The sequence below is a fragment of the Notothenia rossii genome (genome assembly GCF_949606895.1).
Source record: "Notothenia rossii genome assembly, chromosome: 1".
Classification (NCBI taxonomy): Eukaryota; Metazoa; Chordata; class Actinopteri; order Perciformes; family Nototheniidae; genus Notothenia; species Notothenia rossii.
This window is the reverse complement of record NC_136912.1, coordinates 40,829,072-40,901,160: the sequence shown is the minus strand read 5'-3', so window position 1 is coordinate 40,901,160 and position 72,089 is coordinate 40,829,072. Positions and strand designations below refer to the sequence as shown.

At 40.1% G+C, this 72,089-nt stretch overlaps 2 protein-coding genes and 1 long non-coding RNA gene across 4 annotated transcripts in view; 2 read left to right on the top strand and 1 right to left on the bottom strand.

Moving 5' to 3' along the window:
- The window catches only part of LOC307016508, a 2,495-nt gene extending 1,753 nt beyond the window's left edge, over positions 1–742 (top strand). The window contains exons 2-3 of the long non-coding RNA XR_013801831.1: positions 45–548; positions 632–742. This is a non-coding gene — a long non-coding RNA (uncharacterized lncRNA). The remainder of the gene's footprint in view (positions 1–44; positions 549–631) is intronic.
- A 42,081-nt stretch (positions 743–42,823) lies between these two features.
- Positions 42,824–63,797, top strand: LOC307016422 (high affinity choline transporter 1-like). Of its 2 annotated transcripts, XM_079645533.1 has the most exons (9): positions 42,824–43,089; positions 50,559–50,767; positions 51,387–51,500; positions 53,284–53,439; positions 57,481–57,629; positions 58,280–58,423; positions 58,710–58,863; positions 59,038–59,255; positions 60,925–63,797. In XM_079645533.1, exons 2-9 carry the CDS (start codon positions 50,584–50,586, stop codon positions 61,468–61,470), a joined length of 1,665 nt encoding a protein of 554 aa, XP_079501659.1. In that variant the 5' UTR covers positions 42,824–43,089; positions 50,559–50,583; the 3' UTR covers positions 61,471–63,797. The 2 variants fall into 2 exon arrangements, with proteins under 2 accessions (XP_079501659.1, XP_079501660.1); XM_079645534.1 differs by lacking the exons at positions 42,824–43,089; positions 50,559–50,767; positions 51,387–51,500; positions 53,284–53,439 and adding an exon at positions 55,161–56,428.
- Positions 63,798–67,361: 3,564 nt separating this feature from the next.
- On the bottom strand, positions 67,362–70,469 carry LOC307032099 (general transcription factor II-I repeat domain-containing protein 2-like). The gene is made up of 2 exons (XM_079669834.1): positions 68,882–70,469; positions 67,362–68,680 (listed from the first exon to the last, which is right to left on the bottom strand). Exon 1 carries the CDS (start codon positions 70,320–70,322, stop codon positions 68,886–68,888), a length of 1,437 nt encoding a protein of 478 aa, XP_079525960.1. The 5' UTR covers positions 70,323–70,469; the 3' UTR covers positions 67,362–68,680; positions 68,882–68,885.
- Positions 70,470–72,089: the final 1,620 nt, after the last annotated feature.

Below are 72,089 nucleotides of genomic sequence, written 5' to 3'. Positions count from 1 at the left end.
ACAGTTTTCGTCATTTACATAAACAAATCTTCTCTTCTCTGCAGTGCAATGCAGCGGTCAAAAAACCGTGTGGCTTCACAACCAAAATAGAACCCAGAGTATAATCAGCAGGACTCTTTTAACCAGCTGAGGCAATCGCAGCACCAATCAGCCGCTCCGCCCCACCGTGGCTGAGGATCCAGATCAAATTACACCAATCAATTATACTCCATTACATACATTAAATGATTGAATAATCAAAATAATAAATCAACATTTTGGCTCCTACAAGGTGATTGATGAGAGAAGCTTGTGGACAGGAGCAGGCAGCTGCAGGGCGCACTGAGGAAAGAGAGAGAGACTGTGGTGGCTGTCCATTTCCAGCCGCCTCCTTGGGGATGTTTTCCCTTTGCCTGTTGTGTGGGCGTGGTGGCTGTCACTCTGGCTCCCGGCTCACCTGCTGCAATCAGCTGTTCACCCTCACACCTGATTCTCATCAGCCATCTACAACGGCATATCAGCAGAGGCTCCACAACCTGTCGGCGCCAGATCGTTGTTAAACCACAGTGGTAAACCTCCAGGCTACTCAGCATTATCAGCTACCTTATTTCTGGATGTTCTGACGCTAACGTGTTTTCTTCCTGTGCTCCAGGATCATTCTCTGACCGCCGTGTTGTCGTCACCAGCCTCCACTTCCTCGCCACTCCTGCCGGATTATCCTTCCCGCACCTTTTGTTCACTAATAAACCCTTTTTGAACACTCTGCCGTGTCCTGCGTTTGGGTCCTCTCAGATATCGTAACAGAGACAGGAGAAATAAGATGTTTTGAAGAGTATAGAGAGAGTAAAAGTTATATAAAGTTAACTACTAACCCGGAAAATGTCATATTGTTTTATGAGTAACATAAAATAAAAATACATTACTAGATATAAGAACAACTAAGTTAACAGAAAATTGCTATTAACCAGTTTCAGCTGTTACTATCTTATCTTTGTTCTAAAGAGAACATACGTTGCATTTACAATTAATATTAAGAAAGTTCACAATTGATACCATTAAAGACCGTTTTGGATTAATAGGGCGAGTCTGTCATAAACATTCGTGCTCAGATGGAATAAAGTGTTGAGATGTTCTCAAGAGTGGGAGTTTTCACAATGCTTTTTTGTTTTTATTGAAACAATTAAGTGGTAAGGACAGAAAACTGTTCCGTGATGATTTATTTAGGTTTCAGCTTTAGTAGTAATGGAGATTACATTTTGTAATATTTCCTTTAAGTGTTCCAAAAACATATTCATTAACTGTAATCAGATTACTTGTTTTTAAAATATAGCGCTAAATACAGTTAGTTTTGTATTCTGTTACAAATCTAACCATGCTTGTAACACAACTTAGATAAACAATTTGAAAAAGAATGGAATAAGCAAGAAGATTAAAGATGAATCTATAGTGGTTAAAGAGGGTGTCTTTGTTTTGCCTATTAACTTAGAACTGAAGTAATGAAGAATCTGGATACTTCTACCACCGTTAGTTTGTTTTAACACTCACATTTTTTCAGCATTCCTGAACATATAGACATCAGCCATTTTATTTTGTAACCCGTTGGGGGAGAGATTTAAATGGAATTTTTCTCCAGCAGCTGATTTGCTGTGATTACAGCAGCATTGGATAGTTGTGCGCCACCTTTGGGTTGTACTCTGAATCAGGGTGTTGGTGAAAAGTTGCTCACTACAGAAACAGAGGAACTGTTCAAAGAACGCATCTCTGGACATTTTGCTTGTGCTTCGTTGTCAAGGCAACAGTGTTGTGAAGAGGAACTGCAGTTTTTGGGGATTCCTACTGTGCAGAGGACAATGTGTATCTACTGATTGTACCACATTGATCCAGAGGTTCCTTCCCCCTCAGGACATCCCAGTGTCAAAACAAGAGTTTCCTTGATCCCACTGACTACCGCTGCAGAGGACAACGCATCACTGACTGTTCTCATTATGACAAGATCTTGAGATAGGCTTGTCTCAGACTGTTCAGACTCTGAGGAAATCATGCAATGATTTTACAACATAACCGTGCAAGAGTTTTCCAGAGGGTGGTGTAGAACGATATGCTTAGTGTTTAAAAGGGGAGGCTGATTGTTTAAACGATGATTTGGAATGCTGAAAAGATTAAAGTTTAATATCCTTGTTTAGCAAACAAGACATCTGATTATTATGTCACACATATTCATCTTGACATAGAAACTAGCTATGGGTAACACGTGTGGTTGTTATACCATTATTATCATGAACTAAAACATAAATAGGGAAATAGTATCTGGTTAAAGATGAATGGATTTCATATCCTAGAGAGGGTTAGTTATATTGTGAATACTTCACAAAGTATTTACTAATGTATTTTGAAGAACAAATGGCAAAAACACGAGTCGACATTTTTTTTGTTTTTAGATTAAATTTTCCATTATTAAACTTTGATAGTAAAGGAGTATTTAGGCTTATTTTTGTATATCTGATATTTTTTAAATATGTTGGCTATTCACTAGATAGATTGAAGACTGAATATTTTTTCCATTCCTATTTAAAAGTAATTTTAGAGTAAGGAAGGCTGATGCTTAAATTGGACAAATATGTTAGTGATTTCCATGTCGTAAACAAATAGATAAAATTGATTATTGTTATTATTATTGATTCATTTGAAATATTAATTAAAAAGGCCGTTATCCGCAGGTTCACTTAAGAATGCCTTGCATGAACATTTGTCAGGCTTTGTGTTTCCAAGGGGCAGTATATTAAGGAAGTTTATTGATAATTTGTTTGTTTAAACATCTGAAGAAAATTGTGCTGCGAACACAGGGGAAAACTTTGTTGCATTTTTTGACATCAACACAATGATGTCACTAGTAAAAACTCCAGCTGGTAGAATATCAAAGTGCACTACTATAGGACATGAGATCTCAGATTGACTTAGACTTTGCAAAGACTGAATGAATGTGAATTGATTTGTCAATTCCTGACTGTCACAGTAACACTGACCCAACGACAAAAGGTGATTTTATTTTGGCAGTGAATTTCTGACTATGCCATATTAGTTGAGCCATTGTGAGACATGATGCATGAACTTTGTATGACTCTGCATGATCCCTGCATGGCTTGATGACTATATAACTTGATTTTTAACATTGCTGATTCTTTTTGACAGGTGAAAGTTTTCCTGATGATGAGTCATAGGACTTTGAAATAACTTTGTATGTGAAGATGAGTACTCTGAAGTATCTTATTTTGGGAACATGGTCTCTATAGTTTGGAGGACAATGTTTCCAGGAGGGGTATAATGGGTTTATTGTTCAATTTAGTAATTTCATTTTAAGAACCATGACCTACGCACAGTAGAACAGTCCTTAGGACTAAGACACAGTTTCGAAGCCGTCTATCACCCCCAATCTCAGGGAAAGGTAGAAAGGATGAATCAGAACATCAAACAGAAACTCAGCAAAGCATGTGAGGAGACAGGCATGAAATGGTTAGACGCCTTGCCTCTGGCCCTTATGTCAATCAGGAGCTCTATTAACCAAGGGACAGGTTTCTCCCCATTTGAACTGACCCATGGCCATCATTTCCCGGGCCCAGGAGCCCTGAGCGTAGGAAAGGAAGTAGAGGTCATGAGTTGGAAACCTTATTTCCAGCAACTTAAGGGGTTGGTATCAGACTTCTCCACACAGGTTGCTGACTCCAAAGGGGGACCTGAGGAGCACGAGGACGACACAGCGGAGTTCGTCTGGCTGAAAGTCGTCAGGCCTTAGTGGCTCAACCCCAGGTTCTCCGGCCCCCACTGAGTGACCCAAAGGAACTCTCATGCCGCCCGCCTAGGAGGAAAGGGGGACAACTGGTACCACTGGAGCCAGTGTGCGGGCGGGGAAACCTCCGGCTAGGACCTTGGACAACATCAGGACGGACCTGGCTCTCGTCTAGGACTCGACCCGGAAGCCGCCATCAGTGGACTGGAGGAGCAGGATCCTGAGGACATCCATAAAGTAGATGGCCCAGAAGTCGCCGTCAGCAGGCTGGGGGACATCACGAGGAAGCAGAGGAGTCTACTTCTCTCTAATCAGTTCCAGCATTGAAGGGAAGGCCGCATCTCCCCCTCCCTATCAGATGCCCTTGTTGGCGTATTCCTCTGAGGGGGAGGAAGACCCTGATGATTCACCACACAAGAATACTGCTTTCTAGCACTCAGGTTACCCCTCTAATAGTTCCTTCACTGCCATTGAAAGTTGTGTTCTGTCCCCATGAAGGTTTTAAGAACGAGGTACACGGTCTGGATCTCTTAAGGAGAGATCCAAAGGGGGATTTGAAGTATTAAAGTAACGTGTTATCGCAGAAAGTTTAATACAGCGTATTTCTGGTATATTCATTTTAATGTCACCTGATATATAGGATGTGTATTAAACGTGAATTAACGAGTCTATTTTTTCCTCTTAATTATAGAGAGGTTTTTAATATATATTCCTAAAATATTGTCCCATTTTAAGTAGAAGTAGATTAGCGCAATTGGTCTTTTCTTCCACTTTTGTGTTATAATCAAAGGGTGGTTTTTTGGCTATTTGTGAGTAGGTAAGGTAACCTGTGATTTCTGCCTTGAGTGAAAAGATTACCCGTTGATAAGTATTTTTCAGAAAGTCAGCTTCTCAATATAGCTATAATTGAATTACAGTTTCCAGATATTAGAAGAGGCCCATGAGTCTCTTTGCTAATTATCAATGGTCTTTGCAATTAACAGAGGAACTCCAAGATAGATCTTCCTCAGATATAATACAGTTAAAATCTTGTTGGTTGGTGGTTCATATCCAGCATGCATTAGCTAAGAAACGATAAGGAGGTTAAGTGTTGGTTAATGAGAGAAATGTATGTGCGTTCATTGCCTGCAGGACTCATAAAGAGGCCTTGAGACGATTGGGTCACACACAGTTAAAGAGACAATGGTCGGTCTGAATTGAAAATAGATGTATTCATTCCAATTGAGCTGACTTCGAGGTGGGAGGAAGTTCAGAGAAGGCCTTAGGGTATAAGAACAGTTAACCTTTGTTAGTTAACTAATCCTATGGATGTCATGAGACGATGATGTTTAAAACATATACAAGTATGGCTTTCAGACAGGAAAACATGTGACCTTTGTGTGATAGGCTGCATGATAAGATATGTGTGCGTTAAAGATGTTCAAAGGGGAATGGGTGTGCGTTCTGTCAAAGAGTCCTCTGTCTGTAAGATTCTACTACTCCAAAGCATTGTTGGGGGACTGCTTGAGGGCAGAGGGACACACACACACACACACACACACACACACACACACACACACACACACACACACACACACACACACACACACACACACACACACACACACACACACACACACGCACAGGAGATGGAGCAACAGATGGAATCAACAACTGCTGAGTCATTGCCTAGGGCCCCGCCCAGAAGTGAAACCGGCCAATGGACAACTGCCAACTCACTGGCTAGCTCGCCCAGAAGTGAAATCGCCAATAACAAATAGCTAGGGAGGAGCAACTGACACAACTCCTCCCCACCTGTGTATAAATATTATGATATTTTGATGCTCGGCACCTTTTCTGACTGGCTGTCGTGATACCATTATCACAAAGTGGTGGAATTGAGCCTGGAGTACTCTGTATCTTGTAGCTGCTGTTGCAGAGAGCGCTCTGTATTATGTATTGTTGTTTTTTACCATTAAAACAGATTATTGTTTAACCCTTATCCTGGTGCCTTGGGTTCCTTCTTTTGTGAACCAGCTCATCGGTCATCAAGGGACGCGCGGAGCCGAGGTGAACCTTCCAACCACTCAATTGGGTGGTGCTCCAACACTGTCTTCCAGTTCCATGTGTGTTTGCCTGATTTAACCTCTCTGTCTGCTGACAGCTGCTAACAGAGCTTGTCCTCTCAAACAGCCTTTATACTCGCTCTGCTGTGTACTGGTGTCTACTTCCTGGTTTCTAGGATACATCTTTTGTAGTAATCTCTATCCCACTCAGGGGCGCCGTAAGGGGGTGAAAAGTTAGGACGATTCTAAGGGCCCGTGACTGACGGGGGCCCCGAAATGTTTAGAACATTAAGAAAAAAAAATGTAAGTAACCTTTCATCAATCCTCAATAATTAACATTAATAGAACGTTATATTGATAAAGTACTCACTAAACGTACGATTAATTTAACTTATTTTCTTCCAAAAGTTAATTATCAAAAGCCTCTATACACCCCCCTCTATTTACATGTAATGGTTTGGTCCTGCCTCCAAACGCGGTGCGTGCGGCACCGGCACTTGCAGAGTGAAAGCATGTGAGGAGAGAAGGGAGGAAAATGTCATTTCTCGGATGAGAATAGGTCACACAGGTCTCAATCATACATTAAGGGTCATAGGAAAGCATCCAACCGGAAAGTGTACACACTGTAGCCAGCCAGAAACGGTTGAACATGTTTTGCTGCATTGCAGGAAATATAGTATTCAGAGAAATGTGCTTTTCCAAACACTGTGAAGAAAGCAAAATACATTGACTTTTCGCTATAAGGGCTGTTAGGGAAAACATCAAGCAATATGTATTGTGAGCTTATTACGTTTCTTAGAGAAATTTAAAATAATCTAGAGTTTTGGTTTTATTTATTTTGTTGTTTTTTGTTTGTTTTATTTTGTTTATTGTTTTCTGCATAGTCTCTTGTCCATACTCCAGTCCAGTTGGTGGCGGTAATGCACCTAAAATTTGGTTTGCCAACCGCCAATAAACACTAAAGAAGAAGAAGAAGAAGAAGAAGAAGAAGCAGCATGTGAGGAGGGACGCTAGTACTTAGCCTACGTACGTGTGTTGTACCATGTCTCAACGACTCAAAAAGTCAGGCTCTAAGAAATGAAGAGAACGGAGAGAAAGGGACTAAAGGGCGACAGTATGTCACCCAGTTTTTCAAAAGAAAAGGTGTGGTCCATGAGTGGTGGAAATTAGTCTGTTAGCTAATGTTTTTTTTTACTAAGCTGACATTAAGTAGACTACCTTTTAATATCTTTACAGAAAATACAGAGGTTGTTCATTTCACTGCTCTTTTAGATGACATTTAAAGGTAGGGTAGGTAATTCACTTCAGAAACACTTTTTGTTATATTCCATGGAATGCTCTTAACGTCCCAATAGCAATGAATATATTAAATGCTTTGACATACAAATTACATAGAAAAATGTCATCTGTGGAAGCCGTGGCGCTGTAAAAAGCACGACCAATCATCTGAGCCGGGCCAGCTAAAGTAATTGGATGGCCTACCTGCCTGTCAGCCTTCCAACTGTGCACAAACGTATCTCGTGCCCTCATTGGTCATGTGCGTGTTTATGTGTGTTGGAGGAGGGGCTCTATAATGAAGTCTGAATGAAGAGGCAGATTTGTTTTGGTTGTGTACTTTCAGATTCTAGCGCACTCGAGCTGGTTTCTCCATTCTTACCTACCTACCTTTAGTAAATGCAGGAACATTTTTAGCGCCTATTCATACTAAATCAGTTGTCCCTCCCCCTGGTGCCAGGACCAACAGATCCATCTCTAGGCTCAGCAGCCCTGTCCCCCCATAAGGCTGAACCTGAACCAGCTTTTCTCCCAACTGAAGGAGGTGAGCAGCATTGTGTTGAATGACATGCCACTTAACATATTTGAAGGGAGACTGGAATACAATATATATATATATATATATATATATATATATATATCAAAACAAAAAGCTAACATCTAATTTTAATTATACATTTCAAACACAGTATTTTCCCACTTAGCCAATGATCTATATAAAACAAAAAACTGTTTTTAGTCTATTTAGGATGATGGAAAGTTTGAACAGCGAGTGATCAGTCTGTATTAGGTAAACAAAATGTTAGTCACCGACATTTTGGTTATGATATTAATACTAATGTTATTATATTAAAGCAGAGGTGGGGAATTCGGGGTAATTTATAAACAAAGTGGCCTGTGCCTGGTGGTGGGGCCCAATGTGATATATTTTCATGGGGCCCAAAATCCCTGGCGGCGCCCCTGATCCCACTTTGGATTTGGGCCCTTCATTTAACTTAAATTATTTAAATGGTGCTACGTGTGCTTCTTACAGGTCTGGCCTAATATGGCAGACCTGTAATAATGTATATTTTCTAGAAAGAACCTTCACTAATACTATTTATTGGCTGACCGATCTGCTTCAAAGATTGAAAGTGTAATTAGCATCTTTATCAGTATTTGATTGTAGTTCTTATTTATTAATTCAAAAAGAGATGTATTTTAAAAGATTTGGGAAATGGGGAACTTGGACAATTTGATTATAAATCGTTTTAGCATGCTCAGTGCATCACCGTAGACCAGGGGTCTCCAACCTTTCTTCATCTGAGAGCTACTTTGAAAAAATGTAAGTGGCCAAGAGCTACTCGCATCACATCACTTACATTTATTCACATAGCCCTCATCAGTTGAATTAAGCTACTTTTGTACACGTGTGAAATTACAATACCCAAAGCTTATCAAAAATCTTAACTTCACATCAAGGTCCAAGAAAACGACTATTTCTCACATATTATTATGGCCCACATAGTAAGTACACCACTGAAAATTCACATAAATGTCCAAGATAAAAAATAAAATGTTTTCACTTCTTATTATGGCCCACATAGTAAATACATCACCTTAAAGGTAGGTTAGGTAATTCACTTCACAGAGTTTTGAGACAAACTTTCCGCCGGTCTCGACCGAAATCTGCTCGTGTCACTCGGTTATTTTCAGAAACCACGTGATGGCCTGCTGATGATGATATTTCCAGATTTCAAGGTTTCAAAGTAAGAGCATGATGGTTTGTTTAATGCACTGTTTTTGTATTCTAGTGAACAGCGGAACGTTAGACACATTCTTTATCACCATCATCATCATGTTATAGTGATACAGTTAGTTTGTGTTAGTTTATTTGTTCAATACAGCATATATCGAGCACATTCGTATGCATTGATGTTGAAGTACTAAGGCCAGAGTCCTGCACGGGTCTGATTTTCAAGACCCGCTCCCGCCCCGCACCCGCGACGTGCAATACCGAACCCGCCCCGCTACCCGCACATATTGCCAATTAGTTCCGCAACCCGACCCGACCCGCCGGCACAAGATCCGCAACCCGACCCGAACCCGCATATATATAAGCAGTGAAAACGTGCAATTATTAACACACGCAGTTGCATATTTGGCTCAAAAAGCCTGGGATGTTGGTTATTTTCTCCATCTAGGATGACACCAAAAGCCTCCCTGACGTTGGATTTCGCTCTTGAGGAAGAGTTATTGAAAATGCTGTATTCTCCGCTATAGAGAGCTTCACCTCAGTCATTCAGAATGTGGTGCGCTCAGCAGCAGATAGATGCACTGCAGAGGTTATGATTATGCTCGGTACCGCGGAGGAGAGGTCTGAGGATTTAAACATTAAACTAAATTATTATTATTTAAATATATTTATTATGCATCACCCGCAACCCGACCAGCATCATCTTTGTTTTACCCAGAACCAAACCCGGAAAAAAGCGTTTGAAAAAATACCACCCGCAAATCACCTTTTTTGCGGTTCACCCGTCGGGTACCCGCGGATACCCGACCCGATGCAGGACTTTGACTTAGGCTACGCCACTTTTGGGTCCCGGTGGGCAGCGAAGTAGAGACAACTCTTTCTTCATATTTTGTTGTGTATTCATTCAAGCGGGTCAAAGTTACAAAGCACTTCCCATCTTATTAATCGGCCTAGTTTTACCTTACCAGTGGTTATCTGTAGAAAAGCACCGTATTTAGGTTAGCCTTTAAAGTAAGTTTACATTAAATGTTGTAATATTCATTGTGTCCATTCTACTGTTTATTTATATTCCTCTTTATTGCTTTTATTTGTATTTAATTGTATTACGTTAATACTTGTTTTGCACATATTTCCCAATCTGCCTGCCTGCCTGCCTGCCTGCCTGCCTGCCTGCCTGCCTGCCTGCCTGCCTGCCTACCTGCCTGCACGAAGTGTGTATACACAATTAATATGACAACATGTAATGTAGCCTTACTGTGAAGGCTGACCTAAATACGGTGCTTTTCTACAGATTACCTTACCACTGCACTGGTAAGGTAAAACTAGGCCAATTAATAAGATGTGAAGTGCTTTGTAACTTTGACCCGCTTGAATGAATACACAAAAGGCTGTGAAGGCTGACCTAAATACGGTGCTTTTCTACAGATTACCTTACCACTGCACTGTTAAGGTAAAACTAGACTGATTAATAAGATCATCTTATTAATCGGCCTAGTTTTACCTTAACAGGTAAACAGGTATTTAGGTCAGCCTTCACAGCACTTCACATCTTATTAAGATGTGAAGTGTTTTGTAACTTTGACCCACTTGAATGAATACACAAAAAATATGAAGAAAGAGTTGTCTCTGGGGTTACTTCGCTGCCAGCTACAGCCCCCCGAGACTCGAAAGTGGCGTAGCCTAAGTACTTCAACATCAATGCATACAAATTTATGTGCTCGATATAGGCTGTATTGAACAAATACACTAACACAAACTAACTGTATCACTATAACATGATGGTGATAAAGAAGGCACCTAAAGTATTGCTGTTCATTATAGTAATACAAAAACGGCGCATTAACCCTCTTGAGTCTTTTTTAGATGTCTACTTAAATCACCTTTTAAATGTACTTGTTATACATGGCACCCTGTGTGTTACATCAAAGTGTTCAGGACATTCTCTGTTCTTGGTATACTGTAAAGTCACTCACCTTTAAAGCACTGTGTGATGAGAGAATTAGCTCTAAAGCTGAACATTTGACATCCCATTTTTTTGAAATCTTCAAAACTCTTGTGAAAACACAGACGTACTCATGTCAACCATTTCTCTGGTGTTTTGGATTTGGTTTACCAAAGTCTTAGGTTAAAAAAGTAATGTAATATATGACTAACACTATAGATTTGTAATTCATGTCTAAAATGAAAAATCTTTAATTCAAATTTTGAGTAAAATAATTGTTTGTCAATCTACTTTCCCCACAGCAGGGACTGAGATACATCAGGACTTACTTAATATGGCATACCAAGTTTGTGTGATGTGTACAAATACAAATTCAGCATTAGAACTCTGTGTCAACCAACATTTATTATAAATATGTTTTTTTCAACCAACTATTTATAAAAATATAAGAAACTGGAAAATATTATTATTTACAATATCAAAACTTGTTCAACCAACTACTCATTATAAATGTAAAGACAGGGGGAGCAGTGGCAGGGTCTTTGTCTGTCTTCCACGACAGTGGGACTGGCTGCTGTGGGGGTGATGGTGTAGGGCTGCTGGTGGCTTTGTTGGAGGGAGGTACTTTTGATTGTCCCGGGTTGATGCTGGTGGCTGTGTGGGAGGTACGTGTGCTCTACAAGACCTCCTTGCTCGCCGGGTTGATGGTTGTGGCTGTGTGGGGGGTACGTGTGTTCTAAGAGACCTCCTTTCTGGCTGAGTTGATGCTGGTGGCTGTGTTGGAGGCCTTTGTACCGAGGTGTATCTTGACCTGGTGGCAGGCACAGATGGAGGTGGAGGCAGCTGTAGTGATGCTGGTCTGCTGGTCCTTGGTGGTGATGGCAGTGGTGAAGGCCCTTGAGCCGCAGTGTATCTTGACCTGGTGGCAGGCACAGCTGGAGGTTCTGGCTCCTGGATATACGCCGCCTGTGGGCCGCTAGGCCCAGGCAGATGTGAAACCTCTCTTTACAACCAATTAAAATGTAAGACAATAATTACAACTAAGTTCATTGAAATAAAGTTCAAGTGGCATGTTGCTTAAGCACAAATAACAAGGCACGACTAAAAATAAAGTTTGGAAGGTGGGGCAGGAGTCTCTCTCTTTCTCTCTCTCACACACACACACACACACACACACACACACACACACACACACACACACACACACACACACACACACACACACACACACACACACACAGGCAGTGGCGGTTCTAGAACATTTTACATGGAGTGGTAAAGGGGGGGCAAGAGGTCATGCCAGAGTGGCATGGGAGGGCGGACAGTATGTGGTATTTTATACTGTATATAACCTATATTGTTGGGGAATGTTAATGCACACAATGCACACAAGACACAATTGTGTGCATTAAGAATAGTGGTGCACGATAATTATCGGCCCGATAATTATCGGTCCGATATTAGGAATTATGACGTCATCCCGATAAACCCGATAAAAGTATTAATAGCCCCGATAATATACAGTATATCTTTGGGTAAAAAAAAAGAAAAAAATACTGCGGTGTGGGTGGATTGGGATGAGGGGCGCTTGTTTTTCCAAAAAATTGGTTGTCTTAGTAGCAGTGTTGGGTGTAACGCGTTACAAAAGTAACGGAGTTACAGTAATTTATTACTTTTTGCTGTAACGAAGTAATGTAACGCATTACTAATGAAATTTGGGTCATATATTACCCGTTACAATGCTCAGTAACGCAGTTACAACATATTTTAACCCGAAATTAAATGGTGTTTTGTTGAATGTACTAACATAGCGAGACATTCCGACACCAGACAAATTGTGCGTGTAGATTAGTAAACCTGGTGTGTTTACCCTTCAGGCTTCGCGTCGGGGTCTTCGGGGCAGTTAAATGTTATGCACCCTCTATTCAAAAAAGAGAACAGAGCGAAAAATACAAACAACAAATTGTGTCAGGTGCGCATGACCTGCTCCGCTGCGCATGCATCATTTCAAAAGTGCTTCCACAGCAGTGACACACATCTGTGGATAATCAAATACGAAAATGGTTAAAGCAACCATCAGTAAACGCCAGCAACACTGCATCTACTGCAGAAAGTAGCAACAGGTCAGATGGGGACATCACGTTACCCTCCGTTGTGGACACTAGCTTACTCCCGCCTGACTCGCCGCCCTCGCCCCCGGAGCAGCAGTCTTCGTCGCCCGAAACTACGCCGCCCCTCTGCGGCCCGCAGGTGCCAGGATACCACGGCAAAACAGAGCCTGCCCAGGTATGTCTAAACAAGTACCCGCATGTACAGTGGGGTTAGGCGGTCATTTTGCAGCTCGTGGTATACAAATAGACAATGGAATATTCATGGGAAAATAGTGCCATATTCTGCCATGCCTGTATACATGTTGGGTCAAAAATAATGCATACAATAGCACAGATGCCTTCACCACGAATGGCTACAAAAATATCTCATATCCCAAGCTTATCAACGAGCTAATGTTGCAGCTGAAATGTTCTCCAGGTCACAAAGTCAACCTCACATGATGATGTGATACCAGCTTTTAAGCACAGTAAATATTCTCTTCTCAGAGATGGGACCAAGGTGATGATGTATTACATGGTTTTAATAATACTTTTGCTTTTCAATGTTTGCCATTTCAAACCATGAGCTGGTTCAAATAATATTTGCCTTGATTTACAATATGTTCTCATTTGTTTTATCAGTACAGTTTTGAAGCTTTTGTGCTTTTCTTTGCCATAGCCCACTTTGGACTATATGAAATATTTCAGGATTGCACTTTTAACTCATTTGAAATGTTCTCACTTGCTTGGTTTCAAAACATAACAAATGCCATAATCTGTTCATTGGGGACCATCAATGCTATTTTTCATTGCTGTTGCCGGCCACTATTGCTCATGTAAACTTACTACTGCTGCGCCCCCTGTAATCTCAGATGCACCCTGATTCATTTTGTTCTGGACCCGGGCCTGTACATGGCCATATACTAAACAAACTACAGAGCCCATTCCGTGTCCTGTTATGGTTTACTTCCTCTCTGCCTTCTTCTGGTGATTTATCTGACGTCCAGCGCTCCGTCTTTTAACCTCTTTTCCTTTCTCTTTCTTGATCCTCCTTAGAAATCTTCATTATAGTCCTTGACAGTGGCCTGCACTGCTATATTAACAACGTGTCACATGTTAAGAATTTACAATAAGAATTGAGTATTCAACTAAGCCGTGTAATAAAAGTTGTTAGTAGCCTTAAGGACCTACAGTTGTTATGCTATACCACATTGCCCTTCACTGGATGTACAATAACTACATTTTAGCATTTAAAATACCTAGCCATTCTTTTGCGGTTATTTTGGTGAAAGTAACTAAAAAGTAACTAAAGTAGTGTAACTCATTACATTTCAGAGACAGTAATATTGTAATGTAACTTATTACTTTCAAAAGAGAGTAATAAGTAATATGTAATATATTACATTTTGGAAGTAACTTGCCCAACACTGCTTAGTAGTAGACAACAGACATATTTGCATGTCCTCACTAAGCATTATTACATATTAATTTACTATTAAACAAATCAAAATGGCCACTTATCCCAAAATGTTGCTGCTAATATAATAATATGCTTGTCAACTTTAACTGATCAAAAAGACATTCTGAAAAAATACTTGAATTATCTATGAAATTGCAATATTGACACACGTCCCTCAGTTTGTTTCAACCCTGTCACGCTATACCATTTACCCTCCTATTAAGGATTAGTCCATGTGTCATCTGCATTGAGGGAATTACATCACAGAAGTCTTTTGAAGAAAAGATGGCAAAGAAAGGCAAGTGTCAGTGTCTTCTCTTACCTATATTTCAGTTTTTGTATTGTCAGATTAAGATTGACAAGCTCAACATTTCAACTCTTTTATCTGAATGAATAATAGTAGATAATTGTTTATTACAAAATAAACAATAGTTTTGCAAAATATTACAATTTTGTAATGTCCTTAACTTCCATGTGGTGCCATATCTTAGCTAAACAAGAGCCGCGTTCACACCGGAGTACTTTTCCCACTTTAGTTCCGATATAGTTCCGAAATGTCGCGTTCACACCAAAAACAGCCGGAACTAAAATTAGTTCATGAGAACCTTTTTACCCCCTTTTCCGTCCCTGCTAGAGAGCAGGGACTCTCATGCGGCTCTCTTGTGAGAAAAGGGCTATATTTCTGATTGGCTGGGCGGATTGCAAACCACGCCCCGTAAAACTCAAAAAAAGTGTTGTGAAGCCACCATTTTATTATCCTCGCATTAGCATTATTAGCATTTGCATTAGCCCAGCGCAGAAACGCAGAGAGACTAATTTATGGCAACACAAAATAAAACATGGGAGCGGCAGAGATGAGGAGGTGTTGGCGTTCTGGCGATGTACTCGGAAGGCTTCAGTAGAAGCTGCTGGGAGTCCCAGCAGTATACGCCGTGAAGTTGTTTGCGGCCTGCCAATAAACCCAAAGCAGAAGAAGTGACGTCAGCGGCTTCATTTGCCTAATCCACCCCCAGTGACTTATTCCGGTGTGAACGCGATCTGTACTTAGTTCATCAGAACGAAAGAGTTCTAATGAACTAAGTTCTCATGAACCTTTGTGGGAAAAGTACTCCGGTGTGAATGCGGCTAAGGTCTCATGGTTACTTTTTGTCAAAAACTTCAACCCTGTCAGATTTTTTCAAGGAAATTCCTAGTAATTATTTATATTTTGTGCCTGAGGTGGGAACATGTAAGTACCGTAATTTTCGGACTATAAGGCGCACCTGAATATAAGCCGCAGCAGCGGCATACCACTCTCGGTTCCACTTTTACTTTTGCGCGCTACCTGTCTCACTCTTTTCCGGCCTCCAGCTTTTCCTGCTGGAACCCGCCGCTTAAAGGTGGGGGTCCGCGGACCGGCCATAGAGCCCATAGAGTTAAAGGTGTTGGCCGTTAGCTGTAAAAATCCATAGATTAGCCGCACCGTTATATAAGCCGCAGCGTCGAAAAATAGGGAAAAAGGCGCGGCTTATAGTACGAAAATTACGGTAGTCCACTACCAGATGTTATGATCAAACATTTTGGTTTCATTTTTCAAAGATGTAAAGACCCAAAAGGCACCCGATTCAGAGAATACTCAGAATTCTGCTTACTGTAAGTAGGCCTACAGTAAAAGTAGGCCTACTTAGTTATAATTAAGTACACAAATGATATCACCCATCTCTTAAGAGAGCTAAAGGTGACATGTGCAGCAACACATTTCAATACATATTTGTCAATACTAAGAGCCGCTAGATTGTGCCACTGTAATAGAATATGTAAGCAAGGAGAATAAGAACATACCATGTGGTCCAGCTGGAGTCTCATCTGCCTCCTGATCCCTGCCTCTGTCCCTCTTTCTGACACTTCATCTTCATTCCTCATACATTTCTTCTTCTTCACTAATGTCTTCATCTCCTCCTCTTCCTCCTGCTCTGACCCTCCTGGTCTCTTCATCTCTCTTTTCCTTTTCCTCCTTCTGTTCGTCCTGATCACTTCTCAGATATGTATTTTTGTTGTTGTTGAATCACTCCAGCTACTCTAGCCTGCAAGAACCTACTTCTGAAAAGCACTGGTACAAATTATTGTATAACTTTACACGTTAGGTCCATGTAGCTAAGTAGCATATAATAAATATAACATAAGAAAGTATTTATCAAACGCACACAGACAGCTGTGTTTAGATCCAGTTTGACGGTAGAGGATGTATGGTGTAATTTAGCTGGACTCATTGCTGTGATGTGTAATTTACGTGGATTTAATAGTACCGCATAGTTTAGCAAATAAAGTGATCGATCTCCCAGCTAGCGCTGCCTGCGTAGTATTTTGTAACGTAACGTCCCAAACAGCGACCGTCTGTTAAACGCTATCAATTCAAACGGCAGCGTTTTATTAATATTTTGTTTCAAGCAGGGCTCGGCATTATAATTGGCCCGCTGGCCCGGAAGCACTATTTAGACACCCCGGGCCAGCATAACGTACTTTCCACTTGCCCGCTCGGGCCACTAAAAATATTGCTTTAAAAAAAAGAATTATCCTGTGGTATTGGTATTTTGACTTGCAATTTAGTTAAATTGTTTCGTTTGTTAACGCTACAACATAGCGTTTTGTGACTCGGTTGTCGTTGTTGGGTGAAAAGCAAACAGCTGTTTGCTGCGGAGCGGAGCGCGAGCAGGCTCCCGTGAGCGGGAGCGCGCTCCTTCACTCCAGACCAGGGGTCGGCAACCCCTGGCACGCGGCACCGTAACCAGTGGCACACTAGGAATAAGTGGAATAAGTGTGCAAAAATATTTAAATTGTATTTTCGGATCCTGAACGAGACCGCCGCCAGAGTGCGTCTCCCCGTTACCTGCAGAAGGAAGCCATGCACGCAACGCAGCCCCGCTCTCTTTATCTCCAGGTGACATTCTGCCGCTTTCCTCCGTGATGCAGTGCTGATCGTTTCACCACGGAGGAAAGCACCCTTTTATAATCTATCGATTAGATTTATGATTTGAAAATTATAAAAGTAGGGTAGACATGTGGAGATTATCCGGCTGAACAAAACGTGCATTTATCAAACAGGTTTGTTTTCCAAAGACCTTATTTCCGGCTATTTTCCAAAACCCTTTGGAGAAATCCCATTGCTTTTTGTCGAAGGAAACCAGCAGCTTATACTTCCTGGTTTTAGGACACGTCACTGCACCTCTCAATATGATGCCAATATAAACAAGGTCTTCTGTCGGCTCTATACATCAATGCCGACCATGCTGACAAGTAAGTGAAGAGTAGAAAATATAAAAGGTACTGGCTTTAGGGAAATGTCCCAGCAGTTTAGGATAATGAAGGTTCTAATCTAATCTATTACATAGCCATTACATTTCTAACTCCTAATGACAGGAAGGCAGAAAGCGCATTATACAAATAATAATACTCATAATAATAGTTGACATTTTTTAACAATGACCACAATATCATTATTTTAATAAACCAAATATGAACAATTGAGGAAATGAGGAAGAACTGATGATTCAAGTAGTAATGTAGTTAGTGCATAAATTACTATTACAACAAATGTGTTCATTTTCTTCATTATAAGTCGATTTTTTTTTTGGACGAATGCTCCGGGCCAGTCGTTACAATGGTGGGGCCAGTGATAATACAATTCCACCGACCCTTAATGTCTACCCCTGAGCTTTAGTAAAAACAAAACTAGTGGAAGGGGAAATGCTCCCAAGCTGATCCACCTTCAGGTGCTGGGACAGCTTGTTCCGTCTCTGCAGCTGTGTGAGCCGCGGTCTGTGTGAACGCCGCTCCGCAGTTTAATGCAGGGCCTAAAATGATATTTAAAATTATTCACTTTTAATTAATGTACTGTTTGTTTCGTTGCTTGAGAAGCTTGTTGAAATAGTGTAGGTTTGTTTCTACAAGTACAGTTTTAGGGAAACAAAAGTTAGGGGGGCAGCTGGGGAGGCAAGGCTCTACAGTGGGGGGGGGGGGTATATACAGGTATTTCCAGTTACTTTACATTCAGTATAAAATCACAGACACACATATAAATAAATCTATAACAAAGTTCCTCTGTACAAAACAGTATGATAAAATACATGTCTATAGCCACTGTAAATGTCTCCGTTGTGGGACGAATAAAGGATTATTTTTTCATGTAGGCTACACATGTAACCTCACTTTTACAAATCAAAATAACTTTTACACATAAAAAATGTTTACACAGTGTAAAAGTTTGCTATTTGAGAGTCTATTTTGTCCCAAGAAAAAGTTCAATAAACCTATTGTTCATTTTTGCGGTATTCCACACAAAATGAAAGTACACTTAGGCCTACTACTAGGGCTTTTTTGCAACGCAAAAAATATTTAACGCCACTAATTATTTTAACGCGATTAACGCATGTGTATTTTTTGCCCTCGGCCGCCCTGTAGTTTCAGAGCGCATCGAGTTTAAAATACCATCTACAAGCTAATGCTGCAGACCACACTTCCACGCTCACCAGCAGGCACCGACTGGCCATCGGGAGGACCGGGAGGGTGTGTGTATGTGTGGAGCGAGAGAGAGACCTTACGTGTATTGTTGTTGTTGTTAGCATCTGGTGCTAGCTAGCTGCGCTAACGGATATAAGGAGCTGTTTAAATGGAAACAGAGGAGTGACATTTCGCCGGCAACTGCGCCGAGCACTTGACTTTATGCAGGCAGCCAGACAGCGGGACATTGTACGAAAAGTCAGCACACATAGTGCGCGCAACATGATTGCAGCGAGCGTCCAGGCAGCTCCCGTTCGAGCATATGCCTTGAGTTGCACATAGCTCCAACAATCCCCCCCACACACACACACACACACACACACACACACACACACACACACACACACACACACACACACACACACACACACACACACACACACACACACACACACACACACACACTATTTGTATTGTATTATTTTATTGTATGAGAGAGGTTCCAGATTGAATTGAGGCAAATATTTGTAATGTTCAGAGGTTGTTGTGTTTAATATTCATGAGAATATTTGTCATTGTTAAAATGATAATAAACATTTGCATAAAGCATATTTTTCAACTCATATGTTGATAAGAGTATTAAAAACTTGAAAAAATATTCCTCTAAGGTACATTTAGAACAGATAAAAAATGTGCGATTAATTTAAGATTAATCTCGATTAACTATGGACAATCATGCGATTAATCGCGATTAAATATTTTAATCATATTTACTGTATTCTTCTTCTTCAGAAGAGTCGAAGCCTTCTGGTTCTGATGCTCCATTTTCACGAGTGCTAGCGAAAATAATCTCTAGCGCGTCCGTAACTGTTATGTTTTTTTTAGCCATTTTCTCAGTCTCTCTCTTGTTTCCTCACATACGTTAACTGATGGGAGCAGGGCCGGCCCTGACCAATTTGCTGCCCTCGGCAAGATTTTAGCTGGCGCCCCCCCCCCCCCCCAAAAAAAAATGCAGACACTCACTATGACCTGCGCATGCATGCATGGTTGTGGCATGACCACCAAAACAGAAATATATGGACACAAGATGTGTGCAAATGTATTTAGTATCCTATCCAATTGAACATGATTTAAGTGGGGGGTGGACCTAACCTCCTCTTGGGGAGTCCGGGGGCATGCACCCCCGGGAAGATTTTTTTTTTTAATATTGAAGTTAAAAGCATCAATCAGGTGCACTTTGAGATCAACATTAAGAGATCTATGGATACATCTCTCAACACCCATATGAAACAGAACTGTAAGCAGATTTTCTTTTTATTTATGGATATTTTACAAATCAATCCCCTTTTAAACTGTATTCTATTAATAACAACTTTTTTTTACTGTCATATAGTATTTTATACTATAAGAGAATAGATGAAAATCTATTCTCTTATTTTTTTATAACTATAATGATCATTTAAAGGTGTGCCTTTACCTCACTGAGCTGAGGTTATCAGAGCCTCTCAGTCTTTCAGGAAAGAGCTCTCTGAAGCTCTCCCAACGTGGCCGCTTACACAGTAAACTCCAATGTTAATAAAAGCTATATACGTTTTTTGGGAGTTTGATTTATTTTAAATTCACACAAATACAAAATTAAAACCTATAATTGCACACAAAACCATGATTTAAAAAAAAGAACTATTTCACATAAACCTCTGCTTTTTACTGAGGCTGGGGCGGTTCAACTTGATTTGGGGGGGGGGGGGTGCGCCATAGTGTATGGGCACTGTACGCAATATAGACGTAGTTCTGTTAGTATAAGATAATAAAATGTACTTTGTTGATCCAAAATCGGGAAATGTTGTTGTTTTGAAATATCTTTCTAACTAAATTTCTAACTTTTTTTTTTTTTAATTTTCGGTGCCCCCCATTGATTGATGCGCCCTTAGCATTCGCCTATACTGCCTATGCCAAGGGCCGGCCCTGGATGGGAGACACATGGTTTATGTTTTGTTCTTGGTCGGTAGGTCCTTAGTGATTTCTTGAGTGTCCATTTGTCATTTCAGAACAACATAGCTGCAGCTGCCCCGGCTGAGATTTACTTGACCGACATACGATACAACCAAATCCCACACAGTGTAACGCAAAGTCAAGCTGCTTTGAGTTGCCTTATTGGCTGCTGTGAGTCGTCGAGTAAAGTCTCACAATAGGTACCACTGGAAGGCTACAGTTCCAGCGATTCGGTGGTTATCTGCATGATATTTGTACTCCTTATAATCAAAAAGTTGTCATTAAATACGTAGAATATGTGCACTTAGACATGGCACTGCAAGCGTCGCCTCGCATGAAGCCATCATGCTCTTACTTTGAAACCTTGAAATGCGGAAATGTCGTCATCAGCAGGCCATCACATGGTTTCCGAAAATAACCGAGTGACACGAGCAGATTTCGGTCGAGACCAGCGGAAAGTTTATCTCAAAACTTTGTATGTGTAATATCCACAAGCAGAGATTTGAGATCCACAAGCAGAGATTTGAGATCCACAAGCGCATTTTTGGTTGACAAATGCAAAATGGATTCGAAAGTTGTCAATGTTAAACACATATTCACAAATTCCTTTTGTTTATTTGTAAATTAGTTATGGTATTCACAGACCTTTTTTCATTTGCAGATCCGTTTTACATTTGCACATTTATTTGTGAGTTTGCAAATCTTTTAAATGCATTTGTGGATGGTGTTTTACATTTACAAATCACATATTTACACACAAATTATTTTTCTGTTCACAAAAAATTTGTATGAGACAAATCTAAGCCCATAAAAAAAGGACATTGAATGTCCTGAATGTGGCATCACAAACATGACTTGACATTACAACAGCATGTAAAAACAAAAATACTGCATGTGGTTGCACACTTATTCTCTGTCTTACTGTTACATAAATCCAATGAATGTATGAGATTAAGTTAGCTTTATCATCTCAATCAGTGATTAAGTGAATAATAAAGTTTCTACCTAGTTTTTTAATCTCTCAAATTGTATCAGTGTCCTTTGTTGTGAAGCACTTCGAGATTTGTTTTGGCAAATGAGAAGCGCTATATAAATTAAATGTATTATTATTATCAGGTTACTATCAGCCTGTCACTCATTCTTTTTAGGGAGGGGGCGGGTTTGGAGGAACAGAGGAGACGGTGACCTCGGAAGCTTTCCTCCTGCCTTCACAAACTTTACACAAGTATTTATCAACTGAAAATAGCAAGAGGACATTTATACTCTGCAATCCAAGACTTGATTAAATCCACCAAAAACCTGACATGGTGCGAACGCGAGTATTTTTTAAAACATAAATCCATGTGTGTCTGTGCCGCAGCGACACGGACTGATTCAGGTGCATTTATTGTCGTCGGATTCTTACTACACAGTCTGTGAACCGCGAGCGGCGAGCTACAGATGTAGCAATTCATTTCAGACAGTTTGAAACGCGAGGGCCGTGATTGGTACGTGATCTGCCCTCGCTCAAGGGAAAACCTCCAGCTTGACTTGAGACCACCCCCGTGATAGATAAATGTAATTATAATGAAGCCAGCTGCAATGGATCATTGATCCACTAGGGGGTGCAGTAGGGTTCCACACTGGAGCTCATGTGAAATTAAGTCAGATACAGTACGCTGGATGTACAGCGGAACTTATATGTCACGGATATCATACGGGAGGAAATGCAGCCCGGCTCTCGATTTTTAATCCTAATTTAATCATCATCTTCACCACGATCATTTATGTTTATGTTCGCCGAATTGACATGAAATCACTGACACATATGAATATACTGTATTCAACTTCATTAAAACGTTATTAACGTGCCTAAACTCAGTAATTCACTAAAAATATTTATATTTTAATGGAGCCTCGTCGGCAGATCAGGATCCCAAAGCGCAGCGGAGGGATCTTGGTCTGCATGACGGGTGTTTTTCCCCATAAGGAACAAGTCGCTGCAAATTATCCCGCTTATTACATGGCCACATTCTCAACAAAGTAACGACATGACTCCCAATATTAATTTAAATGCTTTTATGGATTCGGAAAATGTTTTTATTGATTTAAAAAATAGTTGTATGGATTTAAATTGACATGCATCCGCTAAGAAAAATAGTCCGTTGTTACCGTTTTTTAAACAGTGTGAATGAAATGGCAGCTCTCTCCCCCCTCCCCCCCTGATCTTTCTTCTCCAGCAGCTAAATTAACTGGAGGTTACTCTGAGTGACCATAGACTGTATGTGACAAGCTTACAGTTAGTGACGTAAGAACACCATAAAAGCTGGTGGGTTGAAAGCAATAAGGGAGGTAAAAATAACTACAATAAGTGTGATTTATTTATTGTGGCTTTTATGTTTTTAGGTATAAAATGTTATGTAATTCCGGCTTATAGTTCATCCTTCTCTAAAAAACTTCAACAATGACAATATTCATAGTAATTTAATAAATCCTTCCAACACACATTGTAAAAAATAGCCTACTGTAAGTTCAGAAATCATTCCAATATGTACATCTTCTGATGTAACAACAATAACATTATAAATAGTAACATAGCTGAACATGGTATTGCACATTTAGCTTTGAGTGTTACTGACCTGAGATGCTTTTATTACATGAATTAAGGTGACTGAGGCTTTTTAACATACAGGGATGCAAACTCATCAGGTATGAAAAAGGTGACAAGGATCCGAGCCCCCGGCTCCCCCACCCCACGGAATGACAGAGGATTTTAGCAGTCAGAACAACTAAAGCAGCAGTGTTAATAATAACAGAAACGCCAAAGAGTCACATCTAATAGAAATATATAAAAGCATTTATTTTAATTGTGTCAGAAAAAAAACCAGTCAGTTTATGATTTTGGCAGCACTGTTGAGCATTTTGAAAATGTATTTTCATGCCTCTGTGCAAGGCTTAGTCTTTCTATCTTTATAGCCACATGGTGTAAAGTAACTAAGTTCATAAACTCAACAAGTACTATACTTGGGCACAATTTTGAGATACTTGTACTTTATTTAAGTATTTCAATGTTTTGCTACTTTGTTCTTCTACTCCACTACAGTTCAGAGGTACATGGTGTACTTCTACTCCACTCCATGTATTTAATACCTTTAGTTATTTTACAGATGTGGATGAATGATGTGAAATATAATGAAGTGTTAAATCAGACTTTAGTTCCACCTGGAGAAAATCCACAAGCTACCCTGCAGTATACAAAGTCATTCAAACTAGCTGCACCTTTACCAGCTTTGAGAACACTTTCATGATCAATCATTATAAAACATATCATATATATTATTCTGAAATGGACCAATCAGCACAATGACTACTTTTACTGTCGCTACTTTCACTATATTTTGATGAGAATACTTTTCTACTTTCACTTGAGGAACATTTTGAATGCAGGACTTTTACTGTAACAGAGTATTCCTACACTCTGATACTTCTACTTTTACTCAAGTACAAGATCTGAGTACTTCTACTTTTACTCAAGTACAAGACCTGAGTACTTCTACTTTTAATCAAGAACAAGATCTGAGTACTTCTACTTTTACTCTACAAGATCTGTGTGCTTCTACTTTTACTCAAGTACAAGACCTGAGTGCTTCTACTTTTACTCAAGTACAAGATCTGAGTACTTCTACTTTTATTCTAGTACAAGATCTGAGTGCTTCTACTTTTACTCAAGTACAATATTTATATATACTTATACCACCTCTGTTTATAGCCTATGAAAAAAACTATTAGAAATAGAAGGCTAAAGCTAACGTTAGCAGATAGTGACAATATATGCTAGCTAGCTAGCTCAACGATTCCTTAAATAATATTGCCACAGAAAAACTTTTCAGTTCATATCACGCTCTGCCGCTCCGACAAGGAGCTCTGCTCTGAACACCTGAACGGCCCGTTCTAACAGCTGTTCACCAGCGGTCCAGTCTGTGCCACAGTGACTCCGGACGCGCAGTTAATATTAACGAACGCACCCGTAGGTAATGTAGCTGCTGAAGCTAGACCATCATCTCGGAGCAGCAGAGCCTTATTATACATCCATGAGCAGAGCCGACAGGCAGGAAGGCTCGAGCACACAGCTCGCACTTCATTATAATATATATAAAAAAGAACACCATGCGTGTCATGATGGCACATAACAGCTCACGGCCGCAGATTACTCCGGGTCCCAGACCCCCCCATACCCCAAAAATATTTGTATTGCAGATCTACATGAAATGACATGAAATCCCTGACAAATATGAATATACTGTATTCAACTTCATTAAAACGTTATTAACTTGCCTAAACTCAGTAATCCACTAAAAATATTTATATTTTAATGGAGCCTCGTCGGCAGATCAGGATCCCAAAGCGTAGTCCGTTGTTATCGTTTTTTAAACAGTCTGAATGAAACGGCAGCTCTCAGCTATGTATTTACACAACTAATGGCCCATCAACCACAGCTCTCTCCCCCCCTCCCCCCTGATCTTTCTTCTCCAGCAGCTAAATTAACTGTAGGTTACTCTGAGTGACAAGCTTACAATAGACACAACACTGTCATTGCAAGTGACCCTCAGTTAGTTGACTTTTATGTTCAACTGCTAAATTCGTTACTGATAAAAAAGGGCTTCTACTGTACCTAATTATCTTAACACTAGAACCGCCAGAGGTTTTTGTATAGGCCTACCTAAAACCGTCAAATCCCGCTATTAGAATGCAATTTTTAACAACATAGGGTGCTACATAAAACACTTTCAGGAAAATTCACGGACTGGGAGACTTTAATATTTTATTGAAAAAAAGTTACATTGCACACACACAACACACATCACACAAATTGACCCGATTGGTGGTTCTAGTGTTAAATAAACTCACTAATTAATGAAACTAGTTCAATACGCATTATATTTATTCTTATCATTCTTTATGAGTGCAGAAATAGTCTTAAAATCAGATCTGTTTTTTAAATGAAATCTGACGGCAGGCAGTTAGCTCTGATCACCTATGATAAATACGCCGCACCTAATCTGGCCATTCAGCCACAGAGCTCGCTCTATACAAATCAAACTGTAGACGGTGTGAAAGCACCTATTGTTTTAAATAATGGTCGGAATGTGACCTGTGAGCCTTCTGAATTACCGTGGGACAGCACATTCTAAACTAAAATGTTCAATCAATAAAGACATCTTATCTTATCTTAATAATATCTTCATATTAATAATAATAATAATAATAAGTCATACAGTATGTGTCCGAAAGGGAGCAGGAGGAAGCAAACACAAAAATATACAACAATTATACTGCATATTAAAGCAAACGATTGTAAAGGTAAAAGTATGAGCATAACAAATAAAGAAGTGTAATGTAAACATTTACATTATTATTATGATTATTTAATATATAAAGACTATATGTTATTGAATTACAAGATTAGATATACTTTAGTATAGTATCTAAAATATTGATGTGTTCAAATGCTCTTCAAAACAAAACTGAAAGTCCATGAAACTTGTCTTTCTGTATTTGTGAATGAAGCGCCATCTCCTGGTTAAAACCTGAGATTGAAAATCTGGCAACGCCCTCTTGGAAAATAGTGGGAGGGCTTAACATTCCTCTATACTGGTCTTAGGCAGGTCGTAGGCAGGAAGCTGTAAGCTGGAGTCTGAAATGAAGTGCTACATCTGTAAAGCTTGACGTGTTGGAGACCCCTGCCGTAGACCAATGATGTAGCCGCCTGCAATACACTGAAGCATACCCCCACTGAGTATTAAGACCAACAAAATAAAAGCAATCACAAAACAGTGGCAGAATCTTGTAACCTGTTTAGAGTTTGACCTGCTGTCAGAGCAACATGTGTTGTAAAACCTGGTTTTGAGTCTTAACTAGCCTGGGTGCTCATAAAACAGAAATTCCTTGCTTGTTAAACAGTTCCCCAGTCAAATTACACTTTTACCTCACCTCCTGGACAACCCCCATTTGGTAACACCCCACCCTTAAGGCCCCTACACACCAAGCTGACACCAAAGAACCGTGGATGTATAATAAGAACTGGATACAGCGTGGGAGGCGGGGTCTCGTTATTTCCTATGAGAGCTGCTCGGTTATGGCTAGAAAGGATCCGTCTTGTGTATAACTCTTGCGAGAGTTTGCAAGTCACGTGGCTGAATGTTTACATTTGGCAGGCAGCCTTTCAGTTACGATTGTTAACATCAGTGGGCCACAGCAAATGATGGTGAGAAGCTAAACTATTAATTATGTCAATGACAGGGAGTGTGATTGTTGAAATAGGGTGTTAGCGGTCTTGCTGTTCAAAGAAGAATGACAACACTGTAGATCGACAACACTATGGTTTATTTTTGATTAACAGGCAAGTCAACGTTGTCGCAGTAAAAGTCCCAAGATAGCTCCTGGTGCAATAAAATGTTCCCTTTCAGTGTTTTACTATTATGTCTGATGTTTCTCTATTAATATTGCTGCTGCATTAATGTGTATGTTGCATGTTACTGCTGTAGATGTGTTTCCATAACCGGCATAACCGAGCTGCTCATTGACGCACAAGGACAAAATGGCCCAACTTTTGAGAGAGCAAAACGTCACAGATTACCCGTCATGCCTGGCTGCCAGAGCAGAAGAACCCGTATGTGCGCTCACAGAGCATGCCCCCCTTAAGCCCCGCCCCCGAGCTCCCACTCTCGGCTCACTAGAATGAATGGAGAGAGAAAATAAATCTAGATTCGGCTTTTAGTGCATTTTACAACTTTAAGGACTGAATGATTCTAATAAGGGCTACAAAATAGTTAATACCGGGTAGTTTATTTAGTTAAAAAAAAAATATCCACCGATTTACAGACGTCTCTTTCCCCATGTTAGTCAAGGGGAAAAAGTTGTTTTGGGCCGGGTGACGTCACAGACTGATACAGAAGTTGCAATACCGCCGTTTGGACATAACGAATGTTGGGCACAGAGTCCGGCACACTTCCTGGGGGCTTGCAAAGAACATGTCCCGACGGAACACGACTGTTGTGACTGCCTCACGTCTCCTGAGTCTTGGCCAACAGTCGCACTGGAGCACACCGCAAAGACTTCAGCCGACGGCCAAGTAGCTCGTACGAACTGCGCATGCGTGAGTGGCAATAACTCTCCCTACAAGCAGGCGGCGGTAGTGTGTATTCGTCATTCAAAATAGGCGACCGGAAGACAGACTGCGTGACATATATATACAAACAACAAATAGGGTCATTCTACAAAAATGGTGGAAGTACTGTCACTTACTTTTGCAGACACCAAAATACATGACGTTGACCTAATACTCACATTCATTATATATGTTGAATAAATAGAGATTGTCTTTGCAATGGTACTAAATACATACAAAACATTTTTGTTTTATTAATAAATTGCAATTTATTTAAAATGCCAAGTTCAAGGAACTGCCTTGTCACTTTGATCATACATGGAAGTGGAGCCTATAGTTTTCATTTAAAAGATTTATTTTTCAATAAATAAATCTCAGTCACTATGGGGCTAGCAAAACTCAACCACTGACCATCTTGAAAACAAAGCAGGGCCAAGCTACAACAGCACAGGGAACATATTTAGCCGTGACAAGTTTTAGTGACCAATTTGTTTTAAATAAAGTTTAACAAATCTCTATCTCTCCTCAAGCATTCACCAATTGAGGAATTTGATTTGATTAGGTATACATTATTAATCACAATTATCTCCTCTGCCTGCAGCTTCGGAAAAGTGCTAACAGAGCTAAGGGTCATGTTAAATAGGGCAACCAAACATTGTTATTGTACTGGAGGCTGTGGCGCAGTGGGCTAGTGCATTGGTATTCGGATCAGGGGAGCACAGGTTCAAACCCCACTGCAGTCAGCATGTCGTTGTGTCCCTGGGCAAGACAGTTCACCCCAATTTGCTCCTGTGGGGATTGTCCACAGTATTGAGTATGTAAGTCGCTTTGGATAAAAGCGTCTAACATGTAATGTAGCCTACTGTATATATAGGATAATACTGTATAACCAAATGTTGTACCAGTGTTTACAATAGAAATGAAGGTGACTTAAGTAAAGGGATTATATTTTTAAAATAATTATCGTAAGCATTGTCATAACTGCAAAATGTTTATTGAAGAGGTTGTTTTTATTATTATTCACTTAAAAATAATTAAACTGCAGAGCAGGTTGGACTCATGGCTCGTGTGTTTTTGTGATAAATGATCCTTCTATCTGTGTTTAAAGATTTGTGTTTTTTTTATATTATTTATCACACATTATGTCACCTCCATTAACTTTGTGTTTTGTTTGTTGGCATCACCTGTAAAATATCTTACTGCATTGTTTGTTGAAACACAAAGTTTGCCTCTGCACAGTATTTTAGTGAAGTGTTTCCTCCTCTCCACTCTTGCAAATGTTTGTGCTTTAGAGGATTTTAAAGTTAAGCTGCTTCACTCCAGTTTGGCACTTTGACACCATAGAATGGTTGACATCATTGCTGCTGTATATGTTCAGCTAACATCCCCTTGTAGTTACAGTATAACACTTGTTTTTATTTCACAGGTTTAAACTTACTCATTTGTTAGTTCATATAGAATTGAATGCTCTATTTGTTAGAACAACGCTCTCATTTTAGTGTAGCACATCAGATTGGATACACAAACACATCCATAGTATATAACCCTATGGTGGATCTGCTCATTGATTATAACCAGGTCTAAAATATTCCAGGATTTTTAAATATAAACACTCAATCTTTTATCAACAAAAAATACAGGATGTTACAGAGACGACACACTGTTCACACACTCAGTGAGCAGAGACGTCATGGAAAAACACTGCTCTCTCTGTCTCTCGTGCTCTCTCTCTCTCTCACATGGCATGGCAGGGAGAGCCAGCTGTATACACGTGTTCACTACTGGCTGCCAAATCATTTAGATAATATAAAGTTATGCTAGCCTTTGAGTCTCATGTGTTAATCTGAATATGATGCAAATATGTCTTTGTTACCAGATCAATACATACAAATCTATTTTCTGGTTTGCCTATTTTGCTTGCATCCTCTAAAGACCAATAACCTGGTGAGTATCATAGACTGAGGGGTGTGACATTCCATTCACCACTACTCAACGATTCATTCATAGACTACAGGTTAGCACGTTTTTACCAAACTCAAGCAAGGAAAATGACAATGAAAAGTAGCGCACAAAGAAAATGTGTCTTTAACCCTAAACTAGATTTTGACACCTTTTTTTTCAACCAAAAGGCAGGAATGTGTTTATGCTTTTGCTTTGTAGAATCTGGAGACAGATCCACTTGAAAATGTAAGTTTGCTGTGATATCAATGACTACTGTCATATCTGGTCCGACACAGCACACTAGCACAGTGTGTTCCCAAGCTTTAAATGTCATAGTGATCTACTAAACAAACAGCAGGGGGCTGATTACATGGTTTAATGTAAATACACATTGTATTACATAGTGCGTCGCGGATAAGAAGATGTTTCGATATTTGGCCATCAAGCTCTTTGATTACAGTCATAGGCTAACAGGTTTTTCGAATATGGTTGTCTTTGTTTTTGGGACAGAAGACATATTTTTAAGGCAGATAAACAAGTCAGGATTATTCTCCTCTACCCCATTTTACTTCCTGCGTCACCCATCTGTTCCCTCTGCCAAGGGCAAGCAGCAAGAAGAATCAAAACGGGCAAAAGAGATAACACAGTGCGAAAAAAAATTATTTGGGAGAATTATCATAGCTAATCATTCCAGGCCTTGCTTTCCTGTACCTTGCCTATATCTGTGTTGACAGGTAATAAAAAAAGAAACTGCAAAGACACAGAAAGCTCTCAACCGTTTGTGCAAATTTAGCAGCCATTCCACGTCAGCTACACTCATTGGCAGATAGTGTTGTTGACAAACTTAAACTAGCTTTATCAAATGTCTGGTCTTTGGCAAGAAAACTTTTTTTGCAGCAGCAGTTCTTATCGAATCTGCCCTAATGTGTAATCATGGACAGCCTACAATTACCTGGTTCAGAAACATACAGAGATCAGAGGGAATTGAGCATCGGTCCATGTCGGCGGCAGTTAAAGGCAATGTGAGCGTCCATTCCCATTGGATAACGGAGAATTTCATACCCGGAAGTAAGTATTCTCCTTACTGTCGATTGATTTTACAGTGATATCTGCACTACTCATCAACTCAAAAACATCAGATTATCCTTGTTGATTAAACATTGATTGGTTTAAATTGTGTGCAATGCTTTTGTATTTTTCCCCTTTGATTCGGAGAAACTACATAATCCTCAGCTATCGTTTAGGACTACACCAGCTGCTTTGCTTGACAAACCCCCGTGATTAATCCTCAAGCTCTGTGATTAGATGTTGGAGTGGCAGTGCGAGAAGTTTACGCCGACCTTCAAACAGCACTTTGAAATGGAATGAAACCCATCTACGGCACACTATCCTAAACTGGACTCGAACGTGTCCACCCCCCAGAACTACACATGCTGGCTATATGTGTGTTTCGCAACATGTTCTACGGTGCATCTTTACTGGGAATTGTAGTTTTAAAAGACGTGTTCGTATTTCCAATAATTAGAAGTTGCCAGTATTAAACTGTATACATCCCTGGAGGTTTACGGGATGGGAAACACATTGGTGTCTATATACAAGTGATTGGAATATGATATATTTGATAAATAATTTGTAAATTGCAGCCAGATTAATGTTGTGGATGTTGTTTCAAAAGTTCAGCTGTTTAATAGTCTTCTGGCCTATAGGATGAAACTGTCCCTGAGTCTGGTGGTTTTAGTCCGGATGCTACGGTACCGCCTGCCAGACGGCAGCAGACAGAACAGTTTGTGGCTGGGGTGATTGGCGGTCTTTTGTAATCCTGAGGGCTTTTCTTTAAGGTTAACCTGGTATTTTTACTCCATTACATTTATTTTACTTTACAGATTTGGATTAATGATGTGAAATATAAACAACCCTTAAATCAGACTTTAGTTACACCTGGGTAAAATTCAGGGAAGGTGATTGTAAAGTGCCAACAATCAGGAGAGATATTTGACAGTGGGTTCTTGAAAAGACGAAAAATGTATCTGCAGATCCCTATAAAGCATATTCATTACTCGTTATTCTCTAATCGTTCATTAAAAACTGTATATAATGGCTATTTTGCACATCCCTTTCAAGATTTCAAGATTTTCTAAGGTTTATTGACACATCATATACACAACTACGGTGTAGTTATGCAATGAATGAAAAACTTGGGTCACAGGTTCCTCAACAAGAGATCTATCAATATGTGTGTACCTCCACCATTAAACTGTCATATTCTGCACATTTCTTATTCTATCTACATGCATCTTATGAGAGTATAATAAATATGTATAATATCAGTTAAAATAAGTCCTTCAACCAGTGGCGAGCCGTGACTTTTATAACTAACACACTGTAACCCATGAAATGGACTCTTTGTTTGTAGTGTGGAAAACAAAAGTGTTGCTATCTCTTATGAATATACACACAAAACCCAATACTGGATTAAATCAACATTTCTCTGCTGTCAACATACTGGTTGAGGGGCCCAGAGGACAGTGCACATACCTAGCCTAGTGTTATTCCAGTAATTATATGTTTGGTTTGGGTCATGTATCCAGTGGCATTGGCTGCAAAACGTTTTTGTAATTTTCCCAGAAAATAAATACATTTCTGTCGCTGTGAATAGTTTGGCACACCTTATCTGGCCCAGGTCTAGAGCCCAAGGCAGCATGGTTTGGTATATTTCAAATGCAGCATTGACTGAATGGCTTCTTGATTGAATTATATGGTATCGGTGTTGTGTAGCTCTGTCTGAATGCGAAGATTTAGGTCAGGAGATATTACATTTGACTTGGCGTTTTGACAATTTCATAAAAATAATCGGACTCAAATATGCGGGTGCCAAAGAATCAGAAACAGGTTTATTACTAGGTAGGTTTACACTTACAAGGAATTTGACTAGGTGTCGTGGTGCATACATACAAGTAAAACAACAATTAAAAGACAGATAGAGAACTATAATTAATTAAAAAATATAAATAAATATAACAGTATTTACATTGCAATGAAATGGAACAAAAAGGAATAAAATATGGAATATATAAAAAAATAAGAAAATTAAACAGATATTGTTGTTGTTGTGCATTTAATGTAATGCATAGAGTCTATGATGTGGTAAAGTTTCAGTGGGGGGGGGGGGCAGGCCGTATTGATGAGGCCTGTAGCGGAGGGGAAGAAACTGTTCAGGTGGCGAAGTTCCCTTATTCAAATTTGTGTATGTCGACCACACATACATATTGTTTTGATATTTGTAACTCAAAAGCGATGGGAAAAACCCACAGCAACACAGCAAAGTCTTAACATGACCCGGCTGTCTCGTTAATAAAAAATTATAATATCAAACAAAATATAACTTAACTTTATTGTGAAATTAAAACAGAACGGTAAAAGAATAGTTTCCGGTCTATTCTGAGGCCCAATCTCTGTAGATAAATAAAGAACTAAGCCAGATGTGTAATATTTATTGCAGCCGAACCATTTATTCCATTGCATTTATGTGATGACTTTCAAAGAGTAAAGCAAGCACTAGCTGAATAAAGTATGTTTTTATCTTTTACGAAACGTTGTTTTTCATATGGAATGCAGTCGGAGGTCATCTAATCACAGAGCTTGAGGACTAATCACTGGGTTTGTCGAGCAAAGTGCGGTCCCACAACAAGAAAAGCTATTTTTAAAAAAATAGGGAAAACAACAAAATATTTTTATATTTATTTATTGTATGTTTTATATATATATGTATTAGCTTTAAGTCAATACCTTGTGTTCTTCTCAAATAACAGTCTACTTAAACTTCATACAATGCAGTTTGGCTTTAGGGCAAATTACTCCACCTCCAGCCAACTGCTTTTTCAATGAAAAGGTCAGAGCAATGCTTGACAAAAGAGGTGTTGTTGGTGCAGTATTTCTGGATCTACGCAAAGCCTTTGACACAACCATAAGGTCCTTTTTTCCAAACTGTCAGCTTTTCATTTCCCTCCATTAACACTCAGTTGGATTTAATCATATCTTACTGGTAGGCGTCAAACATAGACTGTATATATAAAGCGTCAACATCTTATTGTCAATAATCAACTCTCTCCAGCTCTTGATCTAAGTACTGGAGTACCACAAGGTTCAATACTTGGTCCACTTCTTTTTACATTATATATTAATGACCTGCCATCTGTCTGTCGTGATGTGGAAACACAACTACTGTATATGCAGATGACACTGTGATATATGTGCATGCCAATACAAAGCAGACTGCTGCTGCCAATCTCACCTCGGCTTTAGAGCAGATCACTAGCTGGTTAAACCGTTCCTGCCTTCAACTCAATGTAAATACAAAAGTAGGAACGTTTTTCACAAAGACAATGTAACATTGTGTCAAATATAACCATCTCAGGTAAAACATATTGCTACTGTACCGCAAGTTACTGTCAGTATCTGGGAATCTTAATGTACCCTTTAAAAGCAAGCCCTAAAAGTAACCAGCAACTCCCATCATTGTAACATCCTCAACAAGCATAACATTGAGTTGGGAAGATTTAATAATATATAGGAACGCTCTACCGACTCAAATCAAAGACATACATACAAATACCAACTTTACAGCTCACTTAAAAACATGGTTCACTGATAACTACACCTGCACACACTAGTCTGTGTGTATATGTGTAATAATCATGGATGTTGCCCCCTGTTTCTGCTAACTTCCCCTATGTGATTGTGATGTGCTATGTGACATGTCCTGTATGTTGTAACGTGTGCTGTTCTTATGCTGTTTCTGTGTTGCTTGTGGTCATGTATTTACAGTGCTGCTATGCTGTTGTTTTATGCCTTTTATTCTACATGTTATAGTTGTACTGTGAATTGTGTCCTGTGTACATTACTGCAAAGCACTTTGTACATTTGTGTTGAGAAGGGTGCTATATAAATAAAGTTGTACTTACTTATTTACTGCATGTGCTCACATGTGTTGCTTCTGTGCGGCATGTGATCACATGTATTGCTTCTGTGCTGCATGTGATCACATGTATTGCTTCCGTTTTGCACTTTATTGTCCTGCAAACTATATTGGTGCTAATGCCTTTCTGTGCTTGTTTGTCCCGTATTGTACCTGTGGTTTCACAATTGCATTTTAATGTTCTCTTTTATCTTCTTGTCTTTACTCCTTTCTTTTTAATTAATGCTTGTGATGTAGTAGTTAGTGTGCTTTTAGGGTGTCTATTATCATCTGGCCGGGGACAACAGCTGCAAATTAGCGGGCCAAAGCTGCCCCATTTACTGCTTCTATTACAGTTCATTAATTGGGTTTTTCCATTGAACCATAAACTAATAAACTATACTAAACTAAACTGAACTGAACTAAATTATCATATGTATCAGGGGAGGAAGAATGTATGGAGAGGGAAAGGGTTCTTTTAAATCAGGTAGAGAGCAAAACTGGGTAATCAAGCCAACTACTCAAGTTTAAGTTTTTAACAAAATAATTGATTCAGCAGAACATAACAACTTTACTAAGAAACAAAAATCAGAGCTATCTAAAATATAATTTCTGGTTAACTGGTACTTTTTTCTTTCCGGGCCAACAACCGGGCTGAATATGCTAAACTAGTGACGAGAGTGGCTACAACTACAACACAATGAACATATTTTACCGTGATTTAATTGTAATACACGTTTCAAATTGATGCTGAAGTAACAACATACTGATACCGGTTAGTAAAAACCATGAATTAATGCTTTGACATGTTTGCAGACAGACGGCAGGCGAAAAACCTTTTAAAATGCGTGTTTTCTGAATGGAGCTTGGCTAAGCTAACGTTGTATATGCTCCGACCGTCCACACTCACAACAACTGCCTACAGACATAAAAAAAACAGCGACTGTATTCGCCATGACACAGACAGTCTGTGGTTTGTACTTGTTTAACTTTTGTCTAGTTTCTGAACAGATATGAGAAGCTGTGAGCTCTGAGTGCTAACAGCTAATGGCTGATGTTTTCTGGTTGAACTTCAGTAACGGCAGGCTGAGAACCTCACCGCTGATTGGCTTCCGCGAGAACGCATCACGTAAATTTGACGCTCGAGTCGAAAAAATTGAACTCTCGCGTTTGACGCGGCACAGTTCAATCGTCTCAATCGCGTGATTTGCGCCGCGTCCACCGCTTCATGCTCGCCGTCGGAGCGAATTTGCGTCTGTCCCAACACACTCTCACTCCATAATCGTCCAAGAGCGACGTTTGGTCAGGATCCCATGGCGTGCAGTTGTGCCGCTCCTAGGCTCCTTCAGCTTCATAAAGGGACGCAAATAGCTTTCAACTGATTGCAATGTATTCCCATCTGCAGCGGGATTTGACGCTCATGGAAGCGCGGCATTCGTTTGTGTCGGCTGCCCTTAAAGGCAATGTGAGCGTCCATTCCCATTGGATAACGGAGAATTGTACACCCGGAAGTAAGTATTCCCCTTACTTTCGATTGATTTTACAGTGATATCTGCACTACTCATCGACTAAAAAACACCAGATTATCCTTGTTAATTACACAACATTGATTGGTTTGAATTGTGTGCAATGCTTTTGTATTTTTCCCCTTCGATTCGGAGCAAAAATCTTTTTTCGGAGTAAAGGATGGCAGAAGACACTACACTACCCAGAATCCCCAGCTATCGTTTAGGACTACACCTTGTGCTCTGTTTGACAAACCCCGTTTTTTTTCACCATTCATTCCAATGGCTGGCGTCTATGTCACGTGATCTTCAAATTTCTCCCTGCAGAAAAAAAAAACATGGCCGAACTTCGTTTTATTCTCGGTGGAAAATGCCTATTTTAAAGTTAGTTTGGCCATTAAAATGCGTTTTGATGTCATTTGATGCGAGAAAAATGAGTAGTTATTTCAGATTATGTGTTCAGTGGATGTACATGATCTTTAGTTTGCTAGTTATTACGAAGATTACTTCAGGAAATTGCGTCCATAGAACGTTTTCATTGTTACCAAGGTGGTTGCTAGGGACGCTGCTATCGATATTATTTCTGTTATGTTGTGTAACTGTTTAATGGTGTTATCTTTATTGCTACCTCCTTCCCCGTCAATGTATAGTGTTGGTCCAAAGCGCAAACGTACTAGTTTAACAAAATCCGCATCTAAAGATACGTTATTTTCCCCTGTGCAATTCCAGTCTCACATCTCACAACACATCGTCATTAACAGATAGACCGAAAACATTGAAAAAAAATTAAATAATACTTTATTCCGAGTGTAGTTGCTTTTCTCTTTGAAAGTCATCACATAACGGCATTGTAATACACGGTTTGGCTGCATTAAATATTACATATCTGCCGTAGTTCTCTATTTATAGAGCCCTGATGAGAAGACTTCTAGACAAACATGAGGAACTGCCGCCAACACTGAAAACGTGACGTGGATCATAAATATGTCAGCAATTAAACGACATCTTACATTTCTTTTCAAACAATACGTCTCTTTGCAGGATCAACACTAATTCGGCTGACTTTTATATTTGATCCAATTGGTAGATAGGCTGTATTTACACCATAAAGGTGCACAGCTGATAGAAAGGGACACCTGGTGGTTAAAGCATGTTATTGAATTTCATTATTTTTATTATTAGATATTAATAGGATCCCTATAAAGTATATTCGTTACTCGTTATTCTCTACTAATAGTTAATTAAAGACTGTATATAATGACTATTTTGCACATCCCTTTCAAGATTTCAAGATTTTCTAAGGTTTATTGACATATCATATTCACAAACGGTGTAGTTATGCAATGAATGAAAAACTTGGGTCGCAGGTTCCTCAATAGTGCATCACATCTATCAATATTTGTGCATACCTCCAGCAATGTTAACTATGTTGAAGCACTTATTTTAACTGATATTATACATATGTATTATACTCTTATAGGATGTATATAGATATTTCATCTCCGGCCTTGTCAGGTATTGAACAATCAATAAATAAAGAACACAGAATTATTCAATATAAAACACAGAATTTGTGTGATTATACTAAATGATTTACAAATAAACACCACTGCATATTTACAACTGTTACACATGCTGATGTAACGCAAATGTTTCCAACTTGGGATCAATAAAGTATATCTTATCTTAAGATGATCGATGGCTACCGCCATATTTGCAAAATTTGCCTCTGAACCTTGATTTTTGATTTTCTGAACATGTTTTAGGCTTATCAATTAATGTAATGTAATGTAATGTTATCAATTAACAACAGGAAGGGTCACAAACATAAGACCAGCTGTTAAATAAAGCTCTTCGACCTTAGCTGGCATGTGGGTATATACATTAATGCTGCCCATTATGGGCACAAGCAAATTTCACCCATGTATTAATTATATGTTTTAAATTTGAGTATTTCCTATCCCCTAAATCTCCAGGGATGTACACAGTTTAAGACTCCCAGTAGAGACGTGCCATAGATAGAGAACATGTTGCGAAACACAATATCGATAGCAGCGTCCCTAGCAACAAGTAACAAGTAGTTAACAATAATAAAATACATTAAGAAAAAGACATTTTAAACAGTCATTAAAAAGCAACACAATCTACCTGCATTGCATTACTCTAAACGTGTAATAACGTGCTTTAACCAGTAGGTGGTTTGGGTTAAAAAGCTGTCAAGTTTACAGTGTTAACAAAATAAAATATACTGCTGTTTCTGGTTTAGTTTACGACGGGTATATTTAGTTATTGTTTTGACATTTGTAACACAAAAGCGATGGGAAAAACCCACAGCAACACAGAAAAGATGGTCTTAACATGACCCAGCGGTCTAGTAGTTAATAAAAAAACAATAATATCAAAACAAAATATTACTACTAACTTTATTGTGAAATTCAAACTGAACGGTAAAAGAATAGTTTCCGGTCTATTCTGAGCCCGATCTCTGTAGATAAATACAAATAAAGAACTACGACAGATGTGTAATATATTTAATGCAGTCGAACCATTTATCACAATGCATTCATGTGATGAATTTCAAAGAGTAAAGCAAGCACTGCTGAATAAAGTATGATTTTATCTTTTACGAAAAGTTTTTTTTCATATGGAATGCAGTTGGAGGTCAACCAATCACAGAGCTTGAGAACTAATCATTATCGAACAGAGCACAAGGTGTAGTCCTAAACGATAACTGGGGATTCTGGTTAGTGTAGTGTCTTCTGCCATCCTTTACTCCGAAAAAAGATTTGTTTATCCGAATCGAAGGGGAAAAATACAAAAGCATTGCACACAATTTAAACCAATCAATGTTGTGTAATTAACAAGGATAATCTGGTGTTTTTTAGTCGATGAGTAGTGCAGATATCACTGTAAAATCAATCAACAGTAAGGGGAATACTTACTTCAGGGTGTACAATTCTCCGTTATCCAATGGGAATGGACGCTCACATTGACTTTAAGGGCAGCCGACACAAACGAATGCCGTGCTTCCATGAGCGTCAAATCCCGCCGCAGATGGGAATACATTGCAATCAGTTGAAAGCTATTTGCGTCCCTTTATGAAGCTGAAGGAGCCTAGGAGCGTCATAGTTGCACTCCACGGGACCCTGACCAAACGTCACTCCTGGACGATTATGGAGTGAGAGTGTGTTGTCTGTCCACGTCTCTGCATTGACTTTACATGTAATCGCGCCGCCCCCAAACATCGCATCGCGTCCGGTCTGAACGCAGCATTAGAGTCACTAGTGTGGCTGGTACACGCTTTGAGTTAGTTGTTGTTCAAACCCTGCTCTACATTGAAGCTAATATTGGTATTAATTGATTAAAGACAACTGTCTATGATTGAATTGTCAGTGGCGAGCCGTGACTTTTATACCTAGTAAAAGTAGGGTAGACATGTGGACATTATCCGGCTGAACAAAACGTGCATTTATCTAACAGGTTCGTTCCACAGGCCTTATTTCGAGCTATTTTCCAAAATCCTATGGAGAAATCCCATTGCTTTTGTGTCGAGGGAACCCGAGCGCAGCTTACCTCCAGGTTTTAGGACGCGTCACTGCACCTCTTTATACACATGTATAAACTTCACAGCGGGCGGAACTTGTCATGAAGTCCGCAAAAATAAAGCCCACCCATTTAAAGGGAAGATATGATTGGTCAATTGTACTTTCACTTGACATTACTCTCTCGTTGAGTTACTATTGCGGGCCCTCTGTGAATTTACAGCAGGACCACCAATCACCTCCTATCTTCACAGTGACTCGCAGAGACAAGCTTCTTTCATTTAACCCTTCACATTCAAACAGAAACTGAACAGGCAGATTCAAAGGATTTATTTCTTTGAAAATGTTATTTTAAAGACAATTAAATCAAGTTATTTTGGTAAAACTAATACAAAATATAACTAACAAAATATTTAATTTAATTTAAGTTTAAATCTTCCGGACAAAATTAGAAAAGTGCCAGTCAGAGGTCTTCTTTTTATTTATTGAGATTTAAAACAAATTGATATAATAATAAAATAATAAAAAACGGAGCCTCTCTTTTCCTCCCCCTCTTCTGAGAGCCCAGCAGCTGTTCTCTGAGCAGGAGAGGTGGGGAGAGGCGGGGCTATTGCTTCAACGTTATCAGGAAATGATCGTATAGGCGTGAACACAGAGCCGTTTGCCCCCCCAGAGCGTTTCGTTTGCAGATCTACCCACCTTGGGACCCGTTATCGTTTTCTGCGTTTCCATGTCGGCCTCGTATGGCCGAACCGTCTATCTGATAGTGAACTGTAGCAGATACGACCGTTATCGTCCTCGTGTGGCCGGGGCCTTAATGTCAGCTGGAATTCAGTTTCACTGTTGTGTAATCTTTCACACAGACAACCTATTTGCCCCCCTATTTGGAATGCAATGTATTGGCTACTCACATGATCTTTGTAAGAGATGCTATTTATGTGAGATTTGGACTGCACAACAAAATATAAACCTATTTTATCAGGGGATCAGCTTTCAAATTAGGATTGTTTCCAGAAGAAAACAGCCTTTGCTCGTTGGATAAAGAGCTAAAGTCGACACAACACCAAGGAACACAATGTCTTTGTTGTGAACACAATGTCCTTGTTGTGTGGGAGAAACTTTGCGATTTTGGCCTTTGTAGACCATTCACATGCACAAACATCTATATAACACACCACAGGAAAGGGAAACCCCCTTAAAAAGAATACTTTTACAAATGTATTGTAACGACTACAGATGAGCTACAGTGTATCCTTTGGCTTGTCACTAAAGCAAGTCTACCTGTGAGGAACAGTCTCAAGTGAAGGCATGCCGGTTTATCTCAATACAGCTGTCAGTCAGTAAAACCTCTCCAGAGATGCATGGTTGGCGCTGCTTGGAAGGAGTAATTGTCCTGCGAGAGGAAGCTTATGGTTTTGCATGCTTTCCAAAATAAAACCCATGAAAGCAACATTACAGCTATTGCTACTAAGCTTGGCAATGTAAGCACCAAGAGCATCTTGCTGCGATCATTTTTCAAATAAGTCAATAAAGCATTTTAGGTACGTTTCCAGTGACAGTGACATTTAGCCGGGAATCGCATGATGCAGATTTCTTTCAATATTATTGCAGATAATAGAGCTAGAAGTAGCTAACCAAGTCATTTCAAGTATACTGACAAAACACTTGAAATAGACTATAAGGCCAAATTTATAATCCTTGACTGTCAACAAGTGTTTATAACTGTGTGCATCACTTTTTACTGTCCCCGTTTCCGTTGTGTTTTGTATTTTGCAGCGTTTTCTTTATTTTCGTTTATGCAGCGCTTTTAATAAACGCTGCACATGTTTTCTAAATGCAGCACATTCTTCATTTCTTCATGTGGTTTGGCATATTTTAGTTTTTGTTATCATTGTTTTTGAAAGTGCAGTGCGTTTCTCCAAATGGAAATGTATTGGGCCGCGTTTGCACATGTTTAAAAAAGGACTCATAAGATTTGCATGGGCCACAGAAACACACACACACTCATAGCGGAGAGTTCCTGTGCTCTTCTTGCTACAGGAAGAGGGAGCGTGGCAGCGTTGATCTCAAAGTTGATCCAAGCGGAGGAAAGGAAAGCAAAAGGAGGAAAACTCTGAATAAAGATACTAAATGTTTGTAACTGAGGATGAGAGTGTTTGCCAGACAGGAGATGAGGGCGGTGAATGGTATTTAAATTATCATTTGATTTGATTCACTATTATCCTTATAGTTGTTCTTAAATTAAGGCAAACTGCAAACACAGAGCACAACGCTTATGTTTTGGGTCTATTTTTGTAAAACTCCACTTCACTGCAACTTCTGCTACTTTCTGTCTGTCTTCACATTTACTAAATGCTTCATATTACTAACTGCATGGGAAGAACAAGCACCTCTTTGTGGAAGTCATGAACAAGGAGGCACTTTTACACGCCCACATACCGCCATCCCCCACCCCCCCCCCCCCCCCCCCCCCCCCCCCCCCCCCGTCAAACATGGAATGCGAGAGATGTTTTTCTATGTATTGCGGGTGTGTGAGGAACCTGTTGGCTGTGCATTCACTGTGAAACCCAGCAGGTAAGTGAGAGATAACCAGATGCACTTATCCATTTCTGATAGACTTAAGAATGGGGAAATAGAAAAGGAGATTTGAAGATCTGAGTAAAAAATAAAAGATGCTTGAGTAAGGTAAAGTCAAACAAAGAAAGGAGGGGAGGGGGGGTTGTTAATGGGCTGCTGGAGGTGCCAAAGCAGCCCTGCAGTTAAAGTCATCATCATGTGGAGGAGGGGGGGCCTCCCCGGCATTCTGAACACAGCTAATTGGCTGCAGACAGGAGCACTGATGCATCAACCAATCGGGTGTAAGGAGTGGCAGCTTCCCCCTTCCTGTCATCCGTGCTTGGCCCCTCCCACCCTGTGAGGTTTAAAAGCAGGGGAAGGCTGTGTGCTTTTTCTAGAATGTTCCACTGCCTCCTCTGAATCCTCTCCCTCTTTGCTGCCTTTTTTTTTTTAAAAACAGCTTTGAAATAGACAACCTATTCCATTTTTGTGTTGCCCTTCATCTCTTGGCAAACTGTTTCACTCCCCAACACTGTGGATGAGTGTTGCATGACTCGTTCTCCTGCTGGACTGACTTTATCACCTGGTCTGCTCTCTGTCCAGTGAGAATAGCATCTGTTCCCTCTTCACATCATCACACAGAACTGACTCTCACTGTTAACACTAGGTATGTATCCAGCCATGAATTGTTCACCTGTGCCTCCTGCGCTTAGGTCTTTCTTTGACTTTGTGTTAATGTTTTTGCAGGACAGAAGTGTCCTATGTGTGTGTGCTTGTTGTTCAGCTTGGTCAAGTTAGGACACACTCAGTGAAGGTGCATGCCTGTCCTAGAAATAGCCCTTAGGGCACTGCTGTTGTGCCACATAGACTCTTGAGGTTATCTTCTGTTGTATCTGTTTTCTGCATTCATTCCATCAATGGTTTTAAAACTGTAGTCTTCCACGGCAGTAAAGAGTAGCATGGACTGAGACAAGCTGGCAAAACTATATATAATACATATATATATATATGCATCAGACTGACTTGGTATAATCAACAGTAATTTTATATAATGATTACATTTTGTTTGAAAATAAATGTGTGTTGAAAACTAGTGAAAAGTCTGTTTTTACTGAGACTTAAAGTAAAGCATATTCCAGAGTGACTAGAAAGCAGTGACTGGGCATTTATTTGGTATGTCCTTGAGGATGCAAAGCTTTTTTTTATTGTTATATACCAGTTCTCAAATTTGTATTTTTCACCCAGTATTTCCTGGCAGTCCTCACCAGTAGAACAATATCTCTTCTTCGCTTACTTCCTCACTGTCACCACGTGTTTCCTTCTGTCAGCCCTTTAGTTGATCCAATCATCTCTGTCATTCTTTATGAGGTCTGTCTTCACATAATACACATAGTATAATTTTCCCCAGTCAACTTTAATATATTTAATATTTTGTTTATTTTAAATGGAACAATTCAAGAAACGTAAATTAAGGTGCTCTAGACAAACTAATCTCTGAACTGTATGTGCCATTAAGGCCATGTTTCCACTGTGGTACGGCTCTATTCAACTCAACTTACTTTGGAACCAGGTGCTTCGCTGGAATTAGTTTTCCACTGCAGACAGTCCCCCCTCGGGTTATCAGCTGTTCGGTGTGACAGGGCCAAAGGGGACTGCCGTGACAAAGGGACACACGCTGGATTATTTCATATGCAAAAAAAGTAAAGCACCAATGTAGCGGAAATGAATCGAACAGGAATAAGGGGGGGGAAGCAGTTTTCTGTCATGATCTCTCCTTAGTCCTCTCACTTACTTCCTCTCTTGGTGAAACACAAAATACTTGTGTGTGTGTAGCCTGCAAGGTCACATTTCACTAGTGGTTGATATTACCCAGAAGTCTTATAGCATGTGTGAAAGTGCATGTGCACACACACATACACACTCTAGGCTTTTGGTGAAAGTTACCGTTAACACTCAGTTCAGTGCTACCCGCTAATAGCAGATGATGGTGTCCGTAAACACTCTCCACATTGCCAAATTGCAGGGGGTTGAGAAGGAGAAGTGGGAGGCGACAAACACACAGTTGTCAGATTAGTTGGTCAGAGCGGAAAAGTACTGAGGCAGTGATATGAAGAGGTGTGAGCGTGGGGAGGCTTTCATAGTGATATGGGTAGTAGCTGAGCCTGTCCCATGATGCATCTGTATGAAAGAGAATAACACATGTAATATTTATATTATTTAGCGTGTATAGAAAACATACAGAAGTTCAAATGAAATGTCCAACTTGTAAATGCACCATAATGGCTTAGTACAATCTTAAGGGCTAATAAACGAGTCCAGACAATTTAAAAAGTAAATGGGAATAATATTTCCCTATTTTTGGGGTACATATTATAAGGCGTCTTCCTGGTGGTGATTTGTGTGTTTGGTTTGCATCAAAATTACATTCAATTGCGAAAGAGTTATGGAAAGTTACCAGATGCTGAGTAAGCACATTGCAGACGTTACATTTTTGGGAAATGACTTTGTGCTGATGCCTTCAGTTGATAAGTTCTTGCATGACGACAGGGAGATGATAGCTTTCTCAAAAACCTTGATGAAAACCTTGTTTTTTTGATAGCCGATTATGGCCCCACAACATAATATCTAGTTTTTGGCTAAAACGTATGTTTTGCCGTTTGTTTTATATGCTTATATGTTTGACTGCAAAGACTATCTTAGGCAAGATAGAAGTTGTCCTAAAAGACACTTTAAGAGTGTAGCTTTGTATTTGTACTGAAGCAGTAAATATTGCAGATTGTTAGAATTGTGATCATACTGGAGAAGATTTTGGAAGTAGTAAAATGTGAAAGGCCGTCGAACAGGTGGGTGTGCTTGACTGAATCCTCACATGTTAGTTGACTAACCTGTTTGTATTTGCTTACAGCCTTAATCTGCCTTCCAGGGAAATACTTCAGCACTTAACATGCATTGGGAAAAGTATTTTAGTGGGAATGCTGATACAGCATTCCAACTATCTGTTATGCTACGCACAAAATTCTTTATTATTCCGCCGGGTTATTTTGCACCTCTTCTTCTCCCACATTCCACATCGCAGAAACTCCGTTCAAACATCAAAACGTTCAGCTCGGTCGCAAATCGACGGCTATTACTTTTCTTATTCATAACTTTCATAATTCCAGAGATATATCCCATAATTCATCAACTTTTTAACATGGAAGTCAATGGAGAAACTCTTCAGACTTGAACAATCTTCATGTAACTTCAACTGCTAACTGCTCCTTCATACTTTCACTCAGAAACCTCATTCCAACTTTAAAATGTTACACATCTTTCTGACATTATTCGTGTAACACAACTTTTTAAATCTGATTCTTACTTTTAGAGATATTAAACATTGTTCAGAACTTGGTAAAGAGGACTTCTTCAGATTTAGAGTGTGTGATGTCACAGCTAGAGTGGAGGACAGATTTAATTTTGATTTTTCATATTTTATTTTAAACCTGCCATTCCTGCCATTCCCAAACCCTACATTCCTGAGACATCATTTTTCATGAGAAACGTAGGAAAACATCTTGTAGCTTGAAAAAAAAAAAAAAAGTTAACTAAAAATAATTAAACAAAATGCCTCTTGAGGGCATGAAGCGACAAAAAAAAATGTCTCCATTAAACCCCATTGTAAGTTCAGCCTCATCTTTCCCCACCACAGCAGCCGCACACCTTTAGTTAATCTGCCAAAAAGGCTACATTATTAACACGAAAGTACACAAAATGTACACTTCAGATGCTCAAGTTCCTTGACATGCTTCACGCTTTGAAATTTCACCGATATCTGTTACGGTTCTTTAACAAAACGTTCACATCTAAGAGGTTTATCTCTCATTCAGAACAATGGAAATGCTCTCCTCTCACTGATTACTGCACATCACCATGGAAACCTTTGATCTCTGGACACGTTAGCTCAAATATAAACACCTGAGTCATGGAACACGATGATGTCATAACTCCAACTAACATGCTCAGAGCACCAGACTTCAGATAATGGTTAACGGTCCAGCCCTCAACAGCTCTAAGTCAAATATGGGGTGTCATCATATGCCATTTCCAGGGATACGTATCCCTCACCATAAAACATGATGTCGCTATAACTCCTATGAAAATGTCTATGAAACTTCACATGTGTGCTAACAGTCCAGCCGTGAAGACATCTACGGGATAGTTTGGAGATTTCTTCAAATGCCGTTGCCATGGCAACACAATGCTCACCATAAAACACGGTTTTCTCATAACTTTTGTGAAAATGCTCCAAATGGCCCAAAACTTCACAGGTTTGGTTACGATGCAGCCATCAACGCATCTAAGCGTATTATGGGATGTCATCAAATGCCGTTGGCATAGCGACAGATCATTCGCCATCAAGTTAGTTAAAAAGTTTGCAGTTCAAATATTCTGCTGCTTTTCCAAGCCTTTTTTCTTTATTTTCTTCTCTTATCACACATTCAAGCTCCCAGTGTTCATGTATCATTTCAATCTAAATTATTCACTTTCTTCTTACACATTACATTTCAGCATAGCAGTTTAGCGTCAGCTTTTCAGAATAAAGCATTCCCACTAGCAATTTTTTCAGGAATTGCATTCTCTTTTGTTCGAATTGTTTTCCCAATACTGTGAAATCCTAGAAAATTGCTATTGCTTCTCTTTTCCACATAAATATCACATTTGCAAACCGAATTGATGACAAAGACCTCTCAACCAAGTCTACATTGTTAATGCTCTGGTACAGATCATGATAGATAAACAATGTATTTGTGAATGTGAGAGCGAGATCCTTATGGAAACACTTTCATCACATTGAAAATAGAGGGCAAGGGAAGTGTGTGTATGTGAGTGTGGTGAGGGGGAAATATAATGGGTGTTTTTTTTAGACATCGCAATGGGTCAATAGGCATGCATTGCATATGCATTTGGAGGGACTCCAGGTCTCCCTGCGTTCTATGAAATATATTGAATACTGTTGAGTGAATAGGAGGCTCACCGAAATAGCCTGGACTTTAGAAGTGCTGCCAAGCTGAGAATAACTGAGCAAACAATTAAGCAGAAGGAGGAAGGCATTTACAAACTGTACTGTAAAGCTTCATAAATGATAAGATGTATCTTCAGCAAGAAATACAATGATTACTTATACTGTTGATGTGGAATGGTGACTCATACTAACAAACCGAGTGAACAGTCGTCCATCTCGGTAGTGCTACAGAGCCTTTTAGCTTGTCATTTTTATGATATTGAACATTAAATATATGGTTCAGTCTTGCTGTTCTCATTTATCTCTGTTCCAGCAACACCAGGAAGCTTTTTTAAAGGAGAAATGCGATTATAAGCTAGCTGCTCAGCACCAGACATCAGAAAGACAAAGTTAGCAATTAGCTAGCATACATAAGCTAGAGGTTAGCTAGAAAGCCTATCATCATTATTATTATTAGCAGACGCTTAACCTTTTTGTATCGTAGGAATGTAAATGATAAAAGGCAAACTTAATGTACAAGTTTTGGCAGAAGCAGCACTAGCAGAATTGGTGTGGACACCGCGCTCGTGCGAACCGCAGCTGTTCAGTGGGGTAGCTATCACGCGCTGGCTCGAGCGTCAGGCAGCAATATGTCAGGGGTTTGTTTTTGTTAGCATGTGTTGGAGTTCTGTCAGCAAATGGCTAAAATGATTTATTGATGCAGCTTTAAGTGTACTTTAACATTAAATAACAGTTATTGGAGACCTGTGTCCTCCATTATTCAGAACACTTCGTTACTAAAAAGGGAAATTATCACAAGTGAAAATCATGACAAAATTCAAAGGACTTTCATGGGAATTTCTATTTGAACAGTACCTTTGTTTTACAAGAGGACATACCTATTCCAGCATTCCATAGTGAATTGTGCCAACCATGTGTTGCATAAGGCCCATACAAATGTTCCTGGAATCATTAGTTGTTTTCTAGAAATGTAATTTGAGTTATGGCTAGGCCTACACAAAACAAACATTCCTGCCAGTGTCTTGAGTCTTGCTTGTTTGGATGTTCTCCCGGTCTAGCAAGCAGTCAACTAATTGGTTGAGCATCAGACTGTCCTTTTTTTGCTTTTTTGTTTTGTTTTTAAAGGGTTGCTTGTACTTGCATCACAGTGAGAATCAAATGTGTACAGCTTTTCTGCTGCTGTAAAAGCAAATGTGATGTTTCATTGCATGAAAAACATTGTCCTGCAAAGTATCTTGTATCTACAACTGTCAAATGAATGTATGAGTGGAGTAAAAAGTTCAAAAAGTAAATTAAATATTGTGTCGAAAGTGTATGATTTTTCTAAATGAAGAGTATAGTAGGCCTACTGTAACGCTCTTGAAGTATTAACTAGCCTGTAGAACCAAAACAATAGAGTATCAGTGTTGTAACCGTAAAAATAAGGATTGACCTCGAACTCTGCAGGGTATGCTATACAGAGATCTGAATGTGCACAAATCATAAAAAACTAAAAAACATGCGCCATGTGATTGAGGCTTACAAGCGTTTGTTGACTTTGGCTTCGAGCCACCCCTCACCCATTCCTTCCCAGCCCAGATCACTCACACACACACACACACACACACACACACACACACACACACACACACACACACACACACACACACACACACACACACACACACACACACACACACACACACACACACACACACACACACAAACATTAATTTGCCTCCCACCCGTATTTTCAGTGTGTTCCTTTAACAAACATTTCCTTTTTTTCCCTCTCCCATATCTCCCAAGTGTATACGAATTATTTTCTTCTCGGGTTGTGTGACTCGAGCCAAAGCATTTTGTATAACAAATGTTTTTCACCACTTTGGGCAGGGGCCCAATATCTTTTCCTAGAAAATGATATGTTTTAATTGTTTCTGTTTATAATAAAGAAAACACGTTTTTCTAAGAAACTGCCTTATTGTGATATTTTATACAGAAAACTTGTCTCAAGTCCTTTACTTTTTCTGGACAGCATCCACAGTTAACATGATCCATGTCAACGTAGAGATGTGGGTGCAAGATGGGTGTAAGATAGACGCTTCTTTTGAAACGCAAAGACTTATCTCATATTCTCTTGAAGACCATCTGTCCAATGCACACTTACAGTAAATGCACACACATAGACACACATATGTACACACTAACGCCGCTCTGAGTTGTGTTCATTTACGATGTTTGGGTGGAAACTGGGGCCGCCCAACCACTCGAGCCAAAGCATTTTGTATAACAAATGTTTTTCACCACTTTGGGCAGGGGCCCAATATCTTTTCCTAGAAAATGATATGTTTTAATTGTTTCTGTTTATAATAAAGAAAACACGTTTTTCTAAGAAACTGCCTTATTGTGATATTTTATACAGAAAACTTGTCTCAAGTCCTTTACTTTTTCTGGACAGCATCCACAGTTAACATGATCCATGTCAACGTAGAGATGTGGGTGCAAGATGGGTGTAAGATAGACGCTTCTTTTGAAACGCAAAGACTTATCTCATATTCTCTTGAAGACCATCTGTCCAATGCACACTTACAGTAAATGCACACACATAGACACACATATGTACACACTAACGCCGCTCTGAGTTGTGTTCATTTACGATGTTTGGGTGGAAACTGGGGCCGCCCAACCACTGAGGACGGGGGACAACATCTGTCCGCCATCTTTGTCAGTGCTGCCAAGTATTATGGTGAGATCCCTTTCGCCTCTCCGACTCTATCCCTCACACCTTCTATTTTTCCCCTCCTACTCCACGCCACCCCTTTTCATCACCCTGTCTCCACCCATTTGCAAAGCAAGCGGAGGTTATTTGCGATACTGCTGCCCCCCCTACCCCTCCCACTACAGCCTATTCTTTCTTCACTGTTTTTCTTTAAGAAGACGTACATGTATATAGTTCCTTTTCCACCTCACTCACCCTCCGCTGTGCATCGACCTGAATACGAGCTACTGTCTTTTATTCATTAGTGTTTATCATTTGTTTTTGCATTTTAAGCTGTATTTTTGTATTGACATAAACAAGCATAAGACAATATTGTTTTGCATATTTAATGTTCTATCTATTAGCAGCTAATCCTCATGTTGCTTCTTTCCCACAGGAAACGCTTGCAGGAGTAGTTTACGATGACTCTCAATGTGCCGGGTCTGGTGGTGATGGCAGTATTCTACCTGCTGATCTTGGGTATAGGCATCTGGGCCTCCTTTCGCTCCAAGAAGCAGGAAAAGAAGTGCACAGGAAATGGCATGGAGATAACGCTACTGGCCGGGCGCAACATCAACTTGCTTGTTGGCATCTTCACTCTGACTGGTAAAGCAGCCGGGTTTATTTCCCAGTTGACGGTTTTCAGACGCAATTATGACATAAGATAGTAGAATTAATAAAGAGGCCCTATTATGCTTTTATGGGTTTTCCCTTTCCTGTAATGTGTTCTATAGGTTTCTGTGCATGTCAATAGTTTACAAAGGCTAAAATCCCAAGGTTCCCTTTTACTTTTGTAACACTCGCACTCCTATTGCCTAGCACTCCAACATATTGTACAAGATAGGCTAAGGGGCAGGATATCTCTGAAAATGTTGACCAATCACAACAGAGCTGGCCAGCTAACCAATCAGAGCAGACTGGGCTCTGGTTTCAGACAGAGGGTGAAAAGAGGTGCTGCAGCACAGGCAGTATGAGAAGAATAAAGAGCTTTCTGAACATTAAAGCATGGAGACATGTGAGAGTAGAGGCACTAAATACAAATATGAACCTAAGAATTAGAAAAATAGGGCCCCTTTAAAGTTTTGAGGAAAGAAGTGGATAACTGACATCTAGGGTGCTTTGTTTAGAAAAAGTGTTTGCGTGGTGTATATTACAAAGTCAGTGGAAAGCACAAGCATGTGTGGCGTATATGTAATGTTTCCCTTTTTAATGTGTGTGTTCACAGCTACATGGGTGGGTGGAGGCTTCATCCTCGGTATAGCTGAGGCGGCATACAACCCCACACTAGGCGCAGTGTGGGCTCTGATGCCTGTGCCTTATGTCCTGACCTTCTTCTTAGGTGAGTTGCACCACTGACCACCAACGTTTAGAACTACCATCTTCGTCTTCCCTGCTATTTTATTTTGAGTCTGTCAACGTCAACTGATTGCAATCTGGGCCAAAGTAATTGTATACAACTGTGCTGATGAAATTGATATAAAGGTGCATCATATTGCAAATTAACTATTTAAATGGAACTTTATACAATCTAGCATTAATAGATAGTACACAAGGAGTGAATTGGCTTCCATGCAGGGTTTGAAATGAAGCACTTGTAACTTGCCACAGGCTGGTAACTATCACACACTAGGAAGCCCCACGTGAATATAGATTTACCTCTTTTACCAGTATAATCCTTTTAGGGTATATTATATGACATTTGAGTAGTCAGTAATCCAATTTGGAAGAAAAAGATTGTCCTTGTCAAGATTTAGCTTTCAATGCTTTCTTGAAATCTTATAAAAGTTATGTTGGGTAATGACACCTGGATTATAACCAAGCGACAATGTTATTTTCCCGGTTTCTATTTTAATACCAAGCACAAGCATGTAAAGGTTAATATTTCCATCATTATTAATCAATTCAGGAAATCTCTAAAATGAAGTTTCCTGAAGTTTGTACACACAGTTAGTAAAATACCATTCTAAAATCAACTTGTGTCTTAAGCTGAGGCGTTGTTGACATAACGTTGAAATATGGTAACTCCCATCTGATATGCACAAATAAAAGTCTCGCTCAAGGTAAAAATAGGAGCATGGGAAAATCGGTTCAGCATTGTAACTTGAGGCAACAGGTGCAAAGGGAGAGTTCACCCAGAGATATTCTGTAAGCCCCTTTCCCAAATAGTTCCAGGAAAATTATGGGATAATCATTCAGGCACCGCTAGTGATTTTCATTCAGGCACTACATTCAGAAACATTTCCATCTCACACAGTAGCACACATACCATGGCAACAGAAAAGGCAGCCAATCGGATAGTAATGCAACACTACTAGATGCCAACTGTTATAAAAGCCAGCACCAAAAGAAGAAGATAAGGCTACTCCAGATGTAGGTGTATGTTGGTTTGCAGATGCTCTTGGGCCATCAAGACTTTTTCCCATTGAAATACTTGGAAAACAGACATCTAATCAAATAAATAAACTCCCCAGTTCAAACATTTGCCATTATTTAAAATATTAAGTCCCAAAGTTGTAAAATGCTTTAATAGCCGAATCCAGAATTAGTTTCCCCCTTCCAATCATTTGACTGATCAGACACCAGAGTAAGGTAGCCTCTGGGAGGTGGGGTTTAAGGAAAATGCTAGTGCACAACCTTGATGAGCCACATGCGTATACAGTTGTTTGAATACATCAATGGGCGGGTGAGGTCTCTTGTTTTTGTCAGAAAACATGGCCGAAAGCTATTTTTGTCTATCGGCAATGTTCCTGTCATATATACATTTACTATTAAAGAAATGCTAAACATTAAACAAGTCGCAAAGTCTTGTGATTGGGTCACTCGTTCCAAGTGAAAGCATTCAAGTTATATTAAGGGTTAATAGTTATGCATGATTAAGGTGCAGCTGCTTTGAGTGACAGGTGGCTGCTCTAACAAGATACTAGTCAACAGTTGTCCGCTCCTAATCAATCATGGACCCATGAGATCAGCTGTAGCTCTTCATTGTGTTATCTGGAAGGAACAGTTGTTTTCTTATTATTCACAACCACTCACCCTCTTCTTTGTCATTCAATTGGGTTTTGAAACAATGTTTGGCTTCATCTTTTCATTAATCTATCGTAATTCCTTCCCTCCTTCTCCAGGTGGGTTTTTCTTTGCCAGGCCAATGAGGGAGAACAGATATGTGACAATGATGGACCCTTTCCAGCAGAAGTATGGGAACGTTATGAGCAGTTTGCTGATCCTTCCCGCTCTAGTGGCCGATGTTCTATGGGTGGCGCGCACACTCGTCAGCCTGGGTAAGTTACCTCAAACAGTAAAAATGTGTGGCACTATAATGTGTGCACACAAATACTTACACACACACTTATGCAGGCACCCACAGATCTGGGTACACCATGTCCACAAACATAGTAGAAAAACAGTCAGTTGCTTATGGCTGGTGCTGTTTGGCCCTGAGCTGTAGATAACTGCAGGTGAAAACCAAAAACTAAGCCCTTACAACCTCATAAAATCATCACCACAAACTACAGCTTTGTAAATAAATGCCATTGACAGTCCAAACTGTTTTATTACCCAGATAATATAATGGAGGACATTTTATTGCCAGGTGGCTCAGTTATTTGGCCCCCACATATTCAGCTGCTCTAGTTTAGCACATAACAAGTTACATAAGAGGTATTTATGAAGTTTAACCAACACTACATAAAAGACATATTTGTGAAGATTACTAATTGTACGGTTAAATCTTTGACACAAACATTTTATACGCAGATGCTGTTTGCTTTAATTAATTAAAGATGCAGTAGTTGACCATATCATTGATATTACTTCACTAAAAATAATAACTAACTGCGTAATTGGTGTATTTATTATTATCATTATTCATTTTATTTTAGATTATTATATTACATTGTTCCTATTACTTTTTTGAAAATGGCAATACTTTTTTTAATAAGTGATAATTGCAGTGTGTGTGTGTGTGTGTGTGTGTGTGTGTGTGTGTGTGTGTGTGTGTGTGTGTGTGTGTGTGTGTGTGTGTGTGTGTGTGTGTGTGTGTGTGTGTGTGTGTGTGTGTGTGTGTGTGTGTGTGTGTGTGTGTGTGTGTGTGTGTGTGTGTGTGTGTGTGTGCGGTTTTATAGTAGATACACATTTACAAGTGCTCTGCAGTGTGAATGTGCGCAATATCGTGTGTGTGCGCAGGTTTGCAGATAATGTTTTCTTATGTGTGTTTTTAATGCTGTGTTCTTTTCCAGCGTTATTTGAAAAAGGGGTTAAACATCGAGCAGCTTGTTGATTGTGAGAGGTGATCAACCATTCAAACCAGATTATTGTGTCATGAGACTTTTTTTTCCAATTGTGTGTGCAAGGGCTCTGTGTGATTGACAGAGGGCAAATGTTCCACGCACAATCATGTCATTTATTTGTGTTTGCTTCAAAAGACATCATTGAAATCCATTGACAGTGTTTGAGTCACCAAGGTAGCACTGCACGCTGTGCTGACGCTCCTCAAAAGGTCTGGTAGGGAGGCAGGAATGTTCCAGGCACCACTCTGTCCAAACCTATAAAACCAATATAGAGTGGGGGACCCCTCACTCCTCAGTAAAACCTCCTGTCATTGTCTCTGGGACATTAATCCCTGACATGCTCTTGGCATAACACACACACACACACACACACACACACACACACACACACACACACACACACACAAACACTTGACACTTGAGTGCGCTGAGCATTTGACCCGCAGGAGTTGTTGCTGGGAGTGTGTGTGTGTGTGTGTGTGTGTGTGTGTGTGTGTGTGTGTGTGTGTGTGTGTGTGTGTGTGTGTGTGTGTGTGTGTGTGTGTGTGTGTGTGTGTGTGTGTGTGTGTGTGTGTGTGTGTGTGTGTGTGTGTGTGTGTGTGTGTGTGTGTGTGTGTGTGTGTGTGTGTGTGTGTGTGTGTGTGTGTGTGTGTGTGTGTGTGTGTGTGTGTGTGTGTGTGTGTGTGTGTGTGTGTGTGTGTGTGTGTGTGTGTGTGTGTGTGTGTGTGTGTGTGTGTGTGTGTGTGTGTGTGTGTGTGTGTGTGTGTGTGTGTGTGAGACTGAGCTTCATGGGCTGCATGAGCAAGCGTGTGTGTGTGTGGTGGACCAGTTCCAGAGAGGATTTATCTTTTAAAACACACTTCCCATGTGCTGTCAGTTAGCTGTGCATTATTAACAAAACAAAGGCAGAGTATAGTTAATGCCGGGAAGCAATCGGGGAAAGGACAGAAAGTAAGGTGTGTGTTTGTGCTGGTTGAGCACACACATGCATGAGTTTTAAAAATGGGACATGGGTCTAAAACACGAGGGGGTATTAAAGCAACTCTTTCCCCCCTGTCTAACTCTGGTGCGGCTCATTAAGTCCCTAAGGCCCCTAAATCTCATTCCACCTTTCTTCTTCCTAAATGTGGCACTGGGTGGGGGGGGACAGGTCTGCACAGAACCGATGACAGATGTTGAATATTGGTGTTTATCCAGGGATAACCAGATCGGGGTTACATTTTGTTGAGATGGATTTCAGTTCACACGTGGCATCAGAATGCACTTGGACTGACTGCTTGTGGTTAAGAGTATAAAAACAAATCAGTTCCACAGAAAAGCTATACAGAAAATGTCTAATGAGAAGATCAAAATTAAAGCCGTTAATAAACTTAAAAGCAAAGAAAAAAATACTGTAACTTCTATTTGATGTTCTTAAGTCGGAAACTTTTTAAAAATTCAATTTCTGTTTCCAAAAGAGAGTAAAGACTGAAAATACTCACGTTAAAAACAAAAATGTACTCAAACTAGTAGTTGATGATTAAAGTACTAATAAAGACATAGATTTATCTTTGTGTCTTTAGTTGTCATGTATACATTTGCGTCACCACCTATATTTAGGTCTTACTCAACAAAATGTATTTTTGTGCCAAGTGTGAACAGCTGGTTAATAACTTAAGTAGTCTATCTTGTTTTAATGCCAGTTAAGTGAAAAGTTAGTCTTTGTGTACAGTAAATACACAGTCATTATTTAAGATAATATGATAAAGTTTCCAGGATAAGAGATCAGATTTGAAAAACTTCAAGCACATGTGGTTAAAGGATAAAAGGGTGACAGTAAAGCTGGTGCAAAGACGGGGTGGTTTAGAGGGTTGGGGGCTCAGCAGGGTGGTGAGTAGCCATCGATGGTGCCGGTCTGACACTTCTCTGTTTAAGGGCATTGTTGTGGTGTGGCTGCAGGCTGCGGCTGGGGGGACCCTGGCAATGAGGAGAGACGGTGAAGGTAGTCACGTTTTGCTTGCCTTGTTTGAGTAACAAGATGTCTTTTTATTTATTTTGTACTTTCTGTTTACAATCACATATATTTTTTTACACATTTGTTTCAATACTTGAAGACAATTCTCTTCACCTTCTGCTTGATTAATTAATAATTATCAGTATTAGGGTGATCATTCATCCAAGAGGGTGAAAAAGGCATATTTTGGAGTCACAATCAATAGGCTGATTCTGTTATGTGTTTCTGTACAGTTTGTTATAATTTTATCACTATCACTTTTATGTTGACTTGTTGCTTAATCTTAGCCCATGTATGCTTCTTGAAGGTACAGCCCACCCCAAAATCTAAAATGTACATGTAGGGCTATTTATCAATCTAGTTTTGGTGCGAGTTGCCAAGTGTTCAAGAAATCGGCCGTAGAGATGTTTGTCTTTCCTCTAAACTAGATGGCACTTGGCTCTTGGTGCTCAACGTGTGGATTTACTTTGGCAATTATTTCTGGAGAGATACATTACTGTTGATTTTAACAAGTGCCGTTTAGTTCCTTTTATATAGGCGAGAAAGCAGACATTTCTACAGCCGATACCTTCCATGCTTGGAAAGTCAAACCTATACACTCAAGATTGATCATTATCACTACAGGTTAAAGGTAACATGCATTTTTGATTGTGGGGTAAACTGCCCCTTTAAAAGTTTAAACCAAAGTGGCCCACACTGAAGTGTAACCTTATTCTCGACCTTATACCTAGAAACATGTTTTTCTTTTGTTGGATAAAGTTTAATGTTCACTTTCTTTTTCAAAATAATGCACTGAGATATATGAACTGTATAGACAATGCCATTGCCTAGCTTCTAAGTACATCTTTAGAGTAAGTACAAGTGGATGTATATGTTTGTGTCTGTGTGTGAGGGAAGATAGTTAAATACAAAAGAAAGACTTAGCACCTTGATTCTACTATCAAAGCAAGCATTTGCATGTATCTGTAGAAACCAACAACTGTACATTAGACAAGTTGCTGTCAGTCCTCTCAGCTTACCGCTCTGCTGTGTTACTTCAGGTGGAACAATGAGTGTGATCCTGGACCTGCCCTACCTCTACTCCATCATCATCTCCTCAGTGGTGGCCATAGTCTACACACTGATGGGGGGGCTCTACTCTGTGGCCTACACAGATGTAATCCAGCTCATCCTCATCTTTTTCAGTCTGGTGAGTAATAGTAAAAGCAGCCTTTTTGAGCTGTCAAATCAAAGAGTTTCAGCTCCATTTTTGTATTAAATGAGCAACATCATTCATATCAGTTTAAATTGTTGAACTCAAGCAGGACATTTGCGTGACACAGTCTTCCAAAAGCAAATCAATGTTAGGATTCTCGTTCTGTCGTCACTCACATATTGTTTTGTTGACTAAGAAAACCAAACATTTGCTATTAACTGTGGGAAATGGAACAGAGCCCTACTGTAACTCATAGTTGTGTATAGAGGGCAATATAAAAAGAAGAAGATATACTTTATTAATTGCCAAGAGGGAAATTACTTTTGTCACTAACATTACACACAATGGTTGATATACATAAGCACACAGGACATGAAGGATTGGAGAGGGAGAGTAAAGGGGCAGCCAGTTCACCCGCGCCCAGAGCAGTTGGGGGTTAGGTGCCTTGCTCAAGGGCACCTTTGCAGAGCCCAGGAGGTGAACTGGCACCCCATACCTCTCCAAGTACAAGTCCACGCTCTGTATCTGGATAGCAGGTTGTCCATTTATATCTCCATTCGATTATTTCACATGATCTTCATTAGTAGAAGCTTGCCACATTGATGATAATCTGATCAGATGTATCCTTGTGTTTGTGTATACAGTGGTTGTGTGTCCCTTTCCTGATGACAAACCCTCACTCTTTGGACATCTCACTGACAGCCTACAACCAGACCTTCCAGGCTCCCTGGGTTGGCACTGTGGAACTTGATCAGGCCGGAAAGTGGTTTGACGACTTCATGCTGCTGGTGAGTGGAGTGGGGGAGGCTATTATACGAAAGCCAGACAAAATGATATGCCGTCTAGAACACAGTTTATGCAGTAGTTGTATTACTCTTGTTGTCATCACAGTTCAATTAAATTGACCCAAGCATGATGCCAGTTAAAGGAATTGGGCTTATTCCATTAGATCAGCAAACAGCCAAGCATAACAGCCAAGCATAACAGCAAAATCATGAGGATTGTTCCGTCTTACCCTGTCCTGCTGAACAAACTGACTCCTGTCATCATGTCTGAACTGTGTGTTTGTGCCAGGCTCTGGGTGGTCTTGCCTACCAGGCGTTCTACCAACGAATCCTGTCCGCTTCATCTTACACCCAGGCTCAAGTGACCTGCTTCGCCTCTTCAGGTTTCTGCCTGGTGCTTGGTATCCCTTCCATTCTGGTGGGGGCTGTGGCTGCGTCTACAGGTTAACACCACTGGAAAATGATTATGTCAGCTTTCCTTAGCTTACAGTCTGCATTGATCTATTTCGCATTTCAAACAGAATTCATAAGTTTCGTTAAATAATTTATACTGAATGAACAACTTTTCAAAGATTCCTTTGTTTTTAATCCACATATTTATCTGTCATTCCGCCCAGACTGGAACTCCACCGCCTATGGATTGCCCACCCCATATGAGCGCAACCAGGCAGGCTCCATCCTCCCCATCGCCCTGCAGTACCTCACACCCCCATACATCTCCATCATTGGCATTGGAGCAGTAGCTGCTGCCGTCATGTCTTCCATGGACTCAGCTCTTCTGTCCTCCGCATCATTATTTTCCTCAAATATCTACAAGAACATCCTCAGAAAACAGGTGAGAATTGGAGAAAGATATCAACGGTGTGCATGTCCATAATGCAACATTGGACATGCAGTTGAGAAAAGGATTGTCTAAAGTTTGAAGGCTCTGTAACAAAATCAAAATTTGAGCTATAGTTGTATATCGTTTGCCAGAAGACAGCAGGCTTGGCAGGGTGTTGCTAGGTTGAGTTTCGTCTTTTAGGCTCACTTCTCACCAATATTGCCGATGCGAGGTATATGGGCACAAATTAAGTTCTGGGTAGTTTTAACCACCTTCTGCATTTAACAATAACTTGGCAGGAGAATTTAGTCTTACTTAGTTTCCTTTTTATACTGTACTCTCTGTTTGGACAATCACAATGTTAAGAGCCAGTATGAATAATACTTGTTCACCAGAGGCTGCAGAGAAGGTAGTTACTGCTAGTCTGTTTTAGATAGACTATTTAACTTAAAGCAGGACTTTCTATCATTGGTCCTTGCCTTTTTTATGCGTTATAACAAATGTAGTCACTAAGATGTTTGTTTACTTGTTGCACACTTCCACTGCATGGTAATGACAGATTATTGTCTTAATGTTGTCTCAATTTAAACATTTTTCAGACATTTGCATTTCTACAGACATTTACAGTCCACAGACTGCATCACAATACTGTACCCGCAACACATCTGGAGGCAGCACAGAGAAGCAATTGACTTCCAATTCTGTAGATACTTGACAGAATGTGGGCATTGCTGTACATACTGTACACTGTGACAACTCCTCCACATGTTTGCTCTCTTGCAACAATGATCTCATTATTACACCCCCAAAGAATGTTCCATGTAATGGGGCCCTTCACCGTCAGCTTTTGTAGTGCTGTAACTTCAAGGTAGTTTGACTTTGTAAGGGGATCTGAAGACCAGACGACCATAGATCCCTAATGTAACAAGGTGGAATGTGAAAATCATAGGGGGTGTATTGAATATTTCAAATCTTTGAAGCTTCATTCATACTGTTGACATTCAATCTATTCACTCTGTTCAGTGCTGGCATTTCTGCAAGTAAAAGTAGATTCCAGTGGAGGTTGGGTAACATTGTTTCCGACTTTCATGATCCAAACATTTCGTATAACTCCAGAGGGTTAAGTCCAAAAGTCAACTTTTATTTAAAAAAGGGAGATGCAATAATATACAAGATTCAAGTCTTTGTTTAATATTCTAATCGCATATTCCGCTTTAATCTACATTTGTTGCCAGGGCTGTCCCCTTTTGGCCCCACGCAAAGGTGTGTTATGAGGCCCCCCAGGTCTGTACAGAAGTAGTCACTCATCGCTGAACGCTCATGAACGGTTAGTGCCGGAGCCTCCCTCAGGAAACTGCGGAGCGCCGCATTTACGCATTAGATGATTTGCCCCGTATTTCCACATAAGATGAGGGCCCCCTACGCAACATGAGGCCCCACGCAGTATGCGTTATCTGCCTGTAGGGAGGGGCAGCCCTGTTTGTTGCATTTAGCCTTTCAAATACTTCAATCAAAAACCGTTTAGCTTTGTGCACACAAATCAACAAAACATCTTTTAAGGATGATGGATGACATATTTTCTAGGTTTCATTTTATAACAACAGGAGCAGTTACAAAGACAGAAAAGACACAACCCCTCAAAACTTTCATTGTCTTTCTTGTTGTTTTCCCAACCCTCCAGGCGTCGGACAGTGAGATGCAGTGGGTGATCCGTATCTCGGTGGTGGTGGTGGGTCTGGCCGGCACTGGCCTCACCTTTCTGGACAGCAGTGTCCTGGTCTTCTGGCTGGTGGGCGTAGATATGTCCTACACCATCATGTTCCCACAGCTGGTCTGCGTCCTCTTCTTCAAGGTGTCAAATGCATATGGAGCCCTCATTGGCTTCATGATGGGAATCATCTTAAGGTTCATGAGTGGTGAGCCCCTCATTGGCCTCCCTCCTCTCATCGAGTTCCCCGGCTACCGACTGGACGCTGAAGGAAAGCAAACCCAGTACTTCCCCTTTCGCACCGCTATCATGATGTTGTCGCTATTTTCCATCCTGCTCTTCTCCTGGCTTGCAGCCATCATCATCAACAAAGGTTTGCTGCCCGAGAAATGGGATGTATTCAAGATCAATCGCAAGCGAAAACCATCAGCCGGAGCTGCTGAGGCCGAGAAGGCCAAGCAGGCTAAGGAAGGAGTCTCAGAGGCAAAGCAGCTACTGGACAATACCACCAGTTTCTGAACTGGCTAACGAGGAAGGAGAGAGGATGGACATAGGCTGAAGGCGGACATGTTTGTGCGCCTGCTAAGCAGGAGTTCACTGAGGGGGAACAACAACAAAGGCTAGACAATATGTACACATTGTGTGCAGTATAACAGTGAATATGCAATGACATTTAAATTAGTAGAGGTTGATCTGAGCACCTTATTTCATCAGTTGCCTTATTGTCTTGTACAGAGAACACAGTAAAACTAGGCTCTGATTTGTTCAGTTCATCGCGCTGCGGCAACACAAAATACAGAGTCAACCCAACAAATGATAGATTTAAATTCTTAAACAAAAGAACACAACAAGCCACCTGCCTCTGTATTTACTGAATTATCAAGAATCAGTTTGACTCGAGTGTGACCGCCAGGGAACGCTGTACTGTACTGAAAAAAGCCTAGTCTCTTCCTCAGTTTGAAACTCCGTCCAATCCAAAGAAAGTGAGTGCCCTCCGCACTGTTGCGGTGCATTTTCTTTTAGAAAGATGTATTATTATTTACCCATTTATTTGAATGTGACTAAATATATCTACCTTTCTCTAGCTCGAGCTCGACTTAACAGCACCTTTAACAGCACCTTTACTTAGTTAGTATTATATTTTCTATATTTATCACCTAAAATGATACACACAAGTTTAGTTTATTTACACTCATTTTAGGCACATCTCTTTTCAGCAGTTCATACTCCTAAAAAGTGCTTCTCCATATTTGTAAAAATGCATCTTTGCAGGGAGAGGATAACCATGATAAGATATATTTAAGCTTTTCGAGCAACTTTTACCTCCATCCCTCAAATGCTACACCATAGACACCAGCAAGTTTAAGAATGTCGTTTTTTAACTGCCCAGGTATGGATTAAATAGAACCCCCCTGCCTGACCGCTGAACTGCCCCGCAGTGCAAATGCTGTCGACCTTGCCATGCAAGAAATAACAATAATTAAAAACAGCAACCAAACACATTGACGAAAGTGACCCAAGATCTTCTTATAACTATTTATATTAATAATAATACCTGTTTTGCCAGAAATATACCTCGCTTTTCTCCTCCTGAAGTTTCTTCTCCGTCTTTTAGTACGTGTGGATGGATGAGTCTTTTAGTTTGTCCATGACTTTGTAATCTATTGGGGTTTTTTTTCTTTTAAAGCTGTAGTTTACAGTGGGATCATATTATTTTTCTGAGGTGGTGAAAATATTTGCAGCTTATATCCTGAAAATGTACATTAATGTTTCACAATAGTAAAAATTGAACTGACTTTAAATGATTGAGTTTTGTTAAAGAGCAAATTGTTCAAAGACACTCGTGTTTATTAATGTATTGTTCTGTTTTACTGAGCATACATTGTGGCCTGCAGTCAGAGGACCTGTTGCTCAAAATATCACTGGAAGCTGCTTTCGATTGGCTGTCAGTGGCCTATGCTGGTCGTCCTAAAAGGGGTGTATACTCTTGTCACTATGCAAATGCATCATGGAGTGGTTATGTCGGCTCTAAGTATACAAAACGTTAACCTATTATTCTGACTTCTATCCTAAGCATACGGTATGAATGCCATTTCCAAAATCTGATTGTACAGAATGAACTGTTCTCAAAAAAGGACGCATTCAGACACGATGCATCCATGTTTTTCTGTGTGATTTTGATCTTATTAACTGTACAGTTTAATCATGATATGTATATTACACATTACATGTTGTATCAAAGTTGATTGCAAAAACGTGTTTTATTTTAAGTTAGCAACATTTAAAAAGAAAAAAATTAACTTCGATTTTGCAGAACATTTTACCCTCATAATCTTCTAAATCAAAAGGAGGCAGATTTATGTTTTACCAGTGATTCTGAACAGTATTTTCCATGTCACAGAAGTAGCATATTACAAACGTCATAGCCATTTACAATGCACACACCTACCTGACCGTTTCTCCTGACATAATGTGCAAGCTTTAGTTGTAAGGAATGACAAAGCCTTATTAATGATGTGCATGTGCTGTCTATTGTCATGTGCATTTCATTACAATTTGTGGAGAAGTGTTTATTATAAAACTGAACAGTTTTATAATAATGAATATAAAACTGAACAGTTTTATAATAAAGCATGAATAGGTGGTGAGTTCTATATTGTATTTTCCCCTATTATGTATTTGGTTTTATACTATCATGCATGTTGACTTTCAGTTACAGAGTTGTTTGTATATTGAACTTTGGTCATGGCTGTTTTACCTTGCAACTTGGCAAGATCCTACTTTGTAATCCATTATTGTAAATCCCCATGGGGTGATGTTCTGTCCGAATAAAGGCTAAAACCAAACTACTGTTTCTTTGCTTTTTTAAATAGTCTTAGTGGCTTATGCAACATGTTGGAGCCTTCACATTAAGTGTTTTTGTAAACGCTGTTTTAAATATAAATGTGCCAAATGGTCAATCTATGCCCAGAATTGCAAAGGCTTTACAAAAAAGCAATGCTTCAAGAGGCACATAGTATTCCTTAAATTTGTTCATGTTAAGGTGCGGCCCTTTTGTTATGGCCTGCCCTCTTACTAGATTGAAGTGCTGTATTCATAACAGTCATATTCTTTTACAAAACTTGGAACATTTAGTTTGCAGTTTAAGAACCACGCTAAGATAATTAAAGTATTATTTATCTAAACAGTCTCAGTTTGTGCATGTTAACAACATGGAGTCTTGCAAGGTTATGTACTCAAATACTTCATTTAGGCAATGTTATCAGAAAACACTCAATAAACTTTCATTACTATGCAGATGATACGCAATAATATCTATTAATCAGGCCAACTTAAACCAGTCAGCCTAGTCAGTTAGCTGAACATCTAGCATGCCTAAAGGACATGCCATATCTGACAGACTTGCCATATCTGACAGACAAAACTGGATTCATCATAATGAATCCAGTTTTGTCTGTCAGATATCGTCTTGTCTTTTTGTACAGTATATATATACTCTACAAAAAGACAAGACGATAGTCAAAAGGTCAAAGCTAATTCTCTAATTAGGCCAAATCGCTGGTTATTGAAAGCCACATAGGATACATGCAAGGAGGTAAACAATATTACGAGATCAACATGTTATAATGTTTTTTTTAGCATGGTCGTATTTCTAACACATAACATTAGCATGCTGACATTAGCATTTAGCTCAAATAAATGCTTTGCCTATAATAACTAGCTAGCTGTAGACTTGTCCACACAGTGTAGGTCCATAAAGGACCAATGTAACATACCTAGTAAATATTAAGTTGGCTTATTATACTATACCAAAGTACCAGACTTGGACACTAGCTCCTCTGTATTGTTTGTTGTTCTGCTAAGCTAGGTAGTGGGAGATGGTATGTGAGCGGGGTTTTTTCAAATTAAACCTGAGGCGTCTAACAGCCCAGAGAAGGGTTTCTTTTTACTTCTATTTTGGGATTTGAATTTTGTTGTGGCAGTTCGGAGGCGTTAATTTCCTCACTGTGAAGTGGTCCAAGTCACATCTTTAGTATCAGGTACATGATGTTTGATATGGTGACCGAATGACTTTGTTGTCTTGTTTACCACCTAGTTTCAAGAGGTAAAGGTTAGGTAGAGATAATAAGTTAAATTACTTTAACAGTTTGCTCATTTCAGTAAACATAGGCTACAGGGCACTTAGAACAGAGGTATTAGAAAAGAGAACAAACGTAATGGTTTTATCTCTGTCGTGTGACACGTTGCAATTCAAAAGAAAACGTGAAACAGTAAGGTTTTAGTGCTGACTTTTAGCCAAAAGAGTAGAGAGACATGTTTGGAAATACACTTACTCTCCATCCTACAGTGATTGAGGTGAAGATCACAAGCTACTGTAGCTAACTATTTTAACTGTTCCTCTCCTACTTTTACTGTACATAACAGTTTATTTTATACTTTAAGCTATTTATACATATATATGTATATAAATAGTAACGCAGAGATGTGTTACTGTTCAGCGCTATTATTAATTATGATTTGTTCAGGAGATCTATATACAAGCGTGTTTCACCTGCCAGTGTTTCTCTTTCACATTGTTAAACTGTGAGGTCATGTTGTCTGGACTTGATATTTAGTTGCCGAGTGCGTGTTCTTCCAAGCACTAAAAAGAGTGTTTGGTTGGTTATCAATGTGCCTTTCTGGTCTGTTGCACCAAAAGTTTCTGAATGTTTTTAACCTGTGTGTAACTTGAGTTTTGAAAGTGTTAAGGTATTTGCCCGGATCTAATTTGTAACTTTTTGTTTTGTTTAACCTTGTCACTTTCTTTCGTTGTCGAAGGTTGTCTCATTTCGCTTTTGTATTGGCTAAGGGCTTTTCCCCTTGGTAATTTAATCAGTTGTGTGGCCCCTTATCCCCCAGAGCTTTGGGGAACATAACAATATTATTGTTAGATATAGATTTGTGACCTTCTACATTTCCAATAAAGTTCCTGCCAACCTTAAACCTAATCTGAGTTTCAATCAAACGTAATAACTGACACCTGTGAGGGGGTTGGGAGGCTCAGACACAATGCTGAATTGTATTATTGTATTATATATGCAGCTTTTGGTCACTCCAAAGCTGCACTCATTGACATGTCCATCTGTTCATTACTGACAAATGTAAAACGACATTGCAGATTGCTTTAGGCTGTACTTTGTGTGTAAAACAGTTCCAAATAAATATGTTCCTTCAGAAGAGGTGACCTCTAGTGGAGATGATTTATTTAGGGTGCAGTACATCTTGTCTATATGGTAAAGAATAATTCACAGCTCTATAATGGAACCCCCCCCCAACACTTTGACTGTTGGTCATAAACACCAAAACAGAACTATTAATACAGGGTGCTTAAGTCCAATTTATGTCATCATTCATTTTAACACTTCTGGTCCAACAGTTAGCCATTTAGACGAAATTCAAGCTTGGGGCTAAACATTAACAAGCGTATGAGTTGGAATGGTTTTAACATACATTGGCTACATGAGGTCCAGCCTGGTACTCACTCTGTGGGATGGATATTGGTTTTTCCAAAATGTACATCATTGCAGATAGCTTCCCTGAAAAACAAATGTTAAACCACATTTAAAGATCCTTTTCTAGGAACATTCGAGGTTATGTATTGACTAGATATCTCAATCGTTAAAATATAATAAATGTAAACTATAACGTTAACTAAACGAGTCACAGCTCTGGAATGTAAGTTATTGACGTTGTCATTATTCTGCCAGCATAAAGCATTAGGTCTGTGTGATGCAGGTGGTGAATTGCTCAATATCAAGTTACGGGAGTCATTAAGCTGGCTAAATGTTTTTTAGCTAACTAGAAAAGTCTACTCTTATCTTCCTGCTTTTTGGTTTTATGCAATTCACCTCTCCACTCTTCTCTTCTGAGAAACAATTTTATTTTATTTCTTTAGTAACCTATCCTAGTGATAACCCAGTATCACTGTTAACTGGTCTCCAGCAGCTGGTCTGACATGTCATCCACCCCAGTCATTTGAGAACTGACATCCAAGACTTAAGGCCATGGCCAGGAGAGAGAAACACACTGATGCCATCTACTTCCCCCTTTACGGGTAATTAATCCCTATTGAAACTATTTTAAAAGCAGCCCCTCGCACATCAACAGAGGTCAAAGAGCCCTCAGGTGAAATTATCAGTAGTGCCTGTTTGCAAACATCCAAGTGTGATTTTAGAAAAAAAGAAACTACACAGAGAAACTATACATAGATGTGACCATAATATATCACGCTCCTGTTCTCTCATTAGCTGTTGCAGTTTCCCATAGCAAACAAACAAACTAGACCAGATTACATGTACCTTACAAAGAGACAGAGAGACAATGGTTATAATAATAATAATAATAATAATAATAGATTTAATTTGTTAGTGCTTTTACAGGTGCTCAAAGACGCTTTACAGATAATAGTGAAGAGAAAAGAAAAGAGAAGAAAGGAACAACAAATAAATATATAGTTAAAGTTAAAGTCAAATAATACAAAAACAATCACACATGAAAAGCCAGATTGAAGAGGTGAGTTTTTGTGAGTTTTTTGAAGGTGGTGAGGTCGGTGCAGTCTCTGATGGGTTGTGGGAGTGAGTTCCAGAGGGAGGGGGCAGCGACGGAGAAGGCTCTGTCCCCCCAGGTCCGGTGATTGGTGCGGGTGGGGATGGATAGGAGGTTGGCTTCTGATGAGCGGAGGCAGCGGGAAGGGGTGTGGTGGTGCAGCAGGTCTGTGAGGTAGGGGGGGGCTGGTTGTTGAGGGCTTTGTAGGTAATGAGGAGGACTTTGAAGTGGATTCTTTGATGGACGGGGAGCCAGTGGAGGTTCTGGAGGATGGGAGTTATGTGGTCTCGGGAGCGGGCGTGGGTGAGGAGGCGGGCAGCAGAGTTCTGGATATGTTGGAGTTTATTGAGGAGGTTGGATGGTATGCCATAGAGCAGGGGTCCCCAAACTTTTTTCTCTGGGGGCCACATTATCGTTCCTGACTGTGATGAGGGGCCGGGATCGATCATGTGGGCTGTATACTAGGCCACTGCCTGTTATAGCCATAATTTCTAGCACAAAATAGTTCATCATTACAAGTGATTTGCAAAAGAAGTGAGTACTTCACATGTTTTTCAATTTGAAATACCACAGGTATTCCTTTTATTTTCTAATAACAACCATGTAAAAATAGCAAGGAAAGGTTAGAAAAACATGGTGATTGACAGTTTATGAGTGATACAATAGAAATGGTAGGCCTATATTACAGTGAGATGAGAAATCATCAAGACAAGAAACTTGGTGAACAATATATCAACTAACCAACTCTTATTTGTATATTCAGGTGAGATTTTTTTTGTTCAAGGTGAAAATGCAATGAGCACCCAAACACTTTTACAGCACAATTATCATCCCTTTGAAATAGGAGATTGAGATGAGGGGCAGTGCATAAAGAGGAGAAAGAGGAGAGAGAGGAGAGAGAGGAGAGAGAGGGAGAGAGAGAGACAACGATGGAGAGGCAGATGCTGAGAGAAGAGATTGGGAGGAGAGACTGAGCAGTAAACCCTCGGCAGGTTAAACTAGAAGAGAGTAACAGAATGGGAAGTCAGCAATATGTGCAGTAGGTGAACTGAATTGGTACTTGTAGCCAGGGTGGAAGGAAGGATGGATGGGCAGTGATCTTTGAGGTCAGCAGTTGCAGTCCCCTCTCTTGCTGCCTGGAAACCTGGCATAAAGGGATGACATTGGAGACATTCAGTAAATTACATAAATATGCTGCCTGTTGTTCCTTGTGATGTGATTTTACAAATACAGTGTAGCATTATTCATTAAAATTCATTAAAAACATTAATCATATTTCATCAAAAAATCATAGTTCATGTTTACAGCCATATAAAATTGTAATAGTTAAAATCAGTATATTTACCATATCAGTGTGAACTGTGTGCTTGCTTCTGGCTGGTGAGAAGTCCGATGTCTGGGTGTAGCCTAGTGGTTGCAAGTCTCAAAGTTTGATGCAAATGTTCATCTGAGAGTCTGTTCCTCGTTGGATTTTTTATTTGCTTCATGCGGGAAAACGTCTGCTCGCAGGTGTAGGTGCTGCCAAAAACGGTACACATCTTCAGAGCATGTTGTTTAATGTTTGGGTAAGTGCCCTCTGGTAGCTCAGCATAGAACTCAAGGAGGTGGTCAGGCTTGAATGCGTCTTTAAGGACATCACAATTCTGCAGCTCGGCTAGTTCAAACTGAAGAGAGGGAAGTGCGTCGTCAATGTCAGCAGCAAAGGGGTTCTGGAACAGACTTATGTCTTTGTTGTTGACATGAAGCTCGCGGAAGCGCACACTGAACTCTCGCTGCAGCATCTCCAGGGCATCTTTGCACTTCGCGACTGGGAAAGGGGCGGCTGGTTTCTCGGCGCAGTAGCTTTGGGTGGCAGGGAGATGTGTGAAGTCCAGCTTTTGGACCTGTCGCACAAGGAGCTGCAGTTTGACCTCGAATGCTTTTATGTGGGAATACATGTCGCTGATGAGATTCCCTTTGCCTTGGAGCTGTAGGTTGAGGTGGTTCAACAGTTCAGTCACATCAGTTAAAAACGCGAGGTCCCATTTCCACTCCGGGTCGGTCAGCTCCCGTACCGTTTCACCTTTAGACTGGAGGAAGGTGTTGATTTCGGGCAGCAGGTCGTAGACACGGCGCAATACTTTGCCTCGACTTAACCACCGGATTTCGGTGTAGTACAGCACATTCTGGTGAGCAGACCCCAGCTCGGAGAGAAAGGCCTGGAACTGCCTGAGTTTCAGCCCATTTTTCCGGATGTAGTTGACACAGTGCACAACCACCTTCATCACAGACGCCCACTTCAAAACTTTGCAGCACAGCGCTTGCTGGTGAATCAGGCAGTGGACTTGAATCGGTGGGGCGAGACCTCGTTCCTCGAACTCGCCGTTCAAGCGCCCTACTAGACCCCTCGTAGATCCGACCATGCTAGGCGCACCATCTGTAGTGACACTGGCAAAATTAGCCCATTGCAGACCAAGTTCGCCCATTGTTTTGCACACTTCGACAAAAAGGTCTTCTCCAGTTGTTGTGCCTTTTAGGCTTCTCAGTGATGCCAGCTCCTCTGACACTTCAAAACGTGTGTTGACTCCACGAATACAAATCAACAGTTGTGCCGTGTCCTGTACGTCATTACTTTCATCCATGGCTAAAGCAAAACACTTGAATTCTGCGGCTCTCTCTCTCAGTTGGTCAAACACGTTTCCCCCCATCTCCTCAATTCGTCTCGTCATCGTTTGTGCTGAGAGACTCACCCCACGGAAGGCATCTGTCTTCTCGGGACACACCTCCTCGGCCACAGCCAGCATCATGGCCTTCCCGAATTCTCCATCTGTGAACGGCTTGCCTTGGGTAGCCAGTAGGTTAGCTACTTTGTAGCTAGCTCGGACAGCAGCCAGGTTGACCCGGGATTGACGAAGGAAGGCATCCTGTTGAACAGCTAGTCCGCCTTTCAGACGCCGAACCTTATCATCTCTCGCTAGCCTGCTCAAGTATACTCTCTTTGCCGGGTTTCGTGATGGCGGCGAAGGTTGAATTCTTTAAACACGGCCACATTTTCTTTACATATAATACAAATGGCACGGTCCTTCCATGGAACAAAAAAATAATCCTTGGTCCACTGTTCTTTAAAAACCCGACACTCTCTGTCAATTTTCCTCACTTTACTGCACGCCATTACACTGCTGTTCAACTGTAGCATAATATTTTCTGCGCATGACTTCGATCAGCTTGTAAGGTGGCGGAAATTCGGTCATAAACATACGTCATATAAATAATACAGACACACATATTAAATTATATAAAATATAAATGGTTAATAAAAAAATATTTTAGTGTTAAAAAAACAAGATGCAAATGTAACAGATGTCAACCAGAACGTTACATAACGTTGCTTTTAAAGCGTGATAGAGGCGCTGGCGATCTGATTGACAGTTCCACTGTTTGGCTCATGGCCACTACCAGAGGCCACTACATACTGACGGCCTCGAGTTCTAATCTCAGCTGACGGAATGAACAGCGATTACCGCCCTCGTTTGGAGAGTCATGTTATTATTTCACAAAACAAGTTGGACAACTAAAATAAAATATTTTTAAAAATATTTTATAATTTTTTCTTTATTTTTTTTTCTTCTTTGGGCCAGTTCAAATGGTGAGGTGCAGAGAGGTGGAGGGCCGGTCAAAGGGGCGTGGCGGGCCGTATGCGGCCCGCGGGCCGTAGTCTGAGGAACCCTGCCATAGAGGATGATATTGCAGTAGTCGAGTCGTGAAGTGATGAATGCATGAATCAGGGTTTCAGCAGCAGAGGAGGAGAGAGATGGGCGGAGACGGGCAATGTTTTTGAGATGGAAAAAGGCGGTCCTGGTGATGTGATTTATGTGGTGGTTGAATTTGAGCTGACTGTCGAAAATGACTCCGAGGTTGCGGATGTGAGGGAGGGGAGATAGAGTGTGGCTGTCAATGGTGAAGTTAAAATTCTGGATGTCTTTGATACGGGATGGGGGGCCGATGATGATGATGTCTGATTTGGCACTGTTCAGTTGGAGATAGTTTGTTTGCCTCCATGCTTTTATTTCTGAGAGACAGTTGGTGAGAGTGGAGTGTGTTGTGGGGGTGATGGTTTTTGTTGAGATATAAAGTTGGATGTCATCGGCGTAGCAGTGAAATTGAAGGTTGTGGCGACTAATTATTTTGCCAAGGGGGAGCATGTAAAGGATGAAGAGGAGGGCGCCAAGCACCGAACCCTGGGGGACGCCTTGGGACAGAGGAGCAGTGGAGGAGGTGCAGTTGTTGATGTTGATAAACTGATGTCTGTCGGTGAGGTAGGATTTCAGCCAGGAGAGTGCAGTGTCAGTGATGCTGAGTGATGATTCGAGGAGGGACAGCAGGATGGTGTGGTTGATGGTGTCGAATGCTGCGGTGAGGTCGAGGAGGATGAGGATGTTCAGGTTGCCAGAGTCAGAGGAGAGGAGGAGGTCGTTTGTGATTTTCAGAAGAGCTGTTTCTGTGCTGTGTTTTGATCGGAAACCGGATTGAAATGGCTCAAAGAGGTCATTGGAACTGAGGTGAAATTTTAGTTG

Coding starts and splice junctions, on each gene's coding strand:
- LOC307016422 (XM_079645533.1), top strand. CDS start 50,584: ATGACTCTCAATGTGCCGGGTCTGGTGGTGATGGCAGTATTCTACCTG. Junction 58,864..59,037: donor GGCTGTGGCTGCGTCTACAG/GTTAACACCACT, acceptor CATTCCGCCCAG/ACTGGAACTCCACCGCCTAT. Junction 59,256..60,924: donor AGAACATCCTCAGAAAACAG/GTGAGAATTGGA, acceptor CCAACCCTCCAG/GCGTCGGACAGTGAGATGCA.
- LOC307032099 (XM_079669834.1), bottom strand. CDS start 70,322: ATGATGCTGGCTGTGGCCGAGGAGGTGTGTCCCGAGAAGACAGATGCC.